This window comes from Cygnus atratus, chromosome 2 (genome assembly GCF_013377495.2).
Source record: "Cygnus atratus isolate AKBS03 ecotype Queensland, Australia chromosome 2, CAtr_DNAZoo_HiC_assembly, whole genome shotgun sequence".
In the NCBI taxonomy this organism is placed as follows: domain Eukaryota; kingdom Metazoa; phylum Chordata; class Aves; order Anseriformes; family Anatidae; genus Cygnus; species Cygnus atratus.
In genome coordinates, this window is record NC_066363.1 from 125957664 (window position 1) to 126029752 (window position 72089).

The 72089-nt window shown below is 37.9% G+C and overlaps 3 protein-coding genes across 3 annotated transcripts; 1 reads left to right on the top strand and 2 right to left on the bottom strand.

The window, feature by feature from the left end:
• Nucleotides 1-17330: 17330 nt before the first annotated feature.
• On the bottom strand, nt 17331-29957 carry TRAM1 (translocation associated membrane protein 1). The gene is made up of 11 exons (XM_035563172.2): nt 29673-29957; nt 27081-27144; nt 26392-26513; nt 26074-26190; nt 25000-25058; nt 24475-24559; nt 21983-22053; nt 21788-21892; nt 21066-21209; nt 20450-20610; nt 17331-17524 (listed from the first exon to the last, which is right to left on the bottom strand). Exons 1-11 carry the CDS (start codon nt 29793-29795, stop codon nt 17451-17453), a joined length of 1125 nt encoding a protein of 374 aa, XP_035419065.1. The 5' UTR covers nt 29796-29957; the 3' UTR covers nt 17331-17450.
• Nucleotides 29958-32551: 2594 nt separating this feature from the next.
• LACTB2 (lactamase beta 2) lies at nt 32552-49561 on the bottom strand. Its single transcript, XM_035563146.2, has 7 exons — nt 49294-49561; nt 47956-48119; nt 46484-46610; nt 44109-44287; nt 40126-40274; nt 38514-38595; nt 32552-36404 (listed from the first exon to the last, which is right to left on the bottom strand). Exons 1-7 carry the CDS (start codon nt 49413-49415, stop codon nt 36361-36363), a joined length of 867 nt encoding a protein of 288 aa, XP_035419039.1. The 5' UTR covers nt 49416-49561; the 3' UTR covers nt 32552-36360.
• Nucleotides 49562-59508: 9947 nt separating this feature from the next.
• Nucleotides 59509-70708, top strand: XKR9 (XK related 9). The gene is made up of 3 exons (XM_035563156.1): nt 59509-59783; nt 68830-69053; nt 70071-70708. Exons 1-3 carry the CDS (start codon nt 59509-59511, stop codon nt 70706-70708), a joined length of 1137 nt encoding a protein of 378 aa, XP_035419049.1.
• Nucleotides 70709-72089: the final 1381 nt, after the last annotated feature.

Here is a 72089-nt window from a genome sequence, read left to right on the forward strand (position 1 = left end):
TGAGATATGTTGTTATAGTTAAAACCCAGCTTTCAGACAAACATACCCTCATGGTTTCTTTAGACGCTCCCCTACAAACCAACCGACCAACCACCCAAACAAAAAACACCACTTCCCCCATAATGAAGAAATAACCTGTGGCCAACTTCTGTCCTTATATGCCTGTGCAACCTTTGAAATCTTGGGAGGAGCGTACAGCACTGTTAGGCATACACATAAGAACCCACAAAACAAAAAGCCATAAGCCAAGATGCCCGGGCCCTTCTCTCTACCCCTCAAGAAAGACCCAGTACCTCCCAAGGAAGAGGACGCTACTGTGTGTCCCCAGGCAGCACCATGCCAGCAGGAGCTGCTGCAGCTATAGGGCTGCAAACATGTTGTTTCTCATTTCTAGTGGAGAAGAGAACCCATGAACAGTGACAAGGATGATATTAAGTGAGCAATATTTAAGTATTACAGACCAGATCTCAGCAGAAAAAGCAATCCAACAAAACAAACAAACAAAACCCAACCAGCCAAAAATCTGATAGCCTCTGCATGAAAACAAAATGCAAAATGGCCTAGAAAGAAAAATGAAGCACAAGAATGCCATACTCAGTCATTTGTAACACACCTTTAAACTTTACTTAAACCTTTTTCACTTGATAAGTCAAGCATTGAACCATTTAGGTGGAACTGGGATGGGTACACAGTGACAACAAAGAGGTTTCTGTTAAACCATATCCCTATCTGCTGCCAGACCACATAGATTTTTGTATTAAGCAGCTAGCGAGTGGTCACCTAACCCAGACCTGTAGCAGCCATTTATAGTCATAAAGTCATAATCACAGAATGGTTTGGGCTGGAAGGGACCTTAAAGACCACCCAGTTCCAACCTCCCTGCCATGGGCAGGAACACCTCCCACCAGGCCAGGTTGCCCAAAGTCCCATCCAGCCTGGCCTTGAACACCTCCAGGGATGGGGCATCCACAGCTTCTCTGGGCAGCCTGTGCCAGTGTCTCACCACCCTCTGAGTGAAAAACTTCCTCCTAACACCTAGTCTAAATCTACTTTTTTTTAGCTTAAAGCCATTCCCCCTCGTCCTATCACTACAGCCCCTGACACAGAGTCCCCCTCCCCAGCTTTCCTGTAGGCCCCCTTTAGGTACTGGAAGGCCGCTGTAAGGTCTCCCCAGAGCCTTCTCTTCTCCAGGCTGAACAACCCCAACTCCTTCAGCCTGTCTTCATAGGAGAGGTGCCCCAGCATTTTGTTCATCCTCGTGGCCCTCCTCTGGACTTGCCCTAATATGTCCATGTCCTTCTTGTGCTGGGGGCCCCAGAGCTGAACGCAGTACTCCAGGTAAGGTCTCACAAGAGCAGAGCAGAGGGAGAGAATCACCTCCCTCAACCTGCTGGCCATGCTTCTTGTGATACAGCCCAGGATACGGTTGGCTTTCTGGGCTGCAAACGCACATTGTCATTGGGTCATACCTTCAAGATGTGAGGATTTTGGGACCAGCTTGAGCCCACTTCCCAACCCTCATGGCTCACCTATTCTCCTCCCTGCAACAGCGATGCTGATGGGGACATGAGACCTCCCAGCCGGGTTCTCACCATGGGACCTTGAAATGAACAACAAAAGACTTCTATCTAACCATTGGCTATTCCATTCTCCTCTCCGCTCCTTTCCCCATTGCTCTTGCCTTTTCTTTTCCAAGGCTTACATCTCCAACAGCTCTCCACAGCAACCAGCTGCTTTTGACCTGAGGCTCCAATTTTGCAGTATTTTGTAACTTTTTTTCTACAACTGGATGTGGATTCATTGGTTTGTAGCTGGTGTGGGTAAGCTGACACCTTCATTACTCCTTTCAGCACCTCTGCAAGTGTTTGTATGCCAGTTCAGAAGACACCTAGTAAGGTGGCCTGTGTACAGGACTTAAACTTTGTAGTAGATTAACTAGAATATTTTAGGGGTAAAAAAAAACATGGAAAAAAATGCACCAGAAGCCTGGAGCAACAAGAGACAATCATTTCCTTTCTGAACTCATTTGCTGCTGAGTAAATTATGAAATAAAATTATATTTCCAATTGCTGCCTCCAAGACAGCAGAAGAGAATTGGAAAGAAAAGCATAGCACTGGAGAATGGGGAGATGTGACTACAGTTTCCAAATCTGCTGCAGGAATACTCTGTCAGAAGTGGTATGTCATGCAGGCTACAGGTTAGGCACAGATTAACCAAAGTACAATGGATACATCCTGTTCAAGAACACTTTGCAATTTTCAGGTGAAAGTCGACATAGTTGGAGGTTCATCATCAACTACGTTACATTTCATGCTTTTTACTTAACATTCTCTTTTTCAGGCATTTTGCCAAGAGACATAGGAAAATGAAGATAGAATAACGATAAGAACTGAAAATGAAGACTTTTAACCTTGTAAATAAATGCTAACCCCTTCTAGTTAAAGCCATGTTGCTAAACATCACTCCCTCTTGTGGTTATAACTAACTACTGCTAACTTAGGGGTACTTTAAATCTTTTCAAGAAAGTTCATTAAAAAATAATTCTTCACCTAAACTTGCATCCTAATGCACAGTCACAGACATGTTCACACATGCAGAGTATGAGTAAAATAATACACTATGCACAACGTTTATACTGGATATACAATTTCATCCATTTTCTCTATGTTAAAAGGCTACAGAAATTTATCTCCCTCAAAGGGATGATACAACCAGAAAAGAAAACTTACCAGGGATCTGATATTCATAAATGTACAGCTCCAGACAAAAGGGGCAAGATATACAAACTCATACTGAACTGCTGTGCTTTAGGTAACAAAGAGTTAAACTGACAGACTTACTTGGAAACTAAAGATGTGAAACTACTGGATTCCTTCACAAGATCAAACACACACCCATAAGCCTCTTTTCTGAGGTTGTGCACAATTCTATACAAAACTTTTTCTGTGGTCATTTCAAGATTTTGGTTGCTCGATAGACACAACAATTTATTTTTTGGCACACTTGAACAGCCATTATAAGTCCAACATACAACAGAATGACAGTCCTTACAAAGCTCAAGTAGAGATGGGATGTGTTACAAGTGTTGTTTAACAGAGATGTGCCAATGCACTATAATGGCTTGAAGCCCACTCCCCTTTCCTGGTTTCTAGCTTGATAGCAAACCAGAGGATGCCTTTTGTTTTGTTTCAATGCAGTGGACCCTTGTTTAAGCATATGTGACAACAACCTTGCATAAATGGGTCCCTCAGAGGGGACAAAAACAAGAATAAAATAAACAGTACTACTTTCTAGTGAAGTTGCAATTTCATCAACAGAAAAATGAATTATTGTCTGTGCTTCCATTGCTAACAAATAAAAATTTATATAAAGCACCAAGTATATTAGCATTTCTATATGAAATATTATTGTACAATAAATTCCCCCCAAAATATTGCAGTATGAAGATGGGAATAGAAGACTACGGAATTACTAATATTTACATTCTTTTAACTCAATAGTAATTTATTTGAACAAGAGAGTATTATTTCATCGTATAGAGTGAGTAATATGGTTATTCACAGGACTAACAGCTAACTCAGATATTTCCAGCTGATATCAGGAAACATTCAAATTTATCTAGAATACATAGCTACTGTTATATTTGTTGCAAAGAATGGTTAGAGACCAAGAAAGAAAATACCTTGAACATAGGACATACAATGTCATTTAATCACAGACAAAAAAAGCAAACGCATTCTGGGATTTTTCCACCCCACCTTCTGTAAACCTTTTTCAAAACATTTGTAGTATTTGAGGTGCAAATGTCCTTGAAACAAAAAATAGAGCATGAAGTTGATATTTTGGAAACTAACTATAAGGATGTAAGTCCATTCTTTCCAGGAACTTGCAGCTGCTTTTTTTCCTCAGTAGTGGCTGTAGCTGATTTTGTTCAAGCCATTATGTTCTTTTAAGAAAACTAGAACAATCGCTTCAGGAGTTCCTTTCAAATTGTCTCCCTGCCCTCCCCCATTATTAAGAAACTATAATTCAAGCTCAGATACTTTGGAAAGAAACTCATTTTATTGCAGCAAAGGAAGACTGATGCACAAACATTGGAAGAATCTAATTTTAGATCCTTCAGACAATACGCTGGATCCTTGCGTGCATTTATTTAAGCCTATTTATAGTCCTCCAGACACTGCTGGAAGCATAGTCATCCATTGTGGAGTTACTCAACTGTGCTCGTGTTTGGGAGGGAGGAAGAGGCAATCAAGAGTCTGACTGTTCTGAGGAATGCAGGTATTCAGGTGTTAGATGAAATTTTCATTTGCAGTCTGAACTGAGATCAAAAGAGCCAGCCACTTGGCAACTGTGCTGCTGCCAAAAACTGTAGGGTTTCTGTAGAACTTGGAAGTCCCAAACCACACCAAATTACAGGCCCAGATACAAACATCGCTCAGAGCTGCAGGCATGGAAGAGTGACCGTGTGCCAGGGTGGGGGGAAAAAATAAAAAAGTAAAAGTATTCGTTCCTCTGGGGACACTTTCTGGAGTGGTATAAATGGCTATACTGTACCTCGGAGGCTGAGCTGAAAAGTCAGCAGCTCCCTTGTAGGCATGTGACCTCCAGAACAAAGTTCTTCTTTCTTTTGTAGTCCCTTGCAAGCTCATCTAAAAGCTGGCACTCCACAGTCTCAATGGCTTGGTTATCAGAAGGCCTCTCAAACCCCAGGCCTTCTTCAGTTCTCCTTTTTAGTTCTTCATTTTATTTTTTTTTAAAATAAATATAAGTATCAACATATCTTCTGAGTACAGACAAATTTTAGCAATGCATCTACTGCAGTGCTTCCAACGTACACAGGCAGTGGTCGGAGGAGGAAAGGTCCAACAATTTCACACATTGAACTGGAATTCAGGCTTGGCTCCCCATGGTACCATGGAAGCATTTGGACCATCAGCTCCAGTTCTTCTGCTGTAAGAAGAGAACTTATTTCCCCTACAGCCCTCCCTGTCTCTAATACATGGATCATCTTCTATAACTTCTTGCTTAGTTAGGAGTCCTGAGCCTTTAGCTATTCTGAAGTATACATGCTGTTTTAAGCTATTTTTAGATATCCAGGTCAAAGGACTTTGAGTTGGAAGCATGGAAAATCCAAAGCACTATGGCACAGCAGCTTGTTGTCATCATACAGTGTGTTTGGAGTAGAAAAATAAACAAATCTGCTTTTGAAGTTACAGACAGTCTTTTATGAGGAAACAGCCTTCCCCACGAAACTGAATCACCTGGCCGTGAAGAATCCAAGACATCACCATTTCTCTTTAAAACAGCAACTGCAAGGCACAGCAGATAAAACACATTTGTAGGTCACTGAGATCCTTGGATGGAAGGCATACATAAGTGATTGAGTCAGCATCCCAGTACCTATGTGAGCTAAATATGATCCACTGTTTAAAGAGAAGCAGATAGGACATTTAAAATAGCTACCCCGAGGATCACAAAAAAGACAGATTCAGGAACAGAAGTTAACTCATCACTGTTTTCAAGTTAATTTCGTAACTATGCAGCAACTATTTGATATGAAATTATAAGCCGTCCTCAGAAGCTGAAGTCATTAGAAAGCCGATGTTGGGGTGATCAAACCATACTGCTGAGAGCTCCAGGAGACAGCTCCACACTGCAAGAGAACAACTTTGCTTTTTGTGAAATTACCATGCACAAAGATAAGCTACCACTAATATGGAATAAAGGGTGCAACAAAATGGCTGTTATGGTTTTGGCTGGGATTGAGGCTTGTATGATGCTGTGTTTGGGATTTTTGATGAAAATAGTGGTGATAACACCGATGTTTTAGTTGCTGCAGAGCAGTGCTTACACAGAGCCAAGGACTTTTCATCTCCTCGTGGTGCCCTGCCAGCGAGGAGGCTGGGGGTGCACAGGGAGCTGGGAGGGGACACAGTCAGGAGAGCTGACTGCAGCGACCAAAGGGATGTCCAACACCATGTGACATCGTGCTCAGAAAAAAAAAAAAAAAAAAAAAAAAAGCTAGGGTAAATAAGAAGGAATGGGGGGACATTCAGAGTGATGGCATTTGTCTTCCCAAGAAACCATTGCATGTGCTGAGCCCTGCTCTCCTGGAAGTGGCTGAACACCTGCCTGCCGATGGGTAGCAGCGAATGGATTCCTGCCTTGGCTTTGCTTGCGTGCATGGCTTTTGCTTTGCCTAATGAACTGTCTTTACCTCAGCCCATGAGCTCTTGCACTTTTACTTTCCCAATTCTCTCCCCCATCCCACACGGTGACAGTGAGCAGGCAGCTGGGCGGTGCTCAGCTGCCTGCTGGGTTAAACCACAACAATGGCATAACAGTAAAGCAGGTCTATCTTGAAGATTTCTCTTTCTAAAATTACGGCCTGTGATTAGTTATGACTCTTTAAGAATAAGCTGACCTCCACTAAAAGAAACCCAAGCTACTCCTGGCAACCAGGGCAAGCTAGCAGCATTCCTGCCAGTAGGGTTAATTTGTTCCACCGTCTTTTCTCAGAACTCATGATCACAGACCTTTGACTCTTCCACTGTTTGCTATTGAAATACTGCAGAACTAAGGTATTATGACTGTCTTAAGACTCTTTCCTTACTTTCGTAATTCAAGTATCTGATCCTAAGTTTTTCAGGAATACACACTGCTTTCTGGATTCTTGTCTTCAAGGGTCATATTTTTCTTTCAAATATTTGTAGGTTGTACAATTGGTGTCAGGTTCTAGATGAACACACACAAAACATCATGGTTGAGAGGCCTATTCTGAGAGCAGAACTTAAAATAAAAAGAGTGGTATGACAGACCTTTGATTTGATTCCTTCTGGCCTAAAGCAGGATGAAACTCAGCTCTGATGATACTTATAAAGAAGTCAGGAATGCAATATTCAATCACATATTTGCATACAAAGGCTGTGTTTACAAGCATTTTCCTGAATCATTTGAAAAATGTTTTAATAGCACCAGGAATAACAGCAACAGAGAACAACCCCTGTCCGGGCACTAAGCTACAAACAAAACCAACATGCCAGCAGGGAGGGAACATGGCCAAAGAAGATCAGGCTGTGTTCAGGAGTAAGTGTCTTTCTTCAAAGTTGACAAGTTACTGTTTAATTTCCTTGTTAGGCACTATTATTTCACTGATCAATGTCCTAAAATGAAACTCTTAATGTCTAATTGGTCTAGGAATATAACCGTGCAACTAACATGCAAACATATGTAACAAAACCAGCAAAGAAATGTAAAATACTTATCATAAAAATGCAGTTAAAGTTATATATATATCTACGAGGGGATGAACTGTTAGGAGCTATTTCCCAAAAAAATTCAAATAAGGTAAAATCAGGGGTGGGGCTGGGGAGGGGAGAAGCATTTAGGTGATCTAGGAAACCTACATACATGTAGCACAGATAGATAATCAGATGTACAGAATAGTTGTGACTCTACACACAAAAAAATCCCCACCAACTCACTCTATAGATTGGGAACCCTCAGGCTTCAAACAGAGAGGTCTCTGAAGTCATGTGTAGTATGAGAGAGATGAAGAGGGAATGATTATTCACTACTTGAGACTCACACAAGGAAATCATCAGGTTTAAAAACCAAGCCAAAGGAAATACATTTTCCAAACAAGGCACGGTTAAATTGTGTAACTTATTGAGTGTTGTGGATGCCAAGTGTTTAAATGGGTTCAAGAGGGATTATACAAATGCATGTAGAATTCTTCCATTGGTGGCTATAAAAACAAGAAATAATAGAAGTCTTGATGCAACCGGATGCTTCAGAAGTCCCTGAGCTGATGACTGCCAGAAACTGGGTGGATGAAACAGGATGACAGTGCTCTCAGTATTACGCTCCTTCCCTAAAGAACCATGAAGGCAAGACCCCAGAGCACGTGGGCTTCTGGGTTTGTTCGGGACTGCGACTCTCTGCAAAGGAGCTTTACAGCTGTGGAGACAAGAAGTCTGGCTAGGCCCCCCCATAAGAGGAACCTCCAGGGTTAACCGTAGTTTCTCTCAGCCTCGCAGCAGCTCCTTCTCATGACTTCACTGGCTTCCGGGGCAGAGAAGGGGAAGAGGGGAGAGCAAGAAAGCAAGAGCAAAGAGGGTCATGAGGAATATGGCACTGTTCATGTCACATCTAAAAACTATACTTTGCCTTCTAAAAATTTTCCTCTAGAAAGCTGAGAGTTGTCTTGACAGCACAGTTTACAATGTCTGATTTTTTTTTTCTTATTATTTTTATGGCATGTTATGAACAAAATTTAAATACTGGTGCCAAGAATTAGGATGATTTACATCATTCTCTCCAGGGTGGGGCATACTCTGTTCAGTTAGAGGCTCATAATAGCCCCCATGCTGCTGAGCTGTGTTTATCACTATAAATTAAAATGTTTCCATTTCAAATCCCTTCAGCTCTTGAAGTGGGGATGGCTTCGGAGTTAGGAAGTGGGGTAGGGGTTCAAGTCCCGAGGGAATCAACTGTTTCCAGCATAACCACAGCTCCTGGCTCCCTCTTCATTCCTGCGAGCCTGAATGCAGACATTCATCTAAAAAGCAGTAGCCAGAGTAAAAGGAGAGTGCTTGACATCCTACCTTCTCCGTGTAAGCACTGCGTGTCTTGCGACCCATTTTCCAATGCGTTTACCTTGAAGCAGAGCCACACAAATGGACTTTTTGCACTTCTGTCTTGGAGGGCAGTGTAGCAGTACTGAGCTGGGGATCAGGCTGGTCAGACACTCAACCTGTCGCTGGCAATTTAATGAATTTCAAATCAAAGCACGCTCGCAGCTAATAACATGATTCAGCTAGTTTGCCATCTCTTACCAGGACTTCCCAAATCCAGATGTTCAGGAAAGTTTTGCCCAGACTCCACCAAAATCCCAAGACATTCCTGAAGGAGAGCCATATTTCTTATTATTCTTCCAAGGCTAAATTATCCTGCTCTGCAACAGTTTCCAGCAGCAAAAGCAATCCTATCAGGGCCCAGAACAGCTAAAGCCGGTGCATTATTTATTGCTTTTTTTTTTTTTTTTTTTTTTTTTAGCAGACTAGGGTAAAACTACCCAAAAGGTACTAACAAAAATGAATATATTGCATACATTTTGCTACTATCACCCCAAGCTCCTTTCTTCTACATGAAAGGGGGCATATGCTAAAGAAACAAGACCTTTCTGTATGACCAAAGTCAAAAGCTATAAGCTGCAATGTTTTATGCATTTTTTTCTCTGAAGTTACTTTAACTGCTGCAGGCAGAGTTCTCATATGGCTCCTGCAGCATCTAAAAGGAGATGAGATGTCCACAAGCAATGCTCTCACAAAACAAGGGTCTCCTATCAGCAGATAAAAACAGAAATTTCAATGCAGGAAACAATTTTATAAAATCCTCTAACAATAATGTGTTGGAAGCATCAAAAATTGCTGGAGAACAGGTCTTCTGTTATTTATTTTACACAAGCATTAAGCAAAGGAATCAGCATCTGCCACAGCACTGTGTGCTTGCCTGCAAAACTACACACAGCCAGCAGATCTAACTTAAGGTTTGCAGTGCATTCTCAACTTTGTTTTTAATCGAAGATGTTGAAGCTTTATTTTATTCCAAAGCTTTGATACTGAAGAGCTGTACCTTGCTCTCTCAAACATAAGCCATGAAATAGCTTCCACCCGTATTAGGTTATCTTCTAAGACCTGTAGAATTTTATTATTATTATTACTACTACTACTACTATTACATCAGCAGCAAGATCCAGAGCTACAAGGAGTTGTGTCTCATTTAGTTCAACGTTCTGTTTTCTAAGTTACAGCAGAGATGCTACTTAAAAGAAGAAAAAAGTATTTTTTGCTGAAAAGGCAGCAAAAGCAAAGGCCTTCAGTTTTTCTTTTTTTTTTTTTTTTTTTTTTTTTTTTTTTGCTGGCTACTGGATACCCAAGTTTAAACACAGCTGCCAGAAAGATTGTGGTGGCCTCTAGTGGCTGTTTTTTCCCAACATCCCAAACTCACTACATGATTTGGCTCCTAAGACTGCATCTGCTCCCACTTCCCATCAGTGTTTGCTAGATCATCCTGAGAGGGGCAAGACGATGATATTGCGGAGCAGCTGGGGAAAGACAGGACTTGTTAGTCTTCCTAGCTACCATTTATGTATGTTATCTGCCAGTCCTCACCAAGTGTGGTTGAATTAGTGATCTTACAGCTACATCCATCCCTAAAGTAGCTGTGGTTCTTAAAATTATGCTTTTTCCATTGATTTTCTAACACAATTTCTTTTTAAGCTACAAGTGTGTCAATTGTAATTGACCTAATTGTAATGAACCCAAGAACCAGATGTGTCTTCATGGATGACTAATCTCCAATTAACATTTTCTTTCAATTAATTAGAGGATTTACAAGTTACAAATGCAGGATTTAAAAATAGCTAAACAGTTCTTCAGGAGAAAATCTCTGATTTATCTTGAATTGAACACAGAGATCCTTGACTCTGGACTCCACCATGTAAGGATCAAACCCATTCAAAGGTAACATTTGTGGTACGCGTTTTCTCCAAGCACTTCGACTTTACCTTAACTCAGGTTAAGGTACTCAGTTCCCTACCACCTTGCCTAGACCACCAATGGGGTGAACGCGGAGGCTATTTTTAGGATTGGATGAAATTTTATTCTTCCATATCAGTGAACCTGAAGCCTACAAAGGCTTTAGAAATTGCTTAGCTGAAGAGAGCGGAGACATTTGAATTTGACTTGTAAGCTCCCCGGCCACAATGGAAACTTCCCAGAACAGCTTTCGGTGTTCTCTCCCTAAGTTCGTGGTTCCCTTCCCAAGTTTGGAAGTGCTACTCAGAGGACACAAAGCCCTGCACAAGCATTACAGCAAACAAGCTGCACCTTCCTATGAGGGAGGACCAATGCAGTTTCTCAAGTTGACAAAGGTGAGAAACTCAACCTTGAATTCCTGATAAATTTTGTGCAAGCTCCAGCCTGAGCTATGGGACAGTCTATGATTTCCTGGCTGTGTTCATTGGTTAAAGTGAATATCCTCACAAAGAACACTGTCTTTGTCTTTGACCATAAGTCTCTCTCTGGTACTGATGCTGCTTGACTGTCAGCAAGCCTCCATTTCTGTAACAGACTATTCGAGCACAGTTTTAATTAGATACTTTTTATTATGATATCCAGGAAAATGATAACAAGGTGATTGCTTATTACAGCTTCCACAGATTGGGGCCCCAGACCTTATCGGCCTGGGTACACACGCACACACGCACAAAAGACAACCCTTGCCACAAAGAACTTACAATCTAAATAAACAAAACAAAGGTAATGATGAATCCAAGAAACAAAGAGGAGGAATCACCTGCGTGAGAACACAAGATAGTTTTGGCTTGGCTTCTTGCCTGAAGTTCAAGAGCTGAAATTCCTACCCTGTTACAGTATTCCCATCACCACCGACTGATTTTTTAAGCTGTTCATTACAATGCAAGATACATTCTTCAACATTTATAATTGACATAAGAAGTCACAGACAAAGATCAACGTCCTTGACCATAATTTCCCAATATCTTTGTTGTGTACAGCAAAACTACAATCTAGAAATACTAAGTGCCATGAGACACAACAATAATGAATGGCAATATGGAAAACTTTGAGACTAACGAAAAACATCCAGGAATACCAATTTCTCCTAGAACAGTCAGGACTCAGCAACCCCCCACCCCCAGTATATCAAATTGCATAACATTCTTGTGTGGGGAACGAAGAAATGACAACTGCATTGTGCTGTGTGATTGTGTCTGACCTTAAACATTAACCACAATAAATAAGGAGAAAAAATGAATACTGACGAGCTATCAAATTATACAGCTACACCTTAGATGCTCCGATTCTGCAAAAAAGTTTCAAGCATACGAAGGAAAGGAGTTGTCATTTCTGGCACTCACATCACAAGTTTGCCAGTCTCGAGACGGATAAAAATAAAGTATTTGCAGGTACCCAAAATAAAAGTGACAGGACACTTAGCAAGAGATCAAGAGCGAATGTCTTAGATTCAAAACTAGGTAGCACATTTTTTTTTTCTTTTTAAACCTGAAAAAGGAGTTGTTGACTTTCTTCTTGTCAACATCAAAAGAACTTCTCTAAGAGGCAGACAGAAGCCTACTGCAGCTGCAGCCCAGGACTCCTCATCCATCATTCACAGAAGGGGAACCGACAGTTGTAGATGCTAATAGCAGTTCTGTTTCACTGACAGAAAGGCACTTGCTAGCTGAATGTGAGCTATATTCAAACACCTCACTTGAAATACAAGTTGTATCAAAATCTTAAAGAGTTTCAGGTCCCATTAAATGGGTTCCGGTGACACCCTATATATTGCTTTGATGTGCTGCTTTCTCCTTGCATGTCTGCTCCAGAAATACTCAGGCACTGCTTCTATTTTAGTTCTGAAAAGTACACCAAATTCCTTAATGCGTACAGAACTAGGCTCATCAGATCCAAAACTGAGTAGTTCAGGGAGCAGCGAAAGAAGGGGACAGCAATGAGAAGAGGGTATATCCCCCCCCCCCCCCGAGATCCATCACAACAACCTACAGGGGAAAAAACAAATCAAACAAAAAAACCCCAACAACAACCAAAACAAACAAGCACAAGCTAATCTAGTGATCTAAAGATAATCCACGTCTAACAGTGTGAGAAAGTCATATACAATGAACAGACAATAGGATAGCAGGTGTCAGTCCTTCGAAGAGTCCTATTCTTTCCAAAGGATCTCTCCTAAGTTTTCCCCCAAAGCCTTAATTTTGTTTGACATTGTTATACCCAGCCCAAGGAATAATCTAAGCACTTGCGTAACAAGATGACTAGTAAGTCACCACAGCCTGCAGGCGTTAAACTACCATCCACCGGAACGCAGTGTGCCTGTAAATGTTACAGATGTAACGGTCTCTATGATGACTGTCTCTACCTGGTGGTGTTCAAGTCCCTTCAATACCGAAATTTTCCACACACATCATTAGGCCAGTAACGACCAACATGGACAAGAGTGCCTATTGATCCTGCTGACCCCCACCTTCTAGAATGCACGTCCAAAGGGCTGAGTCACAAATGGAACAAAACTGAAGTATGACCTATAAATCGGCTAGCCAACTTTTTGAGAACAGAAAAATAAACCCAGAGAAACTGAATAACCCTCCCTCCCACACACCTACATAGAAATACAATGCAATTCTTGCAAAGCTCTCTGGAAGACCTACTTCAATACATAAAGAGTTCACGTAAACAGAAGCTGTAGCTTCCGGGCTGTTAAGGAAAGCAATCTTGGTCCTTGATCCGAGAGAAACTATGTTTTCAGAATTCCTATTTCTACATTACCAGTACCACCTTCTGCTGCTTGGAAAAACAGAAGCTGAGACAGATAAAAAGCATTTCAACAGAGAATACTGATTATTTCCCCCTCGCCACAATACCTGGCAAAAGAGCCCATAAATACTTTAACAGTTTGGCATGCCACAGCTACCAGATGGCCCAGTTTCCTTCTAGTACTGAAAACTGGAAGGCCTTCAATAAGGTCTCCCATCTTTTACACATAGTGTAATCTACTGTCATTTTCAACCACTAAAAGTGCAGTTGAAAGGGGTGTAGTTGCCTTGATGCACGTATTCCCGGCATCTTTTCTTCTTGCTTATATATAAATACTCGTGTACCTCCAGGATTACTATCAGGCAACTAATCCAGTAGAGAAGCAACCAAGCAAAAATGTCAGGTTTCAGCTGCACCAGCTCCTTGATCAAGCTGACTGTGCAACCAGAAGGGCTTGTGCTAGAAAAAGGGAAGGGACAGGATCCCGTTTTTTTGGCAGCAACCTACATTATTTTCAGTTTAGCGCAGCCATGAGAATGGCTGCCTTCCCTCCAACATCAAATTTTGCCCTCAACAAAACCGCTTCAGGTGCGGTTACGTGGATATTTGCGAGGAGCAAAAGGACTGGAGATGTACATTAACCCTTTTTACAGAAGTCTTATTACTTGTATCTTATTACTTGTACACACTACTTACTAGAATTCTGGATAATGCAATTCTATTAACACAACTAAAATTTTCAAAGAAACTAAGTATTTAGGAAAAATACCAAATGCTTAATAGCTACCGAATTTCCAAATACATAATCCCAACATACATCATTTACTTTCAGCATATTGTAACAACATAGCCTACGCATTTTCTCTGCACAACAAACCTCTTGATTGTTCCTAAGTTTGAGCATGGGATCACCCAAAAGGCAGTATTTGTAAAGTGCCATCTTCCTGAATAATTTACATGAGAAATCCATTTACTTATTTATTTATTTTAAACTAGCCACAAGGAGAAAATGTCCAGATAAGAGCAAAACCTGAAAATTAATTTCAGCTGCTCTGCATTCCCTGTTTGTACTTGGAAGTTGTATATAATTACTTAGTAAAAGTAAAGTCCTGGCTTTGATAACCAATCCTGGCACATAATCTGAACATACATTTAGGGCCAAAAAAAGTCTTGAAATCATCTATTGCAAGTCTTGAAAGCATTCTGACAAGGCAGGGGGCCCTTAAGAAAATAGAATAAAAACCCTAACCACAGTCTCTATGAATCACTCAGTTCAAATCCATTCAACATGGACAAAGCCTTCTTTTTTGTGGGACCTAGTAATTCACCAGGATAAATAACTACAGCCTAAGCAAATTTTTTTATTAGGCATAGGAATATTATAATGAGTTCTTCAGTCATTTCAATTTCTAAACTTCCTGATTTCATAATCATGAAAACATGATTAGCCAACTAATCTTCTTCCAGCTTACTGAACCCCAGATTACAAGCAAAGAGCCAAAATGCAGTAAGATTTGAAAATCGGAATTTTAAGCAACTCAAAAGCAGTTGTCCAGGTAAACAAGAATGATCTTATGCCAAAGCAGACAATAACAAATTGGAAACAGAAGTCCCAAAATCTTCTAAATTCATGAGGGTTTCCACCCCAAGGAAGAAATTTAAAAATTATTGCTTCTGCAGGAAGTCAGGAATGCCTCCTTCCAAACTCTAAATCGGGATTTTTAGGTATGACACAAGAGATGAAAGAAACTGGTGTTCAATACTCTGTTCAAATTCTAGAACAACGGAAATAATTCTCTATTACTTGGCACAAAGCATCAACTCCTATAAGGCAAAGATGAAGATTAAGTCATCACGGAAATAAAAGTTCTTTTTGTAAAGTTCAAAGGCCAAGAACATCCATAAGGCCAACAGGAGACAAAAAGCAATGCCAATATTAACAGGCAGGAATATACTCTTTTGAAGTTTTTGGAAGAGAACTTTGAGTTTACATTTCAAGACTCCTGTGACAAAGAACGAGCTTTACAGGAAACAGTTTGCCTCAGGGAAACAACCATCAGACTCCAATGTCTCAAAGAGCTCAAGAAGTACCTTAAAAGCTCCCTTCACAATTTGTTCCTCCACCCCTTATGATTTTGACAGCACCAAGACAAACAGATATCACAAACAAACTGATTTAGAGTCAAAGTACCAGACAAGAACTTTAAATATTTGCCCCTTTTGGCTTAAGGTACAACTTGAGAGAGCAAGGCACAGAATCTATGAAGGTCTTTGTTAGAAAATATCAGACATGAAACATGATTTTGTGCAGTATTTAATGTATGCCATTCCCCCAACATTTCTGAATTCCAATTTTCCAGTTTCATGGTCAGATCGGATAGACTCACAGTTGTGCTACTTGAGTTTTATTTCTGCAGATCAATACATGATGTAACTACTTCTACTGAAGCAGACTGGGTGTATTGCAGGGCATGCTGCCCCAGAGCTCTCAAGTTAAGCAAGTCTGTCTGTCAAGTCCACTTCAGGAGCTGTGAAGCAAGCACTAAAGAACTGTGACTTAAATTAGCTGAAACATGTAATAAATTATACTGTAATAACTCTAAACAGCACTATATGATTGAAGAATGGATAGTTACATGTAGTCAAGATTTTGTACTAGAAATGTTTATTCTGTATAGTAAGCAACCAAACTGTGTAAGATACAGAATGCAGATTTATTATTTTTGGGGGTATAAACTAAACTATAGTAACAGTTTTAATTAAACTATTTTATTTATCAGGTTGATTGCTTATAATTACTCCTACTCAATCAATAAGCAGTCTAATACTTGGGTTAACTTGAAAGCCTGATTTAGCAACTTCTTAAGACAATAAAAATCTTTAACTCGTTCCCAAGTTGATTTATTCCCATTACAAAAGGATACAGAGGAAAAACATTAACTGCATATTAAACTGGAAAATCAACTGGACAAGGCTTCACATTTAATACCATTATGAAAGACAGATAATGGAAAAAATCTTAAACTAAGATTTTTCCAGCTGTAGCAAAGGGCACAATAAATCAGTTTTAAGAAGTTGTAGCTTTTAAATATTCTTTCATAAAAATATATATAGGAGAAATCAAACTATTTCCTAACAGAGGTAAAACAAAGCAAAGCAGTTAGAATAAAGGAATGTTTGTCAAAACTTGATCCATTTATCTAACAAATTCCCTCTTCATGGAGCATTAAATGCCTCCTAAAAAAAGCATGACGACAAGCTGTAAGAACCTCCACCCTCTAAAATCAGAAAGACAAGTTTTCAAAGAAGGTCCAACGCACACCAATTCTCCAAGATATGTACACTTTTAAAAGCACAGATGGCAGTTAACAGTGCTACTCAAATGAACACTTTCAATGACACGCACTTTCCCTTCTAATTTTCAAGTGCTAAAGCTATATCTCAGAAAGGTTTTTTGTTCCTTTAGGGATATTTCTAACCAACAAGCAATAAGACTCTGCAACATTTCCAATTAGTTCAGTTTTGTTTTAATGATATGGGGCAATTCTTAGAGCAGACATTGTGTAGCCAATAACTACAAAATAAAAAGGTTTACTGGCGTGGTCTTAGAATTCCAATTTGAACTGTGAATTTGAATCAAGGTACTTAACTGAAAAGCTAGAATATCTGAAATGCATACTAAGTTTTTACTTCAATTTTGCAATACTTCTTGAAGAACTTGGAAAAAGTGAAATTGGTAAACAGTATATATCACCAATATTACAAAACCTGGAAAGAAATAATACATTGCATCAGTGATCCTCATTAAGTGAAGTTATCATCACAGTAAGTGTTTAAAAAAGTGTCAATGTTATTTAAAAAATGTTGTGACCCTCCCACCCCCCCCGAAGTGTTTGTAGACAGATAAAGATAAACCTTTTTTCTTAGTCAAAATGGCTTTTAAAAAAAGTTTCACAAAACAATAGCAATAATCAAAAAACATGATTTGTATTTTCTTTAATCTATAACATCTCTAGTGCTGAAGGGCCATCCATGTAAAAAGCAGATTCTTTGGGGACATTAGTCAATTAACTTAATAAAACCCAGTTTTACGAGGATTTATCCTTCCTGCTGCGAGGCGAGTCTGCTCCATTTGAGGTCACTGTTCCATTTATTCCATTTTCTAAAAAGTAAAAAAATAAAAAATACGTATTTTTCAAGTAGAATAAGACACTTCATTATTACATCTTAGTAGGCCCTACACAAACAATGTTAACTTCTTTTCTGATGCATCTTCTTCGTTAAATCTCATGTTTTATGATAAAATAGTATAATGAAGCTTTTACAAAGTTCAGAATTTAAAGTTTACTATGAAAACTGAAGTCCAGTTTCCTGACATGGCCAAAGAGTGAAATGTCTGCATTATATTACATCTAAACAGAAAATCAAGATTAGCTGTAGTATTTTAGAAGATATTTTCTTACAAAGAGAAATATTCAACCTGTAGATGAGACAATCCTATGAAATTTTGGGATCATATAGTATATACAGTTCCCTGGTATAGGTCTTGACCGTTTTCCCACCTATTTTGTTCTTTTAATACTTGATAAAATTGCACTCCTTAACTTACCTTTACAAGCTTTTTATATATGTAGGAAAACTGTATATGTGTATATATGTATAAATAAAAGTTTAATTAATCATATACTTTAAAAAACATAGAAATTATTTATGTTCTGAATAAAATATCTAAATAGTTAGATTTGAGAGAAGTATGGAAAGACTTCAAGCACAAGACTGGACACCCATCTAAGAACACAATGGAAGAACCTGTTACCAGCTGTAGCTCTCTTATTTCAATCCCAATTCTCGACTTAAAAGGTCTCAACAGTTTTAGTATGTGCAGGTACCACTTTGTTGACTATTTCACAGCAAACATTTGTGCCAAAACAATGACCCAACATCTACAGATACATCATGCACACAACAGAGTAAAACAGAGCAACACGATACCACTGTGAATCAAAGTATCCTCTTTATTTAATGTCACCACGACCCATGGAAGCACAGCTGTTGCATGACAGTAACGAAATTTACAGAACAGATCTGAAGAGCAGAAGCGCATAGTCAGCTCTACTGCCTGCTGCTTACATCTCTGCTCTTATCGTTCAGTATCATTCTGATTTCAAGCAACTGCTGTACCTGTCCATACAAAAAACTGCTTAAATTCACATTTTCCATCTCCAGGTGTGTTGCAGATCACAGCACACAAAAACAACTGCTGATGTTCCTTCTTCCCTCCTTCCCTCACTACACCCAATACTCCCATTTATGGGAACAAGCAACTAAACAGAAGTAATTAAAAATAAAACAAAAATCAGGAACATACATGAGAAAGAGACCGGTCACAGGTCTAATTAGTCCCATAGGAACAGTCCAAGTCTGTTTAACTTTATTTGGTTGTAAATGACACCACCCTTGTAAGTTTGTCTTCAGATTCCTCTCAAAAAGTTTGGGTTATTCTTGATTTACAAAGCTTACAAATGATAAGCTAGACCCAAGCCAGCCAACTGAGATCACATTTTTTTTGAACAGTTAAGTCAAAACAAGTAAAAATAAAGAATAAAAATCAGCAAGTGTCTGGGTATCCCACATACATCATCAGAATTTTTCCACTGTCACTTCTTGATTTTGGCACAGTCTAAAAGCAACATATTTTGTGTCCTGGTTCCCAAAATCCATCCAGGTACACACACACAGAACGAGACTGTTTTACATGAATGAAAGTTTCATTTTCAAGAGGTTTAAAAGCTACATTTTTAACTCGCTGATTAAAATGCTATTTAAGTTTACATTTTACAGATCTTTCTATTAAAAGTTTTAAATGAATTCCACAAAAAAAAGTAAGACTAATAAACATTAAGCTCAGATTCAGTGTGACAACTACATAGTAAAAAAGGCTCACTCACTAAAAAAACTGTCCAACCGTGTTTTTCTATTGGTATCATATAAACATTTTCAAAATCTACACAACCAAACCAAGACCAAACAAAAACAAACAAAAAATCAGACTGTCACCTTAAGTATTTGTATGTTAGCATTGGGCAGTAAAAAGAAAAAAAGTACAACAACAATCACTAAGTTGTGCTAATAAAAAACGATCAAAAGAAACTACAGAAATACTCTAACACACATGATTTTAATATAAAGAAAAACTTAAACGTTGAAAATTTATCTCTGATCAGTATAACTGTTTTTATACACTAAGTTCTATGTATCAGAAAAGTGGAACAGGTTGGCAACAAACAGTTCGTAGCAAAGAATCATGGGGAAATAAGCTTTTGTGGTGAATCAGTTCCAAAAAAGCGCAGAAACTATTCAAGCTAACATTTAACAAAACAGAAATTTAACAGCACAATAGAAACATCTATTTATTTACTTAAAGAGAATAAATTTTCCTTTGAGGAAAAGGCAGACTGTTTGTCTTTTATGCCCTCTTCATAAGAAGAATTTGACATAATCAAAAGGTCAAACCAAGAGCTATTAATACAAAGGTTTAAAGTAGTAAGCAGCTACTACCTTCCCACTTTTTTTTAAAAAAAGCTTCAAATTTTTATTTTTAGTAAAGATGGTCAAACATAAGCTTATTTACTGGATCATCAAACCACCTCCTTCCCCTAAAACTTGAGTTTAGTGGCACTGAAAAACTTGCTTGAAACTCATTGCAAGAAAAATTTAGAAGTATCTGATTAATGAAAACGTCTAAAAATGTGTCTGTTCCCCTTTTATAAATGCATGTCATAAGCATGACACATTTTGCACAAGTAATAAAATTAGACGTAATAAAATCCAATCCTGCATAAACTGAAGAAATGGTAATTCTTTCATTCAGTTAATTAGAAGAGAAAACCAAACCCTTAATTATAGATGATTCACGTTCATCTTTTTTTAAATAGAAAAGAATTTTCACTAATACTGTTTTATAACTGACTTGTCTCACCTGAGAGCTAAATATAAAAAGTTTAAGCAACTACATCAAAAAAGGCTCTCTGTTACTTAAAGTTGTTTTTTGAGAAGTCAAAGCAACAGGAAACCTGAAAATACAAACCTCTTTCTTTTCTGGAGGTCTTTCCTTTAGCCGTTACAAACTTCTTTTTCACTGTTTGAGGCTGAGAAGAAGAATGTTCTCTCCATCTCCGAAGCTGGAAATTAATGAACTTCCACATCATAAATGCTTGAGCCATGCAGATGGAGGCCAGCACACTGATTCTAGGGGAAAAAAAAACAACACCAGATATAAAAGTTTATCAGTATGTTCATCTTGTTCAAAGTGGAAAGAAAAGTAGAATAGTACCTCATAGTTTTTTTATACATCAGAAACTGCTCTTTTTACTCAGGTTCCTCAGATGCATTAGAGTGATTCTTTCTGGATTACGCATAAGTAAATGTTCTTACATTGGCAATGTTATTTTTTTTGTTTTTACTTAATTCATTAAAAGGACAGGTGATTGATAATAATTTATAGTTACAGATTATAGTTATAGATTTCTCACCTGTAGAGTGTAAATTATTCACTTTCTTGTTACAAGTTTGATACCAAAGCTATACCTATTGATCCCATTAGGTGCAAGAAAACACTTAATCATTCAGTACTAGCATTAATACCACACCGTTTATATTGCGTATTTAACACAGGTTTAAGAACCATTCCAAGTCTATTGTACCTAACAGCCAGGATGTTAAAGTTTCCAGTACTGAAATTCAGCTGTTGATCTTCTGCTCTTGCCAGTCCGAAGCCAAAAGTGAGGACTGAAAGAATCAAGGTGAGAAGTCTTCCCAAAACAAAAAGAACTGCCCACAGTGAAAATCTACAAAGAAAAATGCCACAAACACTGTAAGAATTCTCTGTTCATACCATCACAAGGACTAACAATGCAAATATTTATTCTTAACTATGTGAATTCATCTGAGAATTAAGAACTTGACTAAATTCATTATTTTGTACTTACCCTAAACCGATCTTGATTTCCAGTACTCAAAGACAAAAAGAAAATCTTTGCCTAGCGTTTTTTTCCTACAAGCCAAAACTATGTTCTGAAAATTATTTTCAACTCCACAGAACGTGTCTGTCATTACTATTAGAATGTAAGCAAGTTCCTACAAAACTGATTGCATTAGCAACTTATGCCTTTCCTACGAGAACTGTACATGAAAACTTTTTTTCAAGTAGTGTGAGACTTGATTTCCATTTATACAGCTACTAACATTTACTTGTATAGGCGAGTAAGTGAAAAAAAAAAAAGAACAAAGGTGTTTTAGAGATATAAATACTAAAATGAGTTTGGAGAACTGTGGCTTCTAAGGAAATACTGTATGAATTTCCCTGTAATTCTGGCTTCTGGTAAGTTAAATGCATGAGGCACTCGAGATGGAAATGACCACTTACCCTTTCTGATATCTTTCATCACTGAAGTAGAAAAGACGGGATATGTGGAAAAGAAATTCAACGAAGTAATGCAATACCAGAAGAACAAGTCCAAGATGGGTCAGACTATCAAAGCAAATAGAGCAAGCATTGAAATGTTTTGTTAGATGTTTAAGACAGTGATTGAAGGCTGCAAAAACTTTACAACTGACTTACTTTAGAAGATAGGCTCCAGCAATATGAAAGAGATAAAGTCCGATGTAGACAATCTGGCGAAAGATATCCTCCTATTAACAAGAAAAAAAGTAATTATACATTATAAATGATGTCAAACATTAATTTACAGTGTTATACATTACTACAGACTATTTCCTAGTCTTGGAAATTATTTTTGTCTTCCCAGCTACCTTGATGTGGCCTGTTCTTACATTGAATTACTCAGCCTAGATCTTCTAATTCCACACATGACTTACCACGTGTTATTGGTAAGTAAGCATTATCTTAGACATACGTTATGTGAGAAGATGCATCAAACATCAAAAAGATGCTTTTCAGAAAGGCAATTTTACCTTTGATATGACTTATCTGAATTTGTACTAGCTATTACAATACTTCATTGGTATGTATTATTGTATCTTCGAAAAAGCTTCTTTAGTTCTATGTAGTTTTGCCCATCAGATTCTGTAAGATCGCTACAGAAATAAAATGAACCAAAATGAAAAGGTTTACAGGTGTTGACATCTATTTTAAAAAAATCAAGATTTTAGCCAGCCTCATTCAATCACATGCTTCATAGAAACTAAGTAATAAAGAGGAAGAAATGTGAAAGAAAGTACAAACAAACAGTGTATGGAAAGCAAAAGGTACCACCTATGAACAGAAGAATCACTGAAGTGGACTATTACTGTGATCTAGTGATTCTCTTGAAATGGTACGTAGAGTTGTATTCATTTGTGCTCAAGAAATCCCTATTTTTCTGAAAGATTCCCTGAGCTTCAAGTAAGGGGTTCAGTTTTGTCTTGTACACATGTAAATTAAAAATAAAATAAAAAATTAATCTTGTAAGATCTATGCTATTTTGCAATACTCCACCTCAAAACCAACAAAAGCTCAAAACGAAACGGCCACTTGTGACAACACCTAACAACACACATACAGAGGTACATAAAAACAGATGAAAACCTTTAAATTATCTGAAAGAAAACAACAAAAAAAAAAGTTGTATCAGGCAGATTAGAGAGTAGTCAGTACAAATACTCATATTCTCCAAGTACTACCAGTACAAGCCTTTTGTGTTCTCTTTTCAGAACCAAGGCAACACTTATATAGCCCATGCTGCCTGCTTAAACAATTGTCAAGAGACTTATGCCTACTGGAAAAATGCAGGTGGAGGTCTCCACTACCATACAGAAAGCTGAGCTGAGGACCCTTTTTTCATGCTGTTTATGTCAGCAGATGAGTAACCTAAGTAAAAGAAGCCAATTCTTTCAAGAGAAAAAATAAGGCAGAGATGCCAAGATAGGTTACAGTGTGATGAAAGAAATATCAACTATGAACTTGATAAAATAAACGAACCATTACCCTTAAAATAAATCAACCATTACTCTTACAACTAAATGATATAGGCTAAAATTCCAAGCAGTGACCCAACAAAACACTACTGTGAAATATACAGCATTTTTGACAGCTTTCTTAAAGTTACATTAAAAGCAAAAACAGAAAAACAACCAACATTTGGGTATTAACTCAAACTGTAGAGATATCACTAACACAGTATGGGAGCGTTAGCCAAAGTGTCTGTAAAACATCAGTGTTTATACTGCTTGTGAACAGTATGAAAACAAAGCACCTCATTACTATTTCCCAAAGCCTGCTCTAGGCTCTTAAACAAAGACCTATGGTTATATAACACATATGTTTCATTTTCTTGGAAAAAAGCAGAACTCTGACAGCAGAGACTCAGTCTAGTCACAGAGCAACAAGAGAAGAGTTTAAAAAGGAAACTGTGCATACAAAATGAGCCTGAGGAAAGAACATACAGAGACTACTTAAATTGGTCAAGGTAGGCAAAAGACATGCTACAAAAACCTACAGGAAACTCAGTGTTAGCAGTTGAATTCTGAGAAATCCAAGAGAGAAAACTCTCAGGTGGCAAAGGTGCTGTAAAAATCCACCATCAAAAAACTCAACACAAAACTATCTAGAAATTCTGCTGAGGACAGTGGTATTTACAACAAATCCTGGTGTTTAATATTGTTTGGATTTAGCAAATTATTCACTGCTTATTTTCATCACCTGTATTGTGATTCATGAAACAGTTCTGTATTTCAATTAGATTATTCAGACAATTCAGACAAAAAGAATCTTGAAAAGAGTTTGAAAAAAAAAAATCTCAGATTTATTTTCTCAACGGAAAATTCACTCTCTTCTAGTAGATGAGGTAGACCAGTAATTTGTATTTACACAACAGACATACAGTGATTTTACTGCATTTAGAAATACAGGATTTAGTTGAGAAGAAAGCATCGGCATTCTCATCTAGACATCTGGGCGCCCAAAATTCCAGTAAGGAAAAACTTAAGTACACAGATAAGAACAGGGTAGGAAATGTAGGGTAGAACAATGCTCTGGAAGTCCAAAAGCAATGCATCGTTCCACTGCCAGAGTTGCTTTGTTTGGTATTCTCTCCATTTACATTTTGTACTTACTTTTTTGGTTTTCTGGAAGTACAATTCTGGAAAAGCATGAAACCAGTATGCCAACTGTAAGATGTAGAAAAACTTCATTTGAAACCTGTACAATACAGCAAGAATTGAAGAATATTACTTTTTATTAATGAACTTAAAATGTTTCAGAAACTTCATTGTGAACACATTTAATCAGTCTCTAAAGAAAGAAAAATAGAGATCCTTGTTGCCAGCCAACTCAATTCTCAGCAGTATTTCTAAATACCAAATAATAAAAATTAAGACAAATAAAACTTGCAAAACCGTAATTCCTTAAATTACCTGCAAAAACGTAAATTCCTTAAAGCATACAGAAAGATGACTCTAAATTCTATAAATTGAAGGAGAATAACGTTTCTCCATCAATCCAAAAAAAAATAAAAAAAAATCAGCGACTAATGTAGTTTAGATCATTTATTCTACACAAATTGTATATGACATACCCTGAGTTTAAAATGACAACACCCCCCTCCTCCCCCTAACAATCCTTTAAAGAAGAAGCCTTACGGAATCAGAGTGTGCGGGTAGTCCCTCCACAGAGAGGTTGGATCTGATATATAGTTCTCCTAAAACAAACAAACAAAATGAAAACTCTTGAAATTACACAATGTTGTTACTTCCTAGTCAGAAATAATGACTGCACGTAAATACACGTATTTATTTAATGTGTATGCATACAAGTATTGAGACATCTACACATAAGTAAAAGCTATAGATCAATATATTACCCCCCCAAAATATAAGCAACAATAAAAACCACAAAAATGTATTATCCTAAAAGAAAAAAAGAAGGGCAACAAAACAAATCAAGTTCCCATTGAAGAAGAAAAGAGTCCTTATGAGACAGAGGTCATTTCAGCATAATTACAGCTGCAAGTCTTCCCTTATAAACTGCTGACAAGCTTTGAACATAACTAAGGGGAGTAAAATTTTTTTAGGACTCATTATGTTACAGATTCTTTTTCCTGAAAATTTTAAATTTCTATTACTATTAGAAAATGAAGTTTCGCATTAAAGAACAGGCTACTACTACTACCAGGGAAAAATAATTTAGGAGCCTACAATAAATCAGATACTTCTCAGAAAGTGTCCAGACATGTGGGCACAAAAGATGGCTTACCCCCCCACACCCCCCTTTTTTTTTCTGAGGGCAGAAATGCTCTACAGCTGGGGATAAGCTCATACATGTACAATCGCTAGGCAAAGGGCATGTCATCTGAAAGCACACGCTCACTTGAGCCTACAGCAACCTGTCCATATACCCACTCTCTAAGCTGCCAAAATACTATGTGTGATGCTTTTTTTTAAACATTTATTTTACAATAATGAGCCAGCATTAATTTTTTAAAAGCCACGTTTTACTTTACTCATCTGACAGTAAATCCAATTAACGCAGACTGAGCAACAGTAACGCTCTCAGAATTTTTACTTAGTTATGACCACCGCTACCCCAGAGTTTTGAAACCTGTCCCTGCTTTAATATTAAAACCAGAAAAAAATAAGCTGAAAACTTATTTATCATGATAAGTAAGTGAAATTTGTGTTTGTATTATGAGATTTCAAAAGAGGAAGCATACTTACAGAGACGAGAATACTTGTGCCCCAAACACAGGAGAAAAGGTAGAATGCACTAAGTTGCCCAGACTCATTGAACTTGCTATGCTTTGTTTTTGAAAAGTGCATTTTCCTGTTAATTTTCTGCAATGAAAATCCATTGTTATTTATATGCCCTAGTACTTAGCATTTAGGTGTTAACTGCATTAGAATGTCTAAAAGTTTCAATGCATTGTCTTACCACTTTAATGCTTTAACGCAAAAATTTACTTTTAAGTTAGTCATAAAGTCTAATTAAAAACCTGACAATTATCTTGATGAAAGGAATTAATATTTTGTACTTACATCCAATACGTACTCCTGAATAATAGCATGTATGATTATTGCTACAAGCATGTAAAAGAAAATTGTAGCCAAGTCTTTGATGCCATAGTGATACAGAGAGATTGTTTCTGAAGATTGTTCTTCTAAAAGATAGAAACAGAGTTAACTGTTAGGCACTGATACAGTTTAATTGCTACTAAGTCTGTTTCTTAAGGTAAAACCTTTCTGACAGAAGTCATTTGTCATCAACTGAACAAATACAAGTCAGATTAAACTACCATCACGAGCTAGGTCACTAGAATCTATTTACAATAGTCTTCCTCATCAAATCACAAACTAAAATTGATTCTGGAAGAATGCAATATAAAAATGAGAACTTAAGTGCACTTAGGAAGCTTACCCAAATGCACTGAAAGCAGAATATAAAGTTATGTTAAACTATCACCTTTCCATTGACTAGCAAAAAAAAAAATCATCATTTGCAAAATCAGAATAAGAATTAAGGTGAACTTATCTACTAGTCAGACTGGGTTTTAGTATTAAGGATGAATCCAACAGAAAAGACACATCTTACCTAACATGATTCATTAAAAGTTTTACTGAACATATATTCAAATTTAGTAATTCATCTTACTGTCAATTTAGAAAATACAGCACAATAACGATGTCCGAGAACACTGTCTCTGAATAAACACCTGCAAGACACATACCTGTGGCAGGAATGGTAACATTATACTGAAGTGTAACAAAAATGACAGCTGCTTTTGCTGTAATCTGAAAAAGAAAAAACAGAAGTGCCGTAAAAATCTCACTGAAATAAGTTATACTGAACTGAAAACTGGTTTCTGTACCCTCCCCCAGCACGTCTGTCCCCTCCTAAGAAAACAATCAGCTCACATTATCATGTCATTTCATTTGACTTTCTAACAGTAGAACAGACTGCATGATCTCTATCGGTCTGTTTACAGAAATAATTTCAAAAATTCTGCTTACAAATACTATTTTCTACATTAAAATGATAGCACACACTGCAATTCTTTATCCAGTGCATAATGTATTATTACATTAACAGCATGTACAATGTCCTGTAATTCCTAGACCACAATGTGTGCAGCAATGGACAAGAATAAACTTAAAATTACTTTTTAATTTGACACATTTTGAGGGTTAATATCATATTCCTAAACATGTAAGTTATTTGAAAAATGTGAACAAGGAAGAAAAGGCATAAAGAAAGAACTGTGCTAGCTGCGTGCCAACTCACTGCAACTGGCACTTGACGCTGGAGATCCCTTGGCAAAAAAAAATAAAATTTAGCAGTAGTTATGCCACCCCTTTATGAGGGACAGCTAGAAAAATCAGAATGAATGAAAGAGAAGGGAAATATGTTTGTTCTGAAGTCTTTTTTGGCCAGGGGGATGACACCATTAAAAAAAAAAAAAAAAAAAGAGCAGTCAGTAATCATGAATTAATTTTCAGGTTTATGATATCTTTGGTGAATCCCAACCAAGATCATGAATCAACAAAACAGAGCAGGAAAAATTACTGTGCTTTACAATGTTCATGATCTGATTTGTTTCCCATTGCTATAAAAACCTAGCATCCCTGCTTCACCTTACGGATTAATAAAAAACATCTCTAAGATTCTTGGAAGGATACCTTGGTATCTGAAGATAATCATTATATTACTACCAGCATTTATTATCATTCAAAAGATTTTTTTAAAATCTTTTAAACTAGCACTTTGTAAACAAGCAGCAGATTTTCTGTGAATCCTTGAATACATTGCGGAGCATTCACTTCATGTAACTTCGTGTAACTGCCTTGGGCTTCCTACACATCGATGGAGCTTCTAGAGGAAATCCAAAACATTAGTCAACTATGAACTGCCCTTTGAAGGCTCTCTCAACCACTCCAAGTCCCAATTCAGTTGGCCAAGTCAGACAGTAGAAGTACCTTACCATACCAACACTAACCACACCAGGTGATTTCCAAGACCTATATTAAAGCATTTCAAAAATTACAGCAATCTTTTCAAGCCACACCACATCTGTACCAGCAAAGGCACATGGCTCTGCTATACTGGGGTAGAAAACATCCTCAAGTGAAAACCTCAGCATATCTAACCCACTCAAAACTTCCAGCGCTACCATTAACGCAGTAAATACAGTAACCCAAAAGTATACATAAATGGTAATGGTTAGTCCACGTCTTTAACCTCAGACCCCACAAACCACTATATAAGGGCCGTCTGTGGTGACTTCTGATAGCAAATCCAAACATAATGGCTTTCTTGGTGTGCCTTGTTTTTTCTTTTCCATATGTTGTTATTTTTACTCAACTCCACTCTAAAACCGAGCAGCATCAAAGGCCGAATAAAATTACTCTGAAAACCATCCCCACAGCAAAAAAATACCCACAACCCTTAAACAAATGACTTTTGGTGTATCAAGTGAATGAAAATGGACGCGTACGACTTTGACAGGCCACCACTGAGAACATCTGGGCAACCACACAGGCAAATCCCCCTGCGGGGTCTCTCAAGAGGTGACCGAGAGGACCCAAAAAAGAGTCGGTTTGGATCAGAAGCTAAGTTCGAGGGTTTAGTTATTTAGTGATGTATTTATTTATTTTAAACCAAGTTTCGTGGAGGCGGGGCCGCCTTCCAGCCAGGCTCGGCAGCCCCAGCTCCCCCCCAGCCGCCTCTCGGCACTGGGCCGGCCCCGTCAGGCGACGCGCGGCCCCGCGGCTGGGGGGTGGGGGGGGGTGGGGGGGCGGGAAGCCACGTGTGCGCGCCCTGTACGCACACGTCACCGCTTGTTTCCCTTCCCCCTGCGGGATTGGCGGGCGGGGGGGGGGGTGGGGCAAGGCCTCACGGGAGCTGTAGTTCCGGCGGGGCCCGTTGGGGCAGCGCACACAAAGAGCGCGATGGGCTGCGGCGGCAGGGCCTCGCCCCCCCCACCCCCTCCCCGCTCCCTCCACCCCCTTCTCCCTCTTCCCCCCCGGGCCGAGCGCGGCCGCGCACCCCTCCCCCGGCCGAGTGCCACGTAGCCCCGCCGTCGCCGCCACGAAGGGGACCGAGCGCGCCTCGTCCCCCCCCTCGCGGAGCCGGGGCACGGCCGAGGCGGGCGAAGGGGGGGCGTTCCCGGGGATGGCTCCCGGCCGGGCTCCGAGCTCCGCGCTCCGCACACGGCCGAGGCCGGGGGCCAGGCGGCCCCCCGGGGGTGTGCCGGCGCCCCCGCAGGGCGTGCGCTCGGCGGGCAGACGGCAGCCGCGTCGCCCCGCGCCTCGCCTCGCCTCACCTCGAACATGAGCCCCAGCAGGAAGATCATGGCCATGCAGGACACGATGTCGGCGTGGTTCTGCACGACGAACTCGTGGCTCAGCACCGGCGGGTTCTTGTTGCTCTTCTTGCGGATCGCCATGGCGGGCCGGCAGCCGGGCTCCGCCGCCGCCGCCTCCCCGCTGCCAGCGCAGCTCCTCTCGCTGCGGCCAGGAAGAGGCGGAGGGGGGGGGGGGAGGAGGCGGCCGCGCGGCGGGGGAATGGCAGCCGCCGCCGCTCCGCTTCACCCCGCCCCGCCCGCCGCGGCCCCGCCGCTGCCCGGCCGCAGGGAGCAGCCGCCGCCAGCGCCCCTGCCGGCCGGCGGGGAGCCTCCACCGCGCGGCCCCCGCGGGGAGCCGAGGCCCGGCGGTGCCCGGAGGCCCCCGAGGGCGGCGGGGGGCCCGGCCCCGCGCACAAAATGGCCGCGGCGCGCGGCTGGCTGCGCTAGGCCGAGCTCCGCCGGTCCTCCGAGCCCACCTGCGGTCGCTCTTCTCCTCCCTGGCTGTCGCCGAGCTGTGTTCTCGTCAGACCTCTCCCGAGCAGCAAGTTGGGCGGGCGGAAAGCTAGGCTCGCTGGGTCTGTTACGGCTGTACCTGAGGCACGGCCGGCGGGTGCTGAGAGCAGGCAGCGGGCTCCTGGCGTCCCGTCTGCTTATGTCCTAACGTACAGCCCGAAATAACAAACGTGGTCCGAGTAACAACAACGGGGAAGCCAAGGGCAGGAAAAGTTTTCCGAGTAGAAGGGCAGAAAAGCTAAACGGGAAATAGGGAATGAGGAAAAGACATTAAAAGGGAGGTAAGACGTGGATAAAACAAAAAACCACCCACTCCAAAACCAGAAAGCTGTTCTGGAGCTAAAATAGACAAATCTAAGAAAAATCAACACAAATGCAGAAAACACACAATAACCCCCCCCCCCCCCCCCCCCCCCCCGATCATAATAGTTTTGTTAAAGCTTCCAGCTGACAGATATTCACAATGGATATATGGAGATCAAGCTCTAGAAAAGGTGTCGTTTATGGCTGAATTTAAGCATTGTCAGGAGGGGTCTTGCTGCCAGCAGCTAACGAATCCCGATAAGATGTTACGGTGCAGCTATTCAGTACAGCTTTGCCTCCTCAGAGCTGAAAGAGTGTGCACCACAGACAATCTATGTCTATGAACTGGTTTCTTTCCATGTGGACCAGTGACTCGAAGATCTGGCTGGTTAGTATAGGACCAGGCAATGCATCTACTTTTTGACATGCATGAATTCATGAATAAAAAGTGACTATAAAAGAGAGAAGTGTCCCTGTGATCATTTTTATAATTCTTTAGAAATATTGGATATTAGGAAGAATTTCTTCATGGAATGGTTGGGTAGGCATTGGAATGGGCTCCCAGGCAAGTGGTGGAGTCATCACCCCTGGAGGTATTTAAGACATGTATGTGGCACTAAGGGACATGATTTACTGGTGGGCTTGGTAGTGCTAGGTTGATGGTTGGACTTGATGATCTTAAGGGTCATTTCCAACCTAAATGATTCTATGATTTTATTCTATGATTCTATTTCACTTGAAAGTTTGACTGAAACTTTATTAAAAGATGCCCATGGAAATAAGATATGTATATATATATATATACACACATTATTATGCTTACATTAAAAGTACAATACTCCAACAATGCAACTCTGAAATAATGTTCAAAATATTTTGAATAGTCCATTTCTAGCAATGTGACTGAGATGAATGACATCAGGTTAGCTGGAACTTATGTTGTCTGTCATGCTTTGTCATCATACTGTGTTGGTTTGTATTCCATTTTACTTCACAGTTTCATGTTTTGTAGACTAAAAAACAGAAATTTACCAGGTTCGCTACAGCAGTCACTGTATTTGAAAGCAATGTGCCCAAATTCAAACAAGAAAAAGTCTCTTATTAGAGTATTTTCTTAAAAAATAAACACATATTAGAGTGTTTATTTTTAAAGTAATACTAATTTCCCCAGTAACACTTTAGAAGGGCTGTTCCCTTACAATTCCTAGATGTAAAACCTGAGACAAAAATAAGTTTGTTGTCCTAGAAAGTAATAGCTCAAATGCTTCATAACACCAGCTATCAGACTCAATATCTCCCCAGTCTACTTCCTGTGTTGCTTTTATCAGAACACTAGACCAAATGTTGGGCTGTGTGTAGGAATGAAGAAACAGGACAAAAATGCCTCAGAGCCTCCTGGAAATGACTTTCTTTGGCATCCATTAACTCTAAGAGAAAAACAAATAAACAAAGCAGAAAAAAAAAAAAAAACTTCTAAGTGACTGTGACACTTCAGTGGCAAGGCGGTTTTGGAATTAGTTATTGAGCCACAATCAATTTATTTATCAAAACTGCCTTAATCAGCAGAAAAAAAAAAAAAGGAAACAAGGTATTGGGGAAAGGCAAGAACTAGGCAAAGTAATAAAGGGGGACTAGGGAATGAAGTGATCAATATGGGCAGAAGAGGACAGCATTCACTGGGTTAAAGGCGATCCCTGAAAACAACATTAAGACAACATTATCTTAGAATGATCATTTGCTGCTAAGCCTGAAGCTCAGGTTGAAAACTGTAACATCCCTCAATCTATATTCTGAGAGCTGTTCAGATTGACAATATACAGCTGCAGTATATTTCACGTAGGAAAAAGGAAAATCAAAATAATCCAAAAAACATGCAACAGCAAGAAATAATTACTCTTAACTTGGCACACAGTGCTGTTGCTTAGGAGTTTGAATGACACTTGTCAAGAAAAGACAGATTAATGCTCAGGCTCAAGCATTAAATCAAGAATTTTCAGAGCCAGAGGTGTACTGCAATGAATAAAAATTAACTGTGAAGATACTCAAGAGGTTCTGTATAAATTTATTAAATTAGGGAGACAGGGATACTGGTTAACTGGAGACGATCTAGGGTATTTAAAAATACAGCATACATTCCCCTCCCCTCTCACATTTTATTTTTAAATATATGAAAGAAAGAAGTCTAAAGTGAACAAGCATTCATATTTCAGTAACAAGATGTTTTTATACCTTAGGAATATCTCAATTTCCTGGCCATACCAGTATTCATAATTCTAAAGCAAGAAGAACATTACTGCAAGAACGGCTGATGTGAAAGTAGATCCTCAATTACACACCCTACAGTTACGGGTGTAATATACCGCAGAAGCGAAGCACATTGAGATGGTATAAAAATTAAAATTCTTTTTTTCTTGAATCCATTTCTCAACTCTACCTTAAAAGAAATTAAGTCCACAGAACCTAGGAAACAAGATTTAACTAACTGCCTGGGGTGCGACATCGTTTTTTCACACTCTAATCAGCAAATCCTGTGAACGTCTGGCTGCAGTCCTGTCACACAGGCATGAAGATCTTGGTTTCAATCCATTTTTGTGTTTATCCTAATATAAATTACTCTACTGAAACAGAAAATAAAGAAACCTGTTGCCTCATCTGAATATTTTCCATGCCTTCCTTCTATTGGAGTTCCCTCTTCTGCCATATGATGTTTCTTATGGCACCTTAGGCGAAGTGTGATGATCTAAAATGCTTGAGACTGTTGCCTGTCAGTCCTTAATCTGCCTCTTGCCAATGGGTTGCTGGTCTATGTTTGCCACGTTTCTTTCCAGATTTCCATATATTGAAAGACTAGGCTTCAAAATGATCACACAACTTAGGAAAGAAGTTCCTGACAGCCTGAAATCTGTTGCAGGTTGCAAGTCTCTAGAGGATTTGGTAGTAACCATATTACTGCACCAGAAATAACAGATAAAAACAGAACAATGCCCTTCCTATTTGGAAACCTTTCCATCATCACATATGCTTAAAAACATAACCAAGAATGACATTTTACAATAAATATAAAATTAGCAAGAAACAGAATGGAAAACCTGAAAGGGTTATAACTTCTAACAAAATTCTTTCCTAGCTCTTAAAACTAATAAACCTACCTTTTTGTATTCTGTCTCTCAGGACAGTATCTTAAAACTAGCTGCCAGGAAAGCTGGAAAGCAAATTTGTGTTCCTTCAATATTCTGTCCCTAGCTGTTTATAAAGTTAATGCATTGAACAACATTTGCCCTTCCATCTTGATCAGACAGAATTTGCCCCTTCTCTTATTTTTATTCTTAACTTTTAATGCATTCTGGACAGATGAGTGTACTCAAATGCAAGGGATGTAAGTAGGCTAATCCCCATTTTTATACATACGTGGCATATAGCTTACATTACTGTTCTATTTTTAAATACACATTCCTTCTGACTTAAAATCTCAGTCAACAAGGAGTCTTAAGACTTTTACAACATGTCATAGCAGTTGCAAGTATCCTTCACTGTATGTATATACATCTTAGTAACTGCAATCTCTGCTTTTAAAATTTCAGACACCATATATGATCATGAATGACAAGTCAAGTCTGGTTAAACTGCAATTTCTGTCATCGTCTGAGAATTTTAGGTGTTTGCTGCATCACAGCATGGAACATGTAGTTCTCTGATTTGCATCATATCTCTTTCTTCACTGTCTGCAAATTCCAAAGATGCTTTAATTCAATTCTGAAGTTGTTTCCGTGTATTTAAAACGAAACACAGTAAAACAGAAGAAAATGGTTCAATGACATTTAGGCTGCCATTAGACTTCTTTAGCTTGGGAAAGTAATGAGACATCATCACTTCAGATCAGGTTCTGGCTGTAGGTACTCAAGCTTCCCCTCGTGACAGAAAACTGTACCATTCCACTTATATTTCTGTGCAAAACGTCATAATTCAGAGCATGTGAATTAGCTTTTTAAAAACGAAGTGATGATAATTACCTTTTCATTCCTTGCAATGAAAAGGGTAAGCAAACATTCATGAAGTAACTACAGAAAAATAATAATTATTAATGGCAAGAAGTGTACATGAAAGCTTCTGAGTAATTATGAAGAGAGAAACAAACCAAAAAGAACTGAGAAAAACCAATGTTTGTGGGAGGCAGGAGAAGAAAAAATAAAGCGTTTGTACTGGAAGACAGAACATACAGAAGTAACACAAAAGTATACATTTGTATTTTATGTTTATACTATATATATGTATATATAAATAAAATATGAAAAATACGAAAGTAGGAAAAGTAAACAGAAAACACATAAGGAAGAAAAAACTAAGAACAGTATACCTGAAAAAGACTACAAAATGGCACTGCACAGAAAGCAAGCAAAAATCACGATGTGGTTGAAAATCAGATGGAGAAAGTTTACAAAAAGCATCATATCTTGGAGGTCTCTTCCAACCTAGATGATTCTGTGATTCTGTGATTTTATAGAGCAGAAAGCTAACGCTTCCCCTCTTCAGTGGTTTGGTTACTACTTCGGAATATGTTTTCAGCTTTGGATCACTGTTCTTGGGTATATTTTTATATTGGATCTGGCTTAGATATCAGAGCAAATGCTATTAACTTCATAAGATAATGAAAACTCTTAAGCCATGCCTATTCAAAGTACCCAAGCACAAATGACGGTTCAGGACTGGACTTGAAAGGTTTTCAAGGACTTTTGGTCCTTGAAATTTGTCTTCGGTATTGTCTCCTTGAATTTGTCTTCGGTACCTTTAAACATCTCATATCTCATTTTTTTAAGTTGGACCAGCATTAAAAGAGTGTATAAATCATAAGAAACTCACACATTTTAAATACACAAAGTAAAGCAAATATTTATACATTATTCTGAAAGTTTAAGCTACATGGAAAACTGAACCTTAAGTTAAAATTAATCTTCAAACACTGCATTTTAACACACTATACAGTATCTTACAATCAAATACAACCTTTAGTTAAAATAATTGTAGTTTAAATGGAGTTAATAGCAAAATTAGAAGCTTGTTAGTTATAAAGTGATAGAAAAACTTAACCTCATATGGTGCACAATTGGTATGTCAATTTACACAGCTTTTTAATCCCTTTCTTAGAAGAAATTTAGAAGATAGAATTTAAGTCTGTCCTAACTCTGTGCATTTTTTTTAAATATAATGTAGTTAAAATTAATGATGAATCCTTTGAATGAATTTCACAGAAATCATGTTTGCCTGAGGAAACAGAGAAGTCTGGAAGTACTTTCAGCATTTGTTAAAACATATTGCAGTGAGTAACCAGCAAAAATGTGCACAGGCACATAAATTAAAAAAAAAAAAAAAAAAGGAAAAACAGCATTTCCACCTGTTAATAAAAATTGGACATTTTTAGAATTTACAGGTAAATTATTAAAAAGACACTTTTTGAAAGGCACAGGAAAATGAAAACAACTTTAGTGTCAAATCTTTTCTATTCTTTTTCCTACAGATTTTTTATATCTTTGATTAAGTTTATAATATAATAGACTTTGCTATTTGTCTTCTGTGACCAACGATAAAGCTTGGCATTTTATAACAGAGGTAACACTCAGTTCTTCACATTCGTTCTATTTTATTAACCCCAGTACCTATAAATTTTTAAATTCCCATAAAGTAGAATACGAAAATTATCATTTAACTGACTATAACATTGTTTTAAAATTGTTAGTACATTTTTAAATGAAAGAAGAATTAATTTTTATTTTACATGTCATCTGCAATCATCTTTCTGTTTTTTTCATGCAGCAACTGTGCAGATTGAGAACGTTTTTGAGCAATCTTGTGAAAGTTATAAATTGTTTCTCCATCTGAAGTTGGGAGATGCATCACATACTGTTAAGAAAAAAAAAGACCAAATTATTCACAAATTAACACTTACATGCTGCGTATAAACATTAGACTATCTCAACCTTAATTGTACACGTGTACATTTCTGTACATACCATTTTTTTTTAATTAAACACCGCCAGTTTGTCTATTAAAATACTCTCCTTCAGGCCAATGCTGAATTTTAATGAAAGCTAATAAAAATTATCTGTATCGCAGTGTAACTTCTAGTGATATAAAGCATGAGTAATAAAAAAGGGTTTAATAATCCTACAGTTATTTTAAGTTCAGGATATTAACATTTCAAGATTATTAATAAATTTGAGGTAGCACTTGCTACATTTTCTGAAATTTATGAACTTGAGGGAAAAAAAGTGCTGCTAAATTAGCAACAGTTAAATTATTTCTTTTTCTTCATCAGCGGTCTTTTAAAAATGCAACACAATGACAATCATCCAAATATAGGAGAAAGTTAAATGCACGTATTGTGCCATGCTCCTGTATACAAGGCATTATTTTTCTGTTTGAAGTGAGAAAAGTAAATCATTAAAGGCAGTTATCACTCCTAATTGTAGCTTTAAAAGTTATGTACCCACATAAACTGCAATCCCTAGAATGTAGTGGTGAATTAATGACTGCAGCAGACAGCATATGGCCATAATTTGCATGGAGTAGCTCTCCAGTAACAGTGGAATACGGCTGTCACATTTATTACCAACACTGACAACATGTTTCTTTGGGAAAATATTTTGTGAAAATTAAGCAAACAGTGTTATGACTGCAGCTCAAGTCTTCCATAATGAGAACAAAACCTGAAATATTGCAACTCAGACTAGCTTGTAAGGACATTGTATCAAAGCCAAATGAGCATGTAAAGTGAGTATGCAAGCATTTCTACGGTACATGCTCAGCGCCAATAGAATCAATTTTCCTTAAGAGATGTCCTTAATTTGAACTGAAAAACCAACAGTGGTCACATGATGTTAAGTGTGTATTACAGAACAGGGTCTAAGATTGTATTGAAAAAGTTAACAACTGTTCCCACACTGTTGAGATAATCACAAGAAACTCCTAAGTGTTCTGATGAGATTGCTTTCTTCTTTCTCTATGAGCACAAGTTGAAGATTAAAAACCAAACCAAACCAAACCAAAAAACTTTAAAAGGCAATTCTTGTGCTTCTGGGAAAGCTGGAGTACGCAGCTAAATCAAGGACCTCCAACTCAATTAAAAGAACCACAATCAATTCCTCTGATTAGTATATCCTCTAGTTATTACAACTTTATAATTGTTTCAAGAAGTTGCTACTTTGTGAACAGTTATCTGACTGAAGCTCCCTATCTGCTGTCTCTTCAAATTTCAAAGGTGATTTCTGAGGAAAACTGAGTGATTTTTGTCCAGTAAACATGAAGAAGTTGTTCTGAGCAAAACTGGCTTAAAGAGATGAAAGTCACTAGCTTCCTCAGACAAATCAATTCCTTAACGTTTAAGATGGACACACGCAGTCTTTTGTATCAAAGACTGCAAGTCTACCTGTAAAGAGAAAGTTAAGTTATCCACTATTTCATCTAAACAGAAAATGTTGCTGCTTGAGCTACCCCAGCAGTGAAAGGGAAGGGATAAGTTTAATCCATAGCATCTGATACCCTGGAGCAATCTTGTGTAGCCAGGTTGGAGAAACGTGTAGGTCTAGGCTCAATAATGTATGTCAATAACCAACAACTGAGATCACATTTAGTTACTGCTGGTGCAGTATCATGTTGGTAAGCGTCAATGGCATTCTGTACAAAGTATGCTTAAAACCATTATTTTCCAAACTTTGATAAAAATAACTGCTTGCACGATTTTAATCTATTTTCTTGGAATAAAAATCATGTTACTATTATTATTAAAAAAAAAAAAATCTCTCTTGTTCAAACAATACTGAGCCTATCAGCTGATTTATCATTAAAATAAACAGAAGATGTAGTTAGAAGAAAAAGACACTAATTTAATCTTATTTATATTATTAATTAGATTCTGTCCCTTCCTGCTCCCCCCAACCAGGACACAACAAACATTACACAGAAAATCAAAATGAAAATGACTGTCTTTAAACCCCACTACCCACAACTTACACACTTTTCCTTCTTTTTCCAACTTCTTCAAGTGGACTAGGAGGTTTTTTTCTGCTGCTAGCAGTAAATTTTCAGGAATGTCCTAAGGGGAATACAAATATGAGTTTTGTACTTGTTTAAATATCTTTCAATATCGCCCAATGATTTTTTTCAATATACGGAAATTGTGGCTTATTAACATAGATTTTCCTCTTCTGAATTACTATGTTGAACATTCAGTTAGTTTTATAGTGACAAAAGCATGGAATGCGTAAACCAATTTTGCACCATTTAAACTAGTAGCCTAATAAGACATTTTTGTTTACTGTTCTTATTTTTTGCATCATGCACTTGTACTATACAGACTTTGGCCAACTCAAAGACTGTGTTCTACTGAACTTAGTCTGCACTGGGTTGTTGGTGTAGCTGAGCATTTTTCCACAGGTTTTAATGACAAATTTAGAGAGGCCTTTCTCCAGATACCTATATTACTTCTATTTCATGATACTACTTGCATGAGTTTAAATGTCCTTTAACAGTTAGTATTTGTAAATCAGTAAGCAAACAGTTTCAGGAGGACAAAGCGTATCTTAAAAAATTTCAGTGCTGAGTAAGTAACAATGAACAATATTTCCCAAAATTCTTCTCCAGCATAATCTACGTAAAATCTCCTTTTTGAAAATTACAAAAGTTCTTCTCCAAATTACACGAGTCTGTCAGAAGAAATCCTTAGAAAACTGTCTCAATAAATTGCAAATCTTTAAAAAGCTCTGACAGATTACACATTTTTTACATTAAAGCTTTAGTAGTACTGAAAAAAACCTCTTATCTGATAATGACAGGAAAAATGGTTTTTGATTTACAGAAACGTGAATGGCTATATACTTAAAAACTGCAGTATTTCAAGCAGGAAAACTGCAAGAGCTAAACAGCCACAGATAATGGTACATCAGCACTTCAAAATGTTCAGTGTGACTTGTAGTCACTTCTTTGGAATCTGGGAATTAGTAGAACCACGAAAAAATGAGTTGTGAAGCTGTTATAGACCTGTTCACACACACAGCCATTGTCAACTGTGACATCTTCTGAAGCTAATGCTGCATCTCTCTGAACTCTATTTGCTAGAAGGGACAATCCCCACACCACATGTTCAAATTACTGAGGTTACATGAGGAATGAAGTTGCAAACAATGACTTTTTTGCCTAACGATGCCCAAATCTACCCGACTTCTGAGAGCAATACCCATCTCTGTGAAAGTGTAGGCTGATGAATTAGGAAGTAAATGTTCCAACCAATCTGTCTCCAAACACCCTTTGACATATCAACAATTAACAGTCATTTCGTAATTTCCACTTGGAACAAAACACTAAAACTGTATTTTTGTTTGGTCCTACGAGACAGAATTTAGGACCATCTAAATAGTGAAATAAGAAATTTTTAAGAATCATGTCGGTCCCAATCCAAGGCAGTCACGTGCATTTTGAACAAGCAGAAATCTTTTAAAGCTTTTTTCTTCTTCTTTTTAAAAAGGCACCATGATATTCACTCAAATACTTAGGCTGTCACACACTATTTTATGAACATAACCTCAATTTCTTTAGTTTAATCTAAAATCTTTTAATCAAGAATTACCTTATATACTAAACTTAGGAGCTCTGAGGATGTAAATGATTTTCCAACATTCTTCTGGAAAACATTCAGAATTTGCTTTTCACGAGCAGTTCGGTGAGAAATGTATCCTTGAATTCTAGTGTTTGCATCACGTACTACTGGGCCATGACCTAAATTGAAACACACAGACCAAAGCAATATTACTTACATTTGGAATTAAGTATGCTATCAAATAATTGACTCATTCTTATGTAAACTATGGTAGTTTTTTTTTCATATAAATAGACTAAAATTGAGTGTCTGCATCACATTCTGCACTTGAACAGGATTAAGATGGAAAGGGGGAATTAGAAGATCTTAAAAAGTCTGAATTTGGAAAAGGAATACTTCCAATGGTATACGGAAAGCAAGGAAAGACTTAGATAAAGATTGGTCAATAAAGAAAAAATGGAAAAAGGAGTTTACTACTCAATAGATTTGAGAGTCAGGTTTTTATATTACCTCTGCCTGACTCACACCCCCCAGAGAATATTGATATTGATGACTTAAACTGATACTGGTCTCTGCGGAGTAATGGCTGAGGCAAAGACTCCTGTATCGTACTATTGTTCCTGTTGTGGAGGGTAGCTAACTCCAGCAAACACAGAGGTGAGGGAAGTAACGTTGTGACAGATAAATTTTCCAGTACAGATCTTCACAACTCACTCACACGCTATACTTTACTCTCCTACATACATATGTCTGTACATATAATAAATAAATAATAAATAATAATAAAAAAAAAGAAAGAAGAAAAATCAGTGAGACAATCCAAACATGCCAGGGCAGGAAGAAGCGATGCACAAGAAAGGTTACATATAGATCATTGTGGATCTGGCTGGGTAATAAAAAAAATGCACATGCTTTTTCCTGGACTTACTGAGGCAGATGAGAACCATTCAACATACTGATAGGTCTTTGAATAAAATTAGAAAAAGGCTTAACTGATAAATCACTAGCCTTTGTGGAAAACGAGATACAATAAATAACAGATGAAATCAAAATATTTTTCAGATATGGGAGTTACGTGCGCACAAATTAAACTTTATGATTCACCTATGGACAAATTTACTTGCAGTGTTGCATGAATATTTATCACATGCTTTTTACAGCAAGGTTTCCTGTTTTTTTCCTCATACACCTCACCTGAAGTAGCAGCAGCAACTTCCATCTCTGCCAGACTAAACTCTAAGTATTGTTTTATAAAATGAATAGGACAGCAACTACTGTAAAAATAATTGTCTTTTAGAAATTATTATGTATCATCCACATCAATTTATTCTGAGTCTCTTTATAATGATTTTTTAAATATAGTCATTTTTTGCTTATAGTTTTGGGTTGACTGACTAAATGAGTTTTTAACTTCAAGACATTTTAATTTATGGCTTATTTTGCCTGAGGACAGGCAGCTTATAGAAAATGAGCAAACAATTTTTCATGATTTAAATATTTGTGAAATAAAAAGTGTCAAATGAATCCACCCTTTAGGAATTCACTATGCCACATGGTCTACTGCCATTTCATATGCACATACGGATATTAAAACTATGTCAGAAAGCTTGTACTAAATTTAGATGTGGATCTTTTACTTTGTCATTTTTCAGGGACAGCAGTGTAGTTAATTTCACAAATAAATTAATATCCACATATATTTAAAGCGTTTCTGAGAATTTTAAACAGATCTTTTAAAATACAACTATCTTTCTAATATTAACTTAGATGTTGCATCAGACAGCTTCATATTATTTGAGACCTCTGTATATTCCAGGTGATCACAAACAGCAAGTATTTATTCTTATAGCACCCTGTGAAGACACACAGGTTCTCTAAGCTTACACAGGAGAAATTAAAGCACAAAGGATAAAACTGAAGAAAATAATTGGCTCATGAAATCTTGCACAGACTCCTAACTACCATTTTTTCTATATTATCAAGTAACACTGTTTATTATTACAGGTTAGGGAGCCCTCTGGCGGCTAAAACACCCTTTTCTCCTCCCAAAGATTCTCAACTACGAGCAGGAAAATAGACTGCAATGAGTACTTTGCCAGAAGTAATTTCCACATTCAATTAAAAACAAAACCAACCAAACAACAAACAACCAAACAAAACATGAAAAGGGAAGGATTGGCCAATTCTGCTACTAACACCTAGCCAGCAATCACCTTGTTACAAAAATTCATGCTCTCTTACATTTATTTCTCAGACCACAATGTCAGTGCTAAAGCATGGACAGGGAAAAGAGACAATACAAGAATTATGAAGATCTAAAACTGTAATAAGATTAAAGTATTGAGGTTATATAGAATGTACTGGTAAAACAAACTGCATTCTGCTATAGTTATCATTTTATTGTAGTACATACCAATCATATAAACAATTGTTTTGACTTGGTAGTAGTTATCTTTTACACAATTGTATGTACATGTTGTGATGCATGGATAAAGAAACAAAGTTAGCTCCAAACCATCTCAACGCTTAGCTACTTATCAAGGGAAATGCACAATGTCCTACTGTCTTCCTAACTGCAAGTACAGCATGAACACATTTACAACAGCGTAGCCAACAGTTACAGATAAGTGGGACAAATATTCAACCTTGGTGAATGTGTAATCTAGATAAATAATGACTAAGAAGAAGTGAAAGGCAGCAGATAAAACCGATAAACCAAGTAGAATTTGGGATATAGGGTTTGGGAAGACAGAAATCAAATAAAGGAACAGATTATGCTTTCCAGATATTTAAGAAAGCAGAACATTTCATTCATCAATAGATTGAGACTCAGAAGGCTAAAATATTCTTAGTTTTACTGCTAGTTTAGTCAATTACTATAAATACTATTTCTGTGTCAGCCTCCACATCCATGGAATACACAGAATGGTATTTTTCTTAAATAGCATTTAAAAAAAAACCCCACAACTAAGCATTTTTATGATCTTAGATCTCAAAGCACTTAAAGAACACCTACTTCAGAAGAAGTATATTTTAAAAATGAACACAAAAGAGATTCAGCTGTGTAGGTTAAACATAGATGGTTAATGGAGGAAGACAGAAATGAGAATAGAGAGTCACTGAGAATGGCTAGTTGAAAAAGATGAAATGGAAAAGGTCTGAAAAAATCCTGAGATGTAGCTCTGAAAAGAAAATGAGGAGCTTAAACCTTAGTTACATAATGAATTCTTAAAATCCAATCTTGTCAAATAGACACATGGCTTATATGAAAATTAAATGCATTCCCAAGGTTTGGGGGAGATAAGAAGAAAAAATGAAAAGCAATGTCATAGACCGAATGAATCAGCAATTTATTTTTAGAACATGATGTTTGACCTCTTGGCTCTCGTTCAAATTTGAGCTAAGTCATTAACTAAGATAACCATTTGACAGTTCTGCAGCCTCCCAAGATGAATTTGTGATTAATCTGTGTTGCAAAGGACAGACGTCTCTCTCAAAGACATTACTAACACAACTAAAAAACTAACATTGCTACTTCTAACTACACTATTACTACTAATTACTACTACGAACACTACTACAAACATTATTAACAAAAGCTACCCACATTGGCAGCGTACGTAGGGTTGCGGAGGACCAAAAGAACAAGTATTATTCTTCTCTTCCAGGCTAACATTAAGGGTCATGGATAGTTTAATAAAAGTAAACCCAATTTTCTCTATGGTTCCTACAGTAAAAGATCCTGGCCTCTGTATGCTTTTAATACAGAAGTGCAAGGTTCACCCTCAGAGGGAGAAATCACAGGAGAGAAAGACATCTATCACTGAAAGATTTTTAAGTCTTACAAAACTTCATGCCATTAAGTCAGCATAGCTTACTGCTAGCAGCACATTAAGTAATGAACTGTAGTTGTGACATTTATAATGATGTTTGACGTAGTAAGAGTTCTCAGGTTCTTAGAGGAGATACAATTTATATAGTAATATATAGCAGTTAAAAACAGAACAACTAACCTGGATATATTAAATCTGGCTTCATTTGTAATAGCCTTTTCAAAGTCTTCATGTAATCATATAGGTCTTCAATTACTGTTGTTCCTTCCCCTAATATACAGTCACCAGAAAATATAGCATTTTCTTCTTCTAGATGTAAAATCATATGGTCATCAGTGTGCCCAGGCGTATGTAAAACTCTGTTTAAAGAAGAACAACAAAAGTGTAAGTTTTTCATACACCAGTCATACAGAAATTCTAGCTTCATTTTCAGAAGGTAGAAATAAAATAATGATAAAATGATACACCAACAGAGTAGTCTACAACAAGAATGAGAAAAAGTATAGTACCAAGAAAGTCAGACTGAAAGTCTGAAAAAGTGTAGTACTCAGACGGTCAATGTAAACAGGATATCATTTTGTCTAATTACAGTCCATTTTCTTATGCCATGTAGAGAACACGTATCATCATCACTAATATACGCTGAATTACATGACACATCATAATAAAAGTACATTAAGGTAACTTGCTAATCATGTAAAAATTGTGGTACAGAGGACTTTACTCTGATACTTTAAGAAAGAAAAAAATCACACGTTATTTCTAGATTGAGAAGTGTAAAGTTCATGACATATATATTGTACCTGGCAAAAGAGGGTAAGGGTGATGTTGCTAATTCTTTTGGAAATTCACTGTATACTACTGGACCCAAACCAAATAAAATTCTGTCTCCCAAAATTTACTTCACCCTGAAAGCCCCATGACACAGTGGAGTAAAACCTTAAAATACGAGCAACTGTGGTCTTTTAGCTGTTCTATGTGCAAGTCATGAATCATCTGAAAGGTACAGACTTAGGACCCCCCGACTTGAATGAATACCGCGTTAGGGAACAGTTGATTCGTGTATAGTATACCCGAGCTGCTATGGAGCTGCACTGCAGTGTCCTTGCGCTACAAGTTTTCAAAAGACAGAAGGCCTTCTGATTCAACCTGAAAACATGCAACTTAGACCAGCATCACTGCTAAAATTCAATAGAATCAATCAAATTCACTGCATCAAAACAGTGACTATGAACTTACAGAGCTGGTGCCAAGCATGGTGTACAAGCCGCGGCTAAACAGCACCCAGCCAAGTCAGTGCAGCGCTGGGAGGCCAGTGGTACACCACTGTCTGTTGCAATGACTCCCAGCTCTTATGGAACATGGTGTTCAGCAGAACATATGTGAGTATGTTGCCCTGCTGAGGCAACATAAAATCAGTATGATGGGTTACACCTTGCCTTTGTGGGAAGCGTATCTTCCAGTTCCTTAAGAAACTTCACCTGGAAATTTCATTATTAACTTGTTAAAAACAAACAAAAAGGAACCCAATGCAGCCTGGCACACCTCCTTTAAAACTTGAACTGTAACATGAAATGTAACAATAATGCTAACTGATAAAATGCTAACTGTAACATGAAATGTAACATTTAGATATTGTTATTTTAGAACCAATGGGATGGACATCCATCCTTAAAGTACCGACTAAACAACCAGTTGAGATTATTTGCTTTTAACCAAGCGTGAAATTTGGTTGCGTAACTGCAAACATCAAAATATATCACCCCCGCCTTGCTTGGAGTCAAATTGTTTTCCATCTGTAATTTGATTATGTCCAAACACTTACGGTAGTTATGTCTTCAATATTTCTATGCCCACTCTGTGTATTTTGTTTTAAACTTAAAAAACCCAGATATTCTACAAGTGGAATATAATTCACATCTAAACTGAAGAAAACAAGCAAAATTTGTCCTGAGAAGAGTAATGCCTTGTTGATGAAAGAATTCTGGAGACAGAATGATCAATGATTTTTTTTGGTGCCTGTGTGACAGAATGTGGCATTCGTTTCAGACTCATTCATGCAAACAAGACAGGCAATGTGCACCCTGGGAAGAATTTTCTCCCAACTGGCACCCTGCAAGGTAAAAGGATTCAAATTTAACATTTTAATGTTAAATATTATTTTTTTAATGTCTCCTTTGGAAATATTTTACCTTATCCATCTTTACAACATAAACATCCTCAAAGGTATTAATTTTACATCATGACTACTTGAGTAACGAGAAATTACATAAAATCCTGTATGATTTTTTCCTAAGGAATTATTTTTCAAGGGAAATGTTCTTAACTTCTCTGGCGTGGCCAAAGACTAAAGGCTGATTCCTGATAATACCCATTCATTAGAACAATTTCTTTGGGTAAGCATACCCTCCTGGATCAGGATAGGAAGCCTACAAGAGTAAATGTTGACAGGATCAGATGTATGGATTACCAATCATTAAAAGTTGAGATACATATATGTGCCAGAATTCTGAAGAAAAAGGTGATCGAGCAAAGCTGCAGAAATTAGTGTTTACCTGAGTGTGGCTCCCTCTGTCTGTACCACATCCCCATCTTTAAGATATGAATATTTATGTCTTCCTTCTCCTATTATTTCTTCACGGTCAGGGACACGAGGAAGCTTACAGATGCGATATTCAGAGTCTGTTTAAAGGAAGCAAAGAAAATAATGGTTCATATTTTAAATTTGTCACTAACGAAGTTAACTCCACAGAATTACTTTTACTCTTTGTAGATGTACCATTAATCATTACACCCTATTACACTGCAAAACTTGAATCAAGGAATTCTGAACAGTAATTTTATGTTTATTAAACAACCTTCTGGAGTTACAGAGTAGTGAAGTCTTACTACTGTACTCTAAATCTGATATACTGTACTCTGTACCAGCAGCAATTTTGAAGATGAAAAAGCATGAGTGAAATTAGCAAAAAAAAAAAACAAAACAATAATTATTACATTTTGCAAATGTTGTTCCTTCCTGACTCATCAAGAGCCAAAAAATAAGTCTCTGGAACAGCACTAAGACTCCGTTGCTCAAGCTCTACATTATGAGTCACAGAAGCACTACTCAACGTTTATTTAACATCGGATGGAGCCTTTTTGCCCTGAAACTTCCCTCAGTGTCTATCATTCTGAAATGTTTACGTTTTGAATGCCTTGGTATGGATGGCAACCTTAAAACCAGGCAGTTATATCCCTTGCAAGTCTTTACTGTCACACTCAGGAGCTGACAGGATCAAAATTCTCACAGACACCTATGTTGTTTCCAGTAGTGCCCAGGCTTCTCTGAAGACGTGCATCTGGCAACTTTACAAAACCCGATGACTTTACAACTTTACAAAACCCGATGACAAAGTCCAACAGAACTAAGATGAGCTGCATTATTTTTATTGCTTATTCTCAGATATCAAAAGAGAAATGTCTCTTACTGCTCATCAACACGCAATGCACATTTTACATCAGAATTTATCTGTAAACTTCCCTATCTTCTCCAAGTGTTTTGAGGCCTAAGAACTTGTCAGCAATTTCTTATGGTCTTCTGTATGAAATATCAAAGTTATTCATGTCTCTTTTTCAGAGATTATTTATTGATGTACACAAGTAAAAGTAATAGTCAATTTGTCACTACTGTCAGTGTAGAAAGGAACTTTTTTTCTATGTTTCTCTACTGTCAATGTAGGGAGTATCAAGCTTACCTTACATCTTTTAATAATGTGTAAACTGCTTATTATTCACTTGTAAGAAAAATTCACTATGATGTTATGCACAGGTGTTGAAGAAAAAAAAATGTAGTATTTCAACTGTGATACTGAAATTATTCACTGCTCTCATTCTACATTTTACAATAGTACTGTTAAATTACATGTGGTTTATATGGATGTTCCAGAAGAATAATCCAGCTGATGCACATAGAAGATCTATACAAAACTTGTTTCTTGTCACATACCTAACATATATTCAACAATATATAAAATCTCTGGCCTACCACTAGGGATGTTTTTGCAGATATCAGGTATTCCACCAGTATGATCATGATGCCAGTGTGTCACTAAAATTTCTTGAATTGAGATGTTGAACTCGGACAGTGCCTGTTTTAAACAGCCAATGTATTCAGGAACAGCTGGCTCTCCAGTGTCAATAAGGATTCTTCTACATATGGACCAAAAAAAAAAAAAAAAAGGAAGAGAAAACACACAAAAGAACACAGAGAATTTAGAGTACTCATATGAGTTAAATAATGTTAAAAAAACAAACAAAGTAATGACATTGCATGTAACTGTGGTAATAATGGGTATCTCCAGCTAAATTTTACTATGAGTTTTTAATCATTAAACCAGTTAAAAGCCACTTAACATTATTTTAATTCTCAGTCCTTATGAGTTATCAGATTACAGTTTAATTCCACCACTAACACAGAACCATCTTGGCTCCAGCATCTTTTCAAATTTATTGAGCGCACCACCATTCGAACCCTGCTTTTAGGCGCAGCTCAGCTACCAACCCACCCACCACAATCAAGGCAATGTTTTACTAGATTTGGTCTAGCTTAATGCAGGTAAAATCGGGGAGCTCTGCACTCATTTATTGGGATCAGGTTGGGATCAGGAGGATATAGATGCTTGGGTCACTCCACACAGAACTATGTGGAGTCCAGGAAGGCAGCTTCCCTCAGCTTATATACATATATATATATATATGCGTGTGTGTATGTACATAAATATAATGTATTATATATATTTAGATATATTATATATATATTTTTTTTCCAAACCTGCTAAACTTTCAAAGTTTATATTCCTTAACGGGAAACTTGCTATACTTGACAGGTAGGATTTGAAACTTGTTATACTTGAGAGGTAAGGTTTATCCTTTCACACACACAAAACAATATATCCAAGACTCTTTCCTCTGTAATATTCTGCCTCGTGACAGCACCGTTTACAAAGGGGCTCAGAGTTCTGGTCCACAAACCCGTAATTTTGTGCCCTCTGACCAGTTTTGTGCCAACGGGCAGTTCCTAGGCCTGTGGCAAGCCGCCCGCCCACTCCCCCTTAGCCTAAGGGTGGCTCGCCGAGACCTCGACACCGGGGGCCCGGTTCCGAAAATGGTGTTTTTTTATTAAAATTTTTAATTTTTATTCTTTAAAAGGTCGTCAGGGAGCGGGGAACAAACCCGATGGCGGCTCCCCCTTCTCGTCGTCTCCCTCCCGGAGGCAGCGCACGGGCCCCAAAGCGGGCGTGGGAAGGGGCCGGGGCCGGGGCGGCGGCGACTGCCGCCGCCCCGGCCCCGTCCCCTTCCCCCGCCGTCGGATCGGTGCCGTTACCTGTGCCCGGTGCCCACCAGGTAAGTGTTGGTGCCCTGCAGAGTCATGGGCCCCGGGTTGCAGCCCAGCACCCGCACCACGCGCGACGAGAGCCGCTCGATGCGCGGCAGCAGCGACACCATCTCCGCCGCGACGATCCCCACCCCACCGCCACCCCCGGCCCGGCCCCGTTCCCCTCACGGGCACCGAAGGGTACCCGGCCGGCGACACCGGCGAGGCGGAAGCCGCTGGGTTCCCTGCACCGCCTCCCGGCCCGCGCTCCGCCCTCCGCAGGGCCCTGGGACGGCCCGGAGGGGAGCCCGGCGTCTGCTGGGTTCGTGGTGGTGATTACGCAGGAGGAGAGGTTGTGGAGTCTGCGCCTTGGAGATCTTCTAAAGTCACCTGTGGGTCATGGGGCTGGGCAGCCTGCTCTGGGTGGCCCTGCTTGAACCGGCCTTTTGGATCAGATGGCCCCCAGAGGTCCCTTCCCACCTCAGCCGTTCGGCGTTTCTGTGAAACTTTGTCCTTGTCATACAAATAGTAATATCATGTTTGCAAACAACCTTCTGCAACACACGCTGCAATTCACCTATTCAGATACGTAGCGCCTCCTCTGAAACTCCTGATTAATTGCTTTTGAACTGGCATTCTTAGAGACATTACAGCACACGTGTTCTCTCCTTAAAGTACCTGCAAAAGAAGGATAAAGAAAAATGAACCTGAAATTAATGCAGCTAATATTAACATAGGCAACTTTAACAATATTCATACGATTGTAGAATCATTAAGGTTGGAAAAGACCTTCAGGATCATCTGATCCAACCATCATCTGGTCCAACCATCACCCTACTACCAATGTCACCAATTTCAAGGTCTGTTTTCAAATATTATCTAGTTGTTTATACATATAAATGATTCTATATATTACCTAGAATATAATAGTTAAAACACATAGAGGTAAATAATATATTATCTATAAATAATGTACATTTTAAAGTGATAATAAAGATACAAAACACACACAAAAAAAGTGTTTCATGGTCACTTTTTTTTTCACTTAAATGGTTCTTAAGTTCTCATTATATGAAAATAAATGCGATCTGGGGCCATTTCTAGGATTTGCATGGGCAGAACAGGACAGATTCCCTGTGCTTTCTGAAGAGGTGCATATCCTCAAATGCAATCTTGAGAGGCAAACTTCCAAAAGTATTATGAGATACAAACAACTCAGAATGTGGCATGGAACTGAAAAACAAAACTTCACGGCTTCAACAGAACTTCATAACTTCATGAAACTTCAAAGTTTATTTATTTTTTGGTGTGCTTATACGCTAATGTGGGCAAGTAACATGCAATACATGCCAGGAGATTAGCTATTAAAGGCTTCAACATGCTAATAAAGGTCTGCATCTTCCCGTTTATGACAAACTGGTGTTTCCCACTGTAATGCGATGTCTCTCCTCTTCCCATAGCAAGTTCTCAGTCTGCCACAGATCCACCTGATGTATTTGGGTTCCTGGGCAGCGGTGAGGCAGGAGATGGCACCTGGCAGGGAGGCAGTGGAGGCAGGCCCAGCTACCTGCCTCGCCATGCTGCACTTGCTAGTGTCAGCGCACAACCCAAGATTTCTAGCAGTCCTACAAGGTCGGAGAACATACGGTGCCCTTCAGCTGCCAGGTCAGACAGCAGCACTGCGTCTTCACTGTCCAAGCACCAACAGTGTGCTTGCCTCTAGGTTGCTTCATCAGTGCTAATTTAGCTGCATGGTAGTACACTTAAAAGTGCTAACCAGCCCTTCAGCTACACAAACTGTATGCATTACTTTGCCGTCACCCATTCAGCCAATTTGTTTTGTGATGCACAAGAGGCTTGCTGACAGCACGTTGTGCAGGCCTATATCATGCAGCAATTAAAAATATCTGCTCCTGGGCATGGACTTTGATTGCAGTTGTTAATTACTAGCCATCAGAAAAGCCATAGACAGCAACTGAACCACAGTGCAGATACTGGACATCCCTATCTTTAGGCCTTCAAGCCGAGCTCTTTGGTTTATCTGAATTATTCCTCACCAAATGTTGCTTTTATTTTATTTTATTTTATTTTATTTATTTTATTTTATTTTCAGGCTCATCAAATCATGAAATAGAGACAGCAGAAAAGGATGCTTTATGTTGAAGAGGCCTTTTTCTGTGTATGTGTGCTACCAGAATAAAAAAGACACCCTTATACACAATATTTCAGTATCTTCCATATAACTTCCTAGTCTATTGCTTTATAAGAAATCATGACTAGACCTGAACTTACTCAGTCCTGAGGTACTCTATTGTGCTGATTTTGCAGCACATGTGTATACTGGTTTGGTGATACATTCAACTCATTTTCACTCACTAGGTAAAGTCCAGTTGCTGTGCTGTTAAATGAAGGTACTAGCTAAGCAAAACTAAATTGAGTATTTCAGTGGTTTCCTACTACTAGGAAAATTCTGAAAATGTTAGAAAGATTTCTAAAATGATTTACCTGAAGTTTTACATATAATTGATAACTGAGAAGTAGTAAGTTACCAGTTATTTTTAGCATCACAGATTTGTTTTTGTATTAATAAAGATTTTTTCTGGGGAAGTGTAGACCTGTTGCCTGGGGAATACTTACTACTATTAATTAATATGGTGTAGTAAAATAAATTTTCTATTATTGGGTAGGAGCTCTGAATTTGTTTCGTCTGTAGGTGGCAGCAGTGGGTGCCTTTGGAGAATTAATTCCAAGTTCCTTCTTTGTCATCTTCATTTCCTGCACAAGCTCACCGGTTTAAAGTTTGATGTTTCTTATAAAACAGAGGATAATAGGAACATACTGAAAGTCTTTCTATTACACTCTCTAATGTGGTACAAAGAAATACGAGTGCATTGCCTCAAGTTGTTCTTTCGGTTAAGTTGTTGTTTTATGCTATTAATACAAAATTTTGAGGGGAAAAATATTCTGAAGCAGATAATGTTAGACTAGCCAGAATAAATAAATACATAAATAAAGTATAATAAAAATCTGTGTTTCAATAAACCTCAAATGAGATTGCTGGTGATATACAATATGTTATTTGATGTACGATTAATTTTCTACAACTATTAGATACATGAAACTCAGTATAGTAATTTTGGAAATCCCGCAATGCCACTGTTTATATTTTCAGCACTCAAGAAATCTTTGAGTCCTGGCACTTGTCTTTCTCCCCTTTCAGGCACAATACTTGAGGATAAATGCTTTTCCACTGTGGCTGTGGAACAGTCTAATAGATCTAAGCACAAGCATGTAATTCTGTGGTAATTGAATCAACTGAATAGTAGTACAAAGAACAATTTTTGAGATAGTTATATCATCTTCCTAGGCAGTCGTGTCTGAAAGTCTTATTGAGAAGAATTTTGGTTGGTAGATTTTCATGGTATTTTAATACAACTCACTGCTATTTATAAAACATATTTTTAGGAAGATGTGTATCTATTTCTTGGTACTTGTAGTATTTTTCTTTGAGTTTCACTATGCTTTTATGCTTAATACCTGGTAGAGATAAGTAAAAAGACCTTAAACCAAATAGAAGCAAAGGACATTTTGCATGGGGGGATGTAGGCCATAAGATGATGCCTACATTGCCTGTCAGCATTGTGTAGAAGATGTAGAAAGCCAGTGGCCAGCTGGCTTGTTGGAGATTATTAGGGGGGATGATGAAGGGACTGGAGCACCTCTCCTGTGAGAGGAAAGTCTGAGAGAGCTGGGACTGCTCAGTCTGCAGGAGAGGCAGCTCAGGGAGATCTCAGCAATGCGTATAGATAACTGAAGAGAGGGTGCAAAAAGGACAGAGCCAGGTTCTGTTCAGTGGTGCCCAGGAACAGGACAAAAGGCAATGGGAACAAACTGGAACACAGGAGGTTCCCTCTGAACACAAGGCAGCACTTCTTTACTGTGTGGGAGACAGAGCACTGAAACAGGTTGCCCAGAGAGGCTGTGGAGTCTCCCTCCTTGGAGATCTTTGAAAGCTGCCTGGACACGGTCCTGGGCAACCTGCTCTGGGTGGCCTTGCTCAAGCAGGGGTTTGGAGCAGATGGCCTCCAGAGGTCCCTTCCAACCTCAACTGTTCCATAATTCTGTGAGATTCTCCTAAAAATCTATATGTTAATGCTGCTCAGAGCATAAGTACTCCATACAGTTTCAACTTTTGCGTTCACTGGACAGGTGACTGAGGGTTCTGCTGTAGCAGCATACAAGTTAGCAGCGGTGATAGAAAACTGCTGATAAATTGTACAATATTGGAGTAACTTATAGAGAAACAGGGGAAGCTATCATACTGAAGTGAAGTTCTCAACCAATATACTCTTTCGAGCCATGCATTAAATCCTGTAACGTCCATTAATACCAGCAGCAAAAACATTCATTGACTGCAAAGCTTAAATATCAAATGTAAAGAGAAAATTACACAACAAATCTCCAGAAATCCTGTTTTTGTTGTTGTTGTTTGTTTGTTTGTTTCAGGTTATCATTTCATCGTGTTTATTTCTATGCTAGTATTAGTGAGGATCTTAGTTTCTGATGTCTGAAAAAAAGTCAACTATTCGAAAGATACACTATCTGATGTCCTGTTAACACTAATTAAAGCAGACAAAAAAGGTCCTTCCATCTCCATTTAGAAGCAAATAACAAGATGTGTACTGAATACCATAGGAGTTTTGTCACAATGTAGAGATGTGCTTTCTTCAATGGCAAGTCTAGCTAGAAAACAAATAAATCATCCAGCCAGTAATTTAGCTCACGAGTTGCTTGATTTGCAGTCCAAGGATCAGATGCGTAAACCTCTTTCTCTTTTTCTCTCTCTGTAGTATAGAGTTTGTGTCATTTATTTAATAATAGCAAAGGTCACAGCAGTGAGTGTGTGACTTGGCTGATTTAAGACGTCTTCCCTTAAAGCCCCAGGAGCTTAGTCACCATTTGGGCAAACAGCTTGCAAATCCTCTTACAAATTTTAAAAAGCTGAGGTGGAATTATAAGAATTTAAAACTATGTAACAAACTCATTATATAACGTATTTAATGCTATGCCACAAAATTATGTATATTTTTATGATTCTGAGAGAATGCATATCTCAAATGACCAAAAATTCTTTCATACTTAAAAGAATGATAGTAATAATTGACTTAGATCACTGGACATTTTTTAGACTTTAAAAGAAATCTATGTTTACTGGAGGTCACCTGCTCTTCACATCTGTCCCAGACTCATGGAGAAGGGTGGTCTTGGTAAAAACTGCTAAATGTAGGTAGTGCAGTCCACAGATGGGTTGCCACAGCCTTGTCTTGTCTGCAGCTACTTTTATAGTCTCATCGATTGAGCTCCCAGTGAAGTGAAGGTTACGAAGAACAGTGGTCCAGTGCCTTCTGGTGTTTTTTATGCAAGTCCAGGGGGAATACAAGAAATGGGTGTGATGTATCACTTTGTATTTTTTTGGGAAAGATTACATGGGTTTATGCTGGCATCATATTTTGGCTTTCAATTTGCTGCAAAAGCTTAGTCCAATGTTGAAGGAAATATTGTCCCCAAAAGGCAAATTCTACCAGAGAATTATGTTGTTATTGTTATTATATATACTATTATATTGCAGCTTATTTTTCTTTTGTTTCTATCTACCTATAGAGGACCTCATCTGCTTGGTCTTCCTGGTCAGGTGGCCTGTATCAGACCCCACTGTATTGTCACTTGTCCCTGCCCTCCCTTTAATCCTGACCCATCAGCTCTCTGTCAGCTCCTCGTCCATCCGCAGGCAAAGCTCCATGCACTCCAGCTGCTCACTGACACAGAGGGTGATGCCCCTCCATATATCCCCTGTCTGTCCATCCTAAAGAGCTTATATCCTTCCATTCCAACACTCCAGTCATGGGAACCATCCCGCCACATCTCCACAATACCAATGAGGCCATAGCCCTGCAGGCATGCATATATTTCTAACTCCTCTTGTTTATTCCCCGTGCTATGTGCGTTAGCATTGAGACATTTGAGTTGGGCCCCTGATGAAGCTGCCGTACTGGCTGGAGTGCTGCTCTTCAGGTGCTCTCCTGCTGGCCTGTGAGCCTTCTCTCCAGGCTTATTTTTAACTACATTTTTTTTTTTGTCATAAATCTTTGAGCTACGTAAATGTACATACAAATATTTATATACATATATATATATGAACAGGTTTTCAGAAGGCAGTTATGGATAATGCATCATCCCACAATTGAACCAGGAATTTTGCTGTACTGCTTAGGGTTCAGAGGGTTCAGCCACTGTTTTTTTTTTTTTTAGCTTTGGAAAAATTTCTTGATCCACAGGTTCCATTCTTAAAGTGCTGACCTGAAAATTGTAATAAATTTCAGGCACTGCAAAAACCACTTAGGACTAGGATGTTTCTAATCTATATAGAGGAGGGAGTACAAAACAGGACAAGAGATGATCTTATGTTTCCTATGAAGACACTAATAGGATTATATCTCCTGTCCTAAAATCTAGAAGAGCTATAGACTGCTCTTGCTGAGGGCTTGTATCATCCCATGCAGCACAGTCAGAGAGGCTTAATCGCAACACATGCTCATCATACCCTGCAGCTCTTTTAAACATGCTCTGGATTTTCTCAGTAGCAGGAAAGTTGTGTTGAGAAATGATAGCACAGCTGGAACAGACTCTTGCAAACACCTGCAGTTTTACCAGAGGAAAACAATTTTAATCACTTGTCCCTGGACACATGCAGTCTCTTCACATATCATTGCACAGAAAAGCTTTTCACAAATATTTTAAGGTGTATTTTAATATATCTTTTAACTATAGCTATTTTTTTTCCATAAGGCTTTGAGATACATAAATGTATGTACAAATATTTATATACATACATATATAAACATATACATATAAAGACACATATATGCCTATAAGGTTCCATAAATATGTATTGGCTTTTGCTCAAGAGGTGTAACAAACTAATTTTTAAGTTTGAACATGCATACACGCACACACACATACATATATATATATATATACACACAGGAGGACAGTGGTACATTGTTTAATTTTTTTCCCTCTAAGGAATAAGGAGTGAAATAAATGTATTGAAGAAAATTTTATAATGTATCAAACATAGACAGGGACTTCTAAACCTACCTTTTAGAATAGAATTCTTATAATATATTCAAAAGAATAACAGTTCTTGACAGGTAGCAAATCATTAACTGTGTCACATGCTTTGCATATCGTTTTAGTTTCTGTTTGTGTTATGTCAGTAGCCCTTAAACTTTTCTTGGATTGCAAGTCTTATAAAAGTGTGGATGGAAAACCTGTGAATATACAAATCTACAGTTTTTAAAGTAAAAAATCTACTTATCCAGGGCCAGTATTAAGGTAAGTCTACATTTTGTAATAGTGTTTGAAAAGGATCATGAGAATGGTAAGTCTAGTTAATAACATTTTGTTGATTCTGCTTTACCACAAACTGATTCTGTAAAATTATTTTAGTTTTTAGAACGTGCTTATATTTATGTTGGCTTACAGACAATATACCTTTCTCAGTCCTGTCATGTTAGATATCGTATGTTTTATAAGACAGGGGACCAGATAACTGTGAATGATACAATGATAGAAGGCATTCTCTCCAGTAGCACTTAATTGTACCCCACCTGGTGCATGAGACCATGCTGCTCTTTGAAGTGATGTCATGGACAAAATGTAGGGGATATTAGGGGCTGAGATCTTTAACAGAGATTTCATATGCACCCGTGAACAGGCATTTGTGTTTGGTCTTGGAATTAAGACATTGGACTGCACTTTGGGGGATACAGATTTGCGAGTCTCCGTATAAGTCTCAGCTTACCTGATGGCTTTCTGTGCCACCAGACACGACTGGAGACAGACGGCATGGCAGCTGCTTGGACAGGTTGTGTGTCAGAGGTAGAAATCACCTGGCTCCCAGCTACTCTCCATGCAGTTGTTTCAGCATCTGGATGGAGCCTGTAAAACTTCCATTCTCATTAGGGGTAATAAGGCAATAAGATAACTCCTGTTTGTGAAGTGTTCAGTCACAGAAGGATAGGGAGGTTGTAAAGACAGAGAAATCCAATTACCCTAGTTATTCATGCCAGGTACAAAATTAGAGGCTATTTTCTGCCACTCAATGTCCAGTACAGTATTACTTATTAAATATGAACGTTATAGTGTTTGAATCCAGTCATTGACTTACCTTTTACTGTTGTGTTTTCTACAACAGTCAAATAGTGAATCAAGGCTTTTTTTTTTTTTTGAATCCGTTCTAAAAACCATTCATAATGTTCTTGTCACAAAAAGGCAAAAAGGTGGTATATCAAGTTGCAGAATGACATGTTCTTACGCGGAGTAAATAGTTTTCTTTGGAATTTTCTTGAAAGAGCACTGCTAATCAACTCGTAGGCTGATTCATACACAAGTTTGCAGATTAAGAAACATTCATAAAGACAAAGTTCAGTTTATGCTGAAGTTCACTGAAGTTCAGTTCCCAGAATCTGACGGTAAGTTGCATTAGTGATTTGAAAAAGACTAGTGTTGTTGTTGTTGTTGTTTGTTTTGTTTTATTTTTTGGGAGGATAGGAAAGGACAATGAAAGGATTCCAGCTGTGATATCACCTGACCTGACTGACCTCTTCTGGGCCAGGACATGAAAACTAAGTAGGAAATATAATGTTTAGAGACGTAGCACCTATTTAGGCTATGTCCTTACTGTCTTCTTTAGGAAATCAAGAGCTTAGTTTCCCTTTTTGTATTTGTACCTTGGTCAGAGTGTAGACAAGCCCAGTCAACAGAAGCTTAGAATAGTCATTACGTTTCCAAAGGTCTGTGTGATATTAACTGATTGTGTCATTTCATTCTTCAGGGGCAGAGTGCCTGAACTAACAAAACTCCACGAGACCTGCCTCTGCCCACCCTGCCCTGTCTGCCTGGGCGCAGCTGTTCTCAGGGTACTGCCTGATGCTCTTTGGTGGAGGCAGCACCCCAAACCTGGTGCTTTGGCATGTCCTACATGTCATTCTTTGGGATTGCTGCCAGCAGAATTTTTCCTAAGAAATGCAAACAAAACAGTGGATGCTGTGGTTCTAATGTTCACAGCTTAGCAAAGGTGGAACTGAATGAGACAAAGATGTACTTCATTGTAGCACCCGCCAAATATCACAGGTCCGAAAAGGACCCTTACAATGTTAGGCAATCTAAACATAGTTTGGACTGTGAACAAATTCCATCTGTAGCAGCTAGTGTGATTAGGTTATCTGTGTGTAGCTACTACTCACACAGCTTGGGAGATGTTTATCAAAGAGGTGTAGACTGGAGCAGGGCTGAGTCCTTCCAAGTCTCTTTAACAGGAGAACTGCAATCCAATTCAGCACTGCATTGCTGCATTGGGACAAACAAACTCGGAAAGTAATACAAGATGTATGCACACAAGCCCAGTCACCCAGCTGGAAGTGACCTAATGACGCATACTCTGATACAGTGGTGTGTACGCAAGACAGGAGTTTCCTCAGCCTTTTGTGCACAGTGAGGGAGTCACTCAGAAGTTAAAGTTCTCAGAAGGAGTAACTCTTTTTTTTTTTTTTTTCCCGTAAACTGGTTTTAAAAAACTAGTAGAGGTAAGCTTGTTTCTTAGTATCTTCCTACTGTTCAGAATTGTCTCAGTGGCTGCTTGAGAAGAAGAATCGCCATGGTTGGGAGAGGGACCGCCCTCAGGAGGTTCAGAGGTACAGCTTCTCTGGCACTGATTCTTCACAGATATCTCAGTACATTCTGCGTTTTGTACTTGCTTGTTTAAATGGTCATGAAAATTGCTGTATGATAATTTAAAAATATATTATTGTTACTGATGATCTTCCTTTTATTTCTTAGGTTTAGGAACCCATAATGCAGAATGACTGCACCAGTTTAAAAGACAATTTAAATTTAATTATTTTTCCAGAATAGACATGCGTCAGTGAAGTTAGTTTAATATTTAAATCAAGAACACAGAAAAATGGAAGTCCTTTTGTTTTTATTCAGCTTTCCATGATAAAAATATGCAACCAACTTTTTTTTTTTTTTTTTTTTTTCGTAAAGGACAATGAACAGGTGTTATCACCAGGAAGAAGACTCTGTTGTAAGAAAGCATTTAGATTTAATTCGACTTTCTTCACGTGAAATGAGGACAGAATGACAACAGCAACAATCTAACACATGATGAAATATACCAAGGAGAATTTTATTTTTTTAGTTGGTGGAATTATAATTTATGTAGTTGATATTGGAGTGGATCTCTGGGTAGCCAGTAAATATTTCTATCAGGGACAATATACTTGGGCTATATTGATAATCAGTTTTAGATGTTTTTCATCGCTAGTAACTCAGATATTCAGTTATCAGTGGTTTAAAAATGACTGTGAAGGTTCTGATTCTGAGAAGCTCAAATGGATTTTTCTGGTTCACTTCTTTCACTGTGGAATTTTTATAAGGTAAGCACTTTTATTTTATTTTATTTTATTTTATTTTATTTTATTTTATTTATTTTATTTTATTATTTTATTATTTTATTTATTTTATTTTATTTTATTTTATTATTTTTTAATTTAAAATGAGAAATCATACTGCTTTTGGCCAGTTTATTAAGAAATTCCAGTGCCAGGTTATGATGTTAATATGGCTTCAGGGACGCTGCTGGTATTAACAATAACTACTCCACATAAGTGAATGAATTTTGTCTGCTTATGCCAGGGGTAAATTATGCCAGGTTTTGATGGTAATGTAGATTTTTCTCTTTTTCATTTGACCTATTAATAATATTCTATTTGATTCATCAGCCTTTTGATAGGTCATATTTTAATAAGATTGCTTTACAGAGGAATACTCTTGTACCTGATAAAGAAATGTAGGTTTTTAAAGTGATGTTAGGAAGATAATTTGTGTGGTTACATTAGCTGGAGTAAGTTACATAGCTGAAGTAAGAGGTAATATGTGAATTCAAAAGTCTAACAAAACTCAGAAAACCACCAGAATTTGGGAAGGAAATGAATAGTTCCATACTAAGTAAGAATACTTACTGCAGGGACTGAGTTAATGGTGACAGGCACCTTTGTTTCCTGACAGGTGTATGTCCAGGAGTAGTTTAAGATACCATATGTTTAACATTCTTTCTTTAGCTTCTGTGGTGGTGTTACTGTAAAATTATCATTATAGAGATCATTTTTGCTAAGATTTTACTTTTATTGTAAAACTGATTTGAAAGATTTTGATGAAAAGTCCTGAGGACCTGAATTTTCATTATTTTGTGTAAGTAACATTCAATAAACCTGAGCAGATATAGAGTCCTCAGAGGCATTTAATAAAATACTTATTTAAAATGTCTCTTTTAACTTCCTATATTTATGCCAATGTAAAAAATCCTCTAGCATACATGTTTCATTCATCTTATATTATCATGGATTAAGGAAAATGATGAAGTTTCTACATACAATTAACTTTATATATAAAACTATAAAGTTTTAACTTTAAAATTAACTTTAAATTTAACTTTAAAAATTAACTTTTTATATAAAATATATATATTTGTTCCTTTTGTCCAACAGCTTTGCTTTTCTGCTACTCCTCTTACAATTCTAAAGTCTTAGACTTCACAGAGGAGTATTTACTGCCAGGTTTTATCTTTCTGATGTCAGGCAGTAGAAAATCTTAAAATACAATATTTTGAAGGAAAAAATAAATAAATCCCTGTTTAGTTTCACCAATGGTTTTGTATTCAAATCTATGGACATGGGTTGGTTCAAGTGATATGTATAAAGACCCAGCCACAGGGACACTACCAGATTCTGCCTTTTAGAGGGGATATCTCTGGGCCCACTGTGGCCTACTCCTTTTTGTCCATCTCCAAGTCTTGTCATCTTCAGGTTTGGCTGGGAGTGCCATCCTTATGTTGCTGCTTACAAAGCTGCCCCTCTGAGATTTTTTTCTTACAAAGAAAATTCAAGCCCTGACCTCAGTTTCTGATAACTGATGATAAATGTTAAGCCAGAAACTACAGTGTCATATGGTAAGCCTCCCTTCTTCCTCTTTCTCTACCATGACATCATTCTTTGTAATCTGTATCAGACTGTAATTCTGGCTTGGTGTTACACACCCAGGTTTCCCCTAAAATCTCCTGCTGATTTGTGCCTATCTTTAAGACCTCTCCTTTAAGTGCGAAATTTTAGGATTCAGATCCAAATTCTGATCATCTGCAACTCTTTGTTATGTAATCTTGACTAAAAAGCTGTATCTGTTCAAAATACTACCTCTACACACACATTTTTAATAGATTAATTCTTACAATTTCCAATGAATACATCTTACCATGAATTTCTATAATTTCCAAAATGTCCTTCCCACAATTAACCTCATCTTCTCTTAGTGGTTTGTTATCTAGTAAACATAATTTTGCCCTTTGCAGTGTCAGTGTAGCCATCTTGGTCACCTGTTCTCTATTGCACAAATAATGTTTTCTCCTGCGCTTCTGCTTACAGTTGGAAAAAAAATTCCAATTTGATATACAGAAATTACAAAACTCTTTGAGCCACTCCTCAAAATTCATCAGTGTGATAATGCATACAGTAAAGTATAAGCTGATAACAGCAAGCTGACACCTGTGCTTGTAGCTGGTCATCTGCTGTTATATACTTCAATAGGAAGTATATAACATTGGTTTTCTTAGGTGTATTCATGTGCACTTCCTTCCTGCCCTCCTTCTTAGTCATCCAGAAAAATTAGACAATGAGTCTCCCAGGTTTATTTCTATAGTCAATACAGTCAAAACAGATATTGTCAGAAGTCAGGTCATAATTATTAAGGTGAACTTCCCCAGGTTGTCATTTGGGGAAGGAACCTATCTTCCCCAGCCACCAAAGAGGGAAGCAGGGACCTAACCAGTAAATACTGACTCAGCCAGAGAACTTAGAATGCCTGAAATTGGAAGATGTGAATACACCTTACCAAATTCACTCTTTCCTTCCAAGCTTCCTTCCTCCCTCCCTCCCTTCCTCCTTTCCTTTCTTCCGGTTTTGTAATCACACTGTCAGTGCTAAGTAATAAATATTGAAATCACATGTGCATACATATATGAACATAATACATATACACATAAAATATAGAAATATTATAAATAATACATAAAATTATATAAATAAAAAGAAAAATTAGAATTATTCCATATATAATAGCTATGTTTTATATGAAATGTTATTCTCTGAAAGTAGCTTTTAAAGACAAAATTTAGGTGTTAAAGTATATATTAGCCATGCTGACTAAATTTATTTTAATCATGACCCATTTAGATGGGTTTCACAGATGTCAGTAGAGTTAAGAACAGGCTGCAGCATAACAACTGATGTTAAGAAGATAACACAATCAGTGAATGTGGAAAAAAGGAACATTTTCATGTGGCCCGTATGAATTCACTGACTTGTAGCAGTTTGCAACATCAGTCAAGAACACTTGAGGAAGACTAAATTTTAGCAAGTAATAAACTTCTCTGTCAGAATAGCAGACCATAGAGGCAGCTACTGTTGTGATAGTGAAAGTTGCTATTGTGCCTCTTGATGCTTAAAGGAAGGATCAAGATGCCCTACTTCTTTAAAAAGAAGCAGATGAAAAAGATTTTTTTTTGCATATTTTTAAAGATGAATTCTAAATACATGAGACATCAGAGCAAATGCAAGTGCTCTGTTAAATGTATTATTCCGTGACATAAAAAAAATAAAAAAGAAAAAAAGAAAAGTGATGAGAAAAATGTAGTCGAGATAGATGATGTCCAGTTATATTTGTACAGCTTTAGCATGTGATAAACCACACCCAAATTAAGAGTGGATCAAAAACGAAGACTGAAGCTGGTAATGTGCCTCCAGCAATGTTGTGTACAACACGAAGATCCCCAAGACAAAGTAATTAGGAAGGTATTTAAGATATTAAGTCAATGAGGTACAGAGTTAATTAAAGTGGAAGGTTTGTAATGCTACCTTGAGTTAGAAGTCATAGAGTAATATGTACTTGCTCACGTTTTCTTAACAAAACGTTTCTGCCCTAAGGTATTGACATAGTCACATCAGTTTCCTGGACTTAATCCAAGCCTTTTGATACTTAGAAGATTAGGTTTAATGTGCAGCAGAGAAGAAATTTCCTTTGATTAAGGATTTATATAGTTCTGCGAACTGTGACTGCCTGACCAGAATTCAGAAGGGACAATTGTTGCTGCCAGGTCTCTCTCACTCTCTCCTTCCATGGAACTATGACTTTCCAACTGGCACCCAAATCCTCATCAGCGCAGTTTGGTGAGATGGGATGTGTACCGTAGTACAGGGACTGCAATGGAAATTTTAAGAGGAAGCAGGTGACATGGAAGCACTGGCAAGACAGCTTGCCCGTGATGTTTGAAGCCATGAAATAACAAAAGCAAGTAGCTGTCACATTTGTGAATTTCCTGTCACATTTAGAGAGCCTAAGCCTTCCTAATGTTACAGGAGAATACAAGGAAACTTCATCCCTTAAGAAATGATGAGGAAACTGTAGCAGCAGCTCAAGAACAGAGACACCTGATCTGTGCTTAAATGAGTGTTTATAACAAGGAGTCCTAACATCTGTTCTCCAGAAAGCAACACTACAAGGGCAGGAAACTTTTTATTTTTTTTTTTCTTTCCCCTATCAAAGTGAATATGATATTTAGAAACACTGATAATTCTTTACTGTTCGCATATGACAATCTGCAAAGAAATCATTTTTCATTCTTTTGTTTTCCAAGTAGTTTGTATATTTAATAAATGAAAAAAGTCTTTAATGAGTTTAGAGAGGGAAAAAGTAAATGGCAACCCTATATTTGTCTGTATTATTGACACACAACCATGCCCATCTCACCCTGAGTTGAAGACGTACCTCTATCTAAAGTACGTAATCAATCAAATATTTTTAATTAATACATTTTTTATTCCAGTAGAAATAGTTTTAACAACTTTTTTTTCTTCTTTTTTTTTTCTTTTTTCTTTTTCTTTTCCAATTTATGAATATTGGAACAAAATGCTACTATGGAAATAGATATATTAATGTAGGAATAAAATGAGCAGGGTTCAGAGCAGGTGCAGTGTTTAGGTGAGCTGTGGTCATGAAAAATGGAGAATATTGGAGCCTGACCCGTCCCTTAGTACAAAATGAACTCTTCCTGTGGCGTTGAATGCACTAGTCCAATGCTAAGCCTAAAAGTTGACTATAGGTCCCTCCTAAAATATTGCGTACCGAATGGGCAGTTGGGAATGGGTATATAAGCTCAAAATATCCTTATAAAATGAAAGATCTGTCGCAATGAACTATAGTGAGTAACAGAGATATGTGGAGCTCAGGGAATATCATCTTGCTTAAGTAGTTAAAAAGCCATGGAAATATTTGGACTTTTATAGAAAAAATAATGTATTTTATACAATATTCAAAGTCAGAAGCGGACTAACCAAAGTAACTACTGCTAGTGAAAAATACTATAGCATACCTTGTTATAACAATAGAATCCTAGTATACCATGCTAGGCTTAGAAGGAATATGCTTCTGAAAACTGACAGGTGATTTCAGGTGTGCATCCAACTGAAATATTCCTTTTACAATGTGTCTCCTCTTTGCCTTTCATATCATCTGCTGTCTCAGCCATGAGCTCTGCAGCTCAAAATCTATGCAGCTGGTTTCCACTTCTTGCTGCTTGGCCAAACACAGGCTCTGGTGAATGAGTCCACGGACAACTAACAGATTGGTCTACCCAACTGTTTTTTCTTGAAAACATTATAAACTCTCCAGATGTTTACATCTCCAATGCAAGAACCAGATGTTTTGGTATCCTAATTGTTTTATAAACTGAAAAAGCTATAGATGGCTTGCCAAGCAGTTTAGTTCTTTGCTTATGGGAGATTACTCAGAAAACAGTAAAATAAATACACAAAAGCATAAAACTAGAAAACAGTTTCCTTTGGGAGTAAATAATGGATCTAGAGCCAGCTCACGAAATCAGTGTGCAGCCTGAGTGTCAGGGCTGCAGTCTGTAGAGTCTCTGTTAGGAGAAGGACAAAAGATCTTCCTCTAAGGCTCCTCAGTAGTGGCATAACTGCCCCACACCTTCTGCTGATGCTTCCAGGTTGCAAGCCTGGAAATTCTCGCTTTTACATATAACACACTTAATATTCCAGGAAATAAATCATGATTCCTCTAGTATGCACTTAACCCAGGACCTGCAAATCCTGACTCTTGTAGCAACAGAAAGGCCCCTGTCACTGTGTCCCTTGGGGTCAAGGGATTTGGTCTTTAAAGATGATGAAGGTGTTAAACTTCTAACATCTGGAGGAACCAGGAATCTGTCTGAGCTTCTCCAGTAAGCTGAGGTACTGAGTACTCAATACTGAGGTACTGAGCTGAGCTTACTGTCCGAGCAGTAAGCAAAGGGGACTGTGCTTCCGTGCCAAATTGGGATGAGATCTGGGTGTCAAATGATCTCCTGCACACTGTTTTCTATATAAAGGAAATGCAACTGCACAGGTTTCATGGGATTCATAGTGTGTATGTTCCTGTGAACAACCAGGGAATTGGGAATCTACAGCACTTTAGCATGAATCTTGAAGTCATCTAGGATGCAGCCTCAAGGAATGGAAGTAGGGGCCAGGCTAAGGGCATAGGGCCTTGACTTTCTCAGCCTGCACGTTTGCATACTTGCATAGATGTGTGAGATAACCTAGTGATGGTCTGTGATGTTCTGCTTGATTTCTCCTAAAAACAAATCCTAATGAATGATGCAGTCTTCATAATCTAGATGACTAAATTCTTCTGTCAAGAGGGAAGACCTTTAGCAATGTTTATGATGTTAGAAAAGTTGGCTGAATAACAGTGAATTTTTTTGAGGAAGGATGGCTTTTGTTGTTGGATGTAGCCCAAATGGGTTCATTGGAGAAGAATATTAAAAGCTCAAGTGATCTGGGAAATGCAAAGGCAGAAATAAGGTTGAAAGTGATATCTGAAGGCTGTTAGGCTCAAAACTCGATTTATGGGCAAATATATTACTTTTAAAGCCAATAAGTTATTATATAATTAAAATCTCAGTAGTTTATTCCAAGAATCATTATTAGTCTGGACCCATTTATTACTAGATAAGAAAAAATGCTTCCATGCATAAAAAGTTTCAGTAGTAGTAATCCATTTAGAATTGTTATACACATTTCTTGCTTCCTATTCCCTTTCCTGTTGTTTTGCTCACCTGTCCTCTGCTCCTCTGAGCTCAGCAGTTTCATTCTGGTGTAAGGGGGCGTTACAGTTATCAGTTTCTGGAGTCTTGTTGGAAGGAATATGAGGTTCACGTTGATGGCTTCTTCTTCACACTAGGACTCTCTTTGGGACTTTTTTGTATATTTGCATTTGGACTTTGCTTTCTCTTAGTTTATCTGCAGCTTATTATACATCAAAATTTAGTATCTATGGTTCCTTTTACTCATGTTAGATGCTGTTTCTTTGCTGTCTTTTTTACCCCTAAAACCACTTTCACCTGTCTCTAGGTCAGCACTTCAGAATGTGAGCTTTAATGAGTAGTTTACAGCCTTGTTGTCTCCAATGCCAAGCCATGCTATGCATTACTTTTCTGCACTGCATCTCAGGGCCTCTGCTATCAAACCAGGATTATATTTCTCTATATTACTCCACTCTCTATACTTCCCTGTACTCTGACATGTCTATTGGTGGTAGGTGGATGATTGGACTAGATGATCTTGGGGGTCTTTTCCAACCTTAAAGATTCCATGATTCTATGTCATCATGTTAGTAATGTATATATCATTCAAGATAGAGTATCTGCTTGTAACTGTAACCCATATAAAAGTATGACTGGACCACACAAAAACAAACAAAAGAGCCAACTGGTCAATTAGATTTCTTCTTCTTCTTCTTCTTCTTCTTCTTCTTCTTCTTCTTCTTCTTCTTCTTCTTCTTCTTCTTCTTCTTCTTCTTCTTCCTCTTCTTCTTCTTCTTTCCTGTGAAAAATACAAGCTAAACCAAGCTTGGTGTAGCTAAAACAAGTAAAACAAAATTGCAGGCAAGTCAAGAAAACTTCAAACAGAACAAGCCTGACAAGCATGAGTCCTGAGGCCTTGCAAAGTCAGTACAAAGCTTATGTCCTATTACTAGCAATGGCAGTGACTATTACAGTGCTTCAGTTACGAGGTCTAGTCTACAACCTTCACAGCCAGTGCTACTAACCACTTGAAATGAGGTAACTGGCAGAAGAGAGCAAGCGTTGCTTTGCTTCAGGATGAGAACTGTTCAGCTGGCAAGAGTTCGTTAGCTGTGAGAATCCGTTCCTCTGGAGTTGCCTCAATTTCATCTACTATAGACAGAGCATTACATACTGCCCTTGGTTTCCAAAGCACTAGTGCAATGAACCACAGAATTCCCCATGCCTTAGTGTGTGTGTGAGTCCATGAGGGACAGTAGAAATACCATAATTTGCAGCAGCTGTAGTTCTGGTCCTACATCAGGTCTTAGACACTGTCCTGTTTTCCTAAACAAGGCTTGTAAAAATTACCATGAACAAAAGCTGGTTCCTCTCTTAGCTATCAAAATGGTTTTTGATTAAAACTTATTTGTTCTCTTCCTTGTGAGGTGCTATGTCCACCTTCAGGCCTGAAGCAAAGGCCTTGAAAATGGGAATAAAAGCTAGAGATTATTTATCTCTAAGCATGGCATTAGAGACATCCTGATCAGAAAAAGTTCTTTACTACTCATAATGCATCACAGCCAACTCACTACCTAATTCTGTGTATCTTCACATTTTCTGCTCTTTTAGAGGAAATTTTATTTTAGTCTTAATTGAAAATAAACCATAACTGTTCTAAAAGTCATTCAGGTGCACTCATTTGCTAAGGGAAACAGCTTGTTCTTGTAAAATTACTCAGATAAAAGAATCTGTAGTCCCAGGAGATCTGTGTCTTGAAAGAAATTTTCTGAAATTAAAGTCTTCCTGAGTATTTAGAAAAGAACATTTGAGTGATTTTTTTTTTTTTAAAATCCTGTTGTATGTTTGCAGTTCATCAGTTGCTATCCTTGGGGGTTATAGTCTTATATTATATGGAGTTGGATATTCACTAATTCCCTTAAAAGGATAGAAAAAAGGTAAATGAGTATCTCATAGAGACTGAGAACAGATGTTGAGGGAATTTTCAGAAATGTGTTACCTTTCAAGAAATAAAATATTAACAAAATAACACTTGTAATCTTTATTCAGGCAAGTCTCATTCTCTTCTAGTAGTTTTTACATTGCATCAGTATCAGCGGGCATAAACGATTATCTGATATCACTGATACCAGACAGATACCAGACTAGATTTTATCTTAGCAGAAGGTGCTGGACTACATTCAAAGAAAAAAATTGAATGAAAATGAAATGGGAAAAGTCTTTGTTAGTCTATATAACTTTATAGAGTCGTGCTTTCAAAAAACACTGTCTAATCAAGTCTCTCTTTTTAATAGGTATTGGTTTGCTTTGAAGTATGGCTGCCAAGCTGCATTTAAACAAAAGAGAAGTGGAGATGTATCAGAAACAGACCATCCCAACTTCATTCAAAAACAAGCCATTGATGTAATGACTGATATTAACATGCTCAGGATATTCAAGACTTTTCTGGAGACCACACCACAGCTTTTTGTCCAGATTTATGTACTCATGGAACACAACAACCGTAATTTCTCTCAATGTGAGTCTTTCTTTCTCTATGATTTGAAAGTTGAGTCTTTTACCAAAAAATATAACTCATGTTATTGTATAAAATTTTAAATGTACCTTGGAAAACATACACTGTGTTGTACAATTGCTTTGCATCTAGTTATAATTTCTGTCTAGTAGATGATCCATTCTGCTAAATTCATGGGAAGAAGGTTTCACTGTACCAAGTCATTAATATAAGCATGGTACATCATTTGAGAATAAGCTGTTGAATGTCATTAGTGTATGTATTTCGGAACCATTAATGTGCACTTAATTACAGTTCTTTTAAAATGGCTAACTGGACATCCTGAAATTGGTAATGTATCAAGAGCAGTCCTGTGACTTGGTCACTACCCTCATCCACACTTTACAGGTAAGGGACAGAGTCATAAAAAAAAGGATATGCCAGCACTGCAGAATGCCATATGAGGAAGAGATATTGGTTTAACTCTCAGAAGCAAGAGAGCAGGTACACTATTTTCAGCTCTGAAACTAGCAGCAGTATGGGCAAGACATTGACCTGCTCACGGCTGGATTTTATCTAACCAAATGGAGAAACCTACATCGTTGTCTAGTGTTTTTTCATGGAGTTGATAAGTACTCAGATACAATGGCTAGATGAACCTCATCTTAAATATGACCATGTGAAGGGTCAAGTCTCAGTTATAGGTACCTACATTATAAACATCCCAGCCTCAATATCAGTTTCTGAAACCTATGTTTTTATGGTCTTTTTTGCAACACCTTGGGAGGTTCTAAGTCACCCATGTACACAACTTTGGTGAAAACAGCAACAGCAAGAGATCCCAAATGGCAATAGATGCCTAGATTTAGGCAACTAAACTGAGCCTTAAAATTAAGGTGACTTGTTCAGGAACATGGAGGAAATATCAAGTAGGTACAAGGAAAGTGCAAACAAAGCATGAACTTGTCCAAAATGTCAAAAATTGTAATGTAAAATAAATATATTTATTAGGTCTAACAGTTATCCTTTTGTTTTGTTTAGATGCCGCCATTATTATGTCTTTCTGTGGTATCTCCTTTTCAACGGTTGATTATCAGATATCATTACGAAAATCTTTGCCTGATAAAGACAGATTTCATGTACTTTCCAAGTTGGTGTATCTCTTCTATAAATTGCTTACCATCACTTCTTGGATACTCAGTATTTCACTGGTCACTCTACTAAGTGCTAGAAGTTCTGTAATTCTGCTGATACTTCTTTGGAGCTGTGGCTTTGCCTGGACTTTGAAACAACACACAACATTTTGCAAGTCTAAGGAGATGGAATATCTGTACAGAACTGTTGTTGGAATCATCCTACTTTTTACCTTTTTTAACATAAAGGGGAGAAAAACAAAAGTTCCCATTTCTATTTATTATGCTACTCACACACTTGTAACTGTAGGCATTTTGCTTGTATATTGGGTTTGGAAACCCTCTGTTGTCAAGGAAATACATTTTACAGTTGTGGGCATCTTAACTATTCTCAGTCTGGTGTTAGGTATTATTTTTCTTGTTGTTTATTACAGGCTTTTTCATCCCACTGTTTATTGCAAACAACAGACACATTTCGATGAAGTTGATGCAGAGGCAAGAGACAATGTGGACGTTGGTAGATTTCAGAATTTCATAATGCAATGAAGAGTATAGATTTTTATGTAGACTTCAAAACAAACACTTGCTGCACAGTCTTTGTTTTTTGTGTATTTTCACTAAGTAGCACTTAATGGACCAGAGTTATTGGCTGTGAATAACCATTGTTTTTTTGTGATGCTGTACAAATCCTTTATAACATGAATATTTTTCTATGTGCTGGTCAATGTTATTTTTTAAAATAGAAACAATTTATCCCTCCAACCCAATTCACTGTTTTAGTTTCAACCAATGTAAATGAAACATAGGAAAAGCTAAAAGTGAATCAAATGAAAGCTGTCATTACCGGTGTATTCTGTTTGTGTTGCTTCTGTTAAAAACAAGGCTTACTATTGTTGCTGGAAGGAAAGAGGAGTGCATTTGAAATAATCGGGGGCAGAAATCTGTTAGCTGTCTGCTTTTTCCCATTACTGTAAAACCTGCCGTTTTTCTTTAGATGAGAATAGCTACAAAACTCACTAACTTTTCCTTAAATTTTCCCTAAAGAAGAATAGTTTTGATTTATGGTCCAATCACTGTCTTGCCACAAGGAGATTTGGGGAGGTATTTTAAAGTACTTTATCTTCTAGGTGTTTTAATGACTCCTTTATTGCTTTTGTTCTGCTAGTCTTTCACACGCTTTTGTGTTCAGGAGTGATGCCAGTTTATTGTTCTGGATTATAATAGTAGCCTGAATGATTTATTGATAGCAACGGGATTCTCAGATATAAAGGAAGAATCTTCCCTGAAGCTTTCCTCTCCTTCAAGCTCTAGAATTTAAATGCGGGTTTCCACTGAAAGAAGAGGAGGCTAGGCATGCAGTGGTACAGCTTCTTTTGTCTTTGTCACTAGAGAAAAGTGGAAAGGGCACCAACTGTTCTTTCTGATACATTACACTTGCAGGAGGTGACAGTGAGTAGGGCTGAGAAGCGATGGAATAACCGGTTTGTGCATCAAAACTTTTTGACAGAAGGCAGAGTGAAACTAGACAGCATTTCAGCCCAATTTTCAAATGCTAAATCAACAGCAGTAAATGCTGTACAAGAAAATAAAATTCATAGCCACTATTTCATCAGAATCAAAACCTAAGGTGAAGAGTCTTTCAGAGCTGCTGGTTTTACAGCTGAGTTAAAACTGGGCCTCCTTCTTTCTCCTTCTTTTCTCTTCCAATAATTCACATTTGCAACTAGAATAGCCACAGGCAAAGGGAGGAAATGGGGCTTGAGAAAAGAGACTAGAGATAAGCACAGGTGATAAACTTTGCCAGGTACAAAATCTGTTAGCATTATTGATTGACAGCAAACATCCCTGACACTTTGGGGGAAGGGCTGATGCTCTGGTTGATAGGTTGCTGAAGAGCTGATTTCTGTGCCTTTTGTGTCAAGTCCAC

Excerpts from the sequence above, each read along its gene's own strand:
- TRAM1 (XM_035563172.2), bottom strand. The coding sequence starts at position 29,795 with ATGGCGATCCGCAAGAAGAGCAACAAGAACCCGCCGGTGCTGAGCCAC. Across the intron at positions 27,145-29,672 it reads TGCTGGGGCTCATGTTCGAG|ATTACAGCAAAAGCAGCTGT; the intron begins GTGAGGCGAGGC and ends TTTCTTTTTCAG. Across the intron at positions 26,514-27,080 it reads TGTTACCATTCCTGCCACAG|AAGAACAATCTTCAGAAACA; the intron begins GTATGTGTCTTG and ends TCTATCTTTTAG.
- LACTB2 (XM_035563146.2), bottom strand. The coding sequence starts at position 49,415 with ATGGTGTCGCTGCTGCCGCGCATCGAGCGGCTCTCGTCGCGCGTGGTG. Across the intron at positions 48,120-49,293 it reads CTGGTGGGCACCGGGCACAG|AAGAATCCTTATTGACACTG; the intron begins GTAACGGCACCG and ends GTCCATATGTAG. Across the intron at positions 44,288-46,483 it reads ACAGAGGGAGCCACACTCAG|AGTTTTACATACGCCTGGGC; the intron begins GTAAACACTAAT and ends TTCTTTAAACAG.
- XKR9 (XM_035563156.1), top strand. The coding sequence starts at position 59,509 with ATGATGAAATATACCAAGGAGAATTTTATTTTTTTAGTTGGTGGAATT. Across the intron at positions 59,784-68,829 it reads CACTGTGGAATTTTTATAAG|GTATTGGTTTGCTTTGAAGT; the intron begins GTAAGCACTTTT and ends TCTTTTTAATAG. Across the intron at positions 69,054-70,070 it reads CAACCGTAATTTCTCTCAAT|ATGCCGCCATTATTATGTCT; the intron begins GTGAGTCTTTCT and ends TGTTTTGTTTAG.